The sequence below is a fragment of the Agelaius tricolor genome, unplaced genomic scaffold (assembly GCF_023055355.1).
Source record: "Agelaius tricolor isolate 1412-34295 unplaced genomic scaffold, bAgeTri1.0.p SCAF_187, whole genome shotgun sequence".
Classification (NCBI taxonomy): Eukaryota; Metazoa; Chordata; class Aves; order Passeriformes; family Icteridae; genus Agelaius; species Agelaius tricolor.
The window spans coordinates 1-55,858 of record NW_027269447.1 but is presented as its reverse complement, the minus strand read 5'-3'; the positions used below and the strand labels follow the sequence as shown (position 1 = coordinate 55,858).

At 59.4% G+C, this 55,858-nt stretch overlaps 2 protein-coding genes across 29 annotated transcripts; both read left to right on the top strand.

Annotated features, from left to right (window-relative positions):
• Window positions 1-7,250: 7,250 nt before the first annotated feature.
• Window positions 7,251-26,075, top strand: ITGA7 (integrin subunit alpha 7). The gene is made up of 18 exons (XM_071421099.1): window positions 7,251-7,333; window positions 7,420-7,547; window positions 8,545-8,640; window positions 10,846-10,913; window positions 11,723-11,892; window positions 13,222-13,377; window positions 14,125-14,237; window positions 15,577-15,766; window positions 16,886-16,966; window positions 17,052-17,131; window positions 18,318-18,395; window positions 18,481-18,583; window positions 20,737-20,904; window positions 21,608-21,697; window positions 22,459-22,569; window positions 23,416-23,514; window positions 23,958-24,080; window positions 24,833-26,075. The coding sequence occupies exons 2-18, from the start codon at window positions 7,477-7,479 to the stop codon at window positions 25,016-25,018; spliced, it is 1,983 nt and encodes a 660-aa protein (XP_071277200.1). The 5' UTR covers window positions 7,251-7,333; window positions 7,420-7,476; the 3' UTR covers window positions 25,019-26,075.
• A 718-nt stretch (window positions 26,076-26,793) lies between these two features.
• MCRS1 (microspherule protein 1) lies at window positions 26,794-44,776 on the top strand. Of its 28 annotated transcripts, none has more exons than XM_071421104.1 (18): window positions 26,794-26,838; window positions 27,401-27,509; window positions 29,471-29,636; window positions 30,629-30,784; window positions 32,057-32,166; window positions 34,204-34,312; window positions 35,824-35,962; window positions 37,583-37,658; window positions 38,256-38,284; window positions 38,983-39,075; window positions 39,708-39,790; window positions 41,473-41,560; window positions 42,256-42,383; window positions 43,471-43,553; window positions 43,584-43,652; window positions 43,713-43,747; window positions 43,779-44,132; window positions 44,164-44,776. In XM_071421104.1, the coding sequence occupies exons 2-18, from the start codon at window positions 27,409-27,411 to the stop codon at window positions 44,706-44,708; spliced, it is 2,364 nt and encodes a 787-aa protein (XP_071277205.1). In that variant the 5' UTR covers window positions 26,794-26,838; window positions 27,401-27,408; the 3' UTR covers window positions 44,709-44,776. The 28 variants fall into 28 exon arrangements, 25 of the variants coding, with proteins under 25 accessions (XP_071277205.1, XP_071277203.1, XP_071277206.1 ...); XM_071421102.1 differs by having other exon boundaries at window positions 43,584-43,747; window positions 43,779-43,930; window positions 43,985-44,132; XR_011678244.1 differs by lacking the exon at window positions 44,164-44,776 and having other exon boundaries at window positions 43,584-43,780; window positions 43,832-43,882; window positions 43,978-44,040.
• The last annotated feature ends 11,082 nt before the right edge of the window (window positions 44,777-55,858 follow it).

Sequence of the window (55,858 nt, the reverse complement as noted above, 5' to 3'; positions counted from 1 at the left end):
GTGCATGGATTGTGGGGGAGGGGCTGGAGCCTGGCTGGGGGCTGGGGGGGCTTTGGGGGGGCTTTGGGGAGGCTTTGGGGGGGCTCACGGCCACCCCTGCACGTGGGGAGGGAGGGGGGGGGCTCTGCTCGGCATTGGCTGCTCTGGCCCCCAAATTCTGCCATTTCCACCCCAAAATCCGCCCTTCACCCCAAATTCTGCCATTTCCACCCCAAATTCTGCCATTTCTACCCCAAATTCTGCCCTTCACCCCAAAATCTGCCCTTCTCCCCAAATTCTGCCATTTCCACCCAAAATCTGCCATTTCCACCCAAATTCTGCCATTTCCACCCAAAATCTGCCATTTCCACCCAAATTCTGCCATTTCCGCCCAAAATCTGCCATTTCCACCCCAAATCTGCCATTTCCACCCCAAATTCTGCCATTTCCACCCAAAATCTGCCATTTCCACCCCAAAATCTGCCATTTCCACCCAAAATCTGCCCTTCTCCCCAAATTCTGCCATTTCCACCCAAAATCTGCCCTTTTCCCCTAAAATCTGCCCCTTTTTCTCCAAACAATCCGCCCTTCTGGCAATCCACGGGCTGTCCCCGTGTCCCCTGGGTGTCCCCTGGGTGTCCCCTGGGTGTCCCCTGGGTGTCCCCTGGGTGTCCCCATGTCCTGCAGGTTTCTCAATGGTCCCAGGGCTGGGGTGACCGAGCTGTCCCTGTGTCCCCTGGGTGTCCCCTGAGTGTCCCCATTGTCCCGCAGGTTTCTCGGTGGTCCCGGGCCCGGGGTGACCGAGCTGTCCCCGTGTCCCCTGGGCTGTCCCTGTGTCCCCTGACTGTCCCCGTGTCCCGCAGGTTTCTCAATGGTCCCGGGGCCGGAGTGACCGAGCTGTCCCCGTGTCCCCGGGGTGTCCCTGTGTCCCCTGACTGTCCCGTCCCCGTGTCCCTGGGTGTCCCCTGACTGTCCCCATGTCCCGTAGGTTTCTCGGTGGTCCCAGGGCCGGGGTGACCGAGCTGTCCCCATGTCCCCTGAGTGTCCCCTGAGTGTCCCTTGGCTGTCCCCTGGGTGTCCCCTGAGTGTCCCCGTGTCCCGCAGGGTTCTCGGTGGCCGCAGGGTCAGGGTGACCGAGCTGTCCCCTGACTGTCCCCATGTCCCCTGAGTGTCCCCATTGTCCCACAGGGTTCTCGGTGGCCTCAGGGCTGGGGTGACCGAGCTGTCCCCGTGTCCCCTGGGTGTCCCCTGAGTGTCCCCGTGTCCCGCAGGTTTCTCGGTGGTCCCGGGCCCGGGGTGACTGGGCTGTCCCCATGTCCCCTGAGTGTCCCCTGAGTGTCCCTTGGCTGTCCCCTGACTGTCCCCTGACTGTCCCCATGTCCCGCAGGTTTCTCGGTGGTCCCAGGGTCAGGGTGACCGAGCTGTCCCCGTGTCCCCTGGGTGTCCCCTGACTGTCCCCGTGTCCCCTGGGTGTCCCCTGAGTGTCCCCGTGTCCTGCAGGTTTCTCAATGGTCCCAGGGCCGGGGTGACCGAGCTGTCCCCGTGTCCCCTGACTGTCCCCTGACTGTCCCCATTGTCCCGCAGGGTTCTCAGTGGTGACAGGGCTGTCCCATGTCCCCTGGGTGTCCCCTGGGTGTCCCCTGGGCTGTCCCTGTGTCCCCTGAGTGTCCCCTGAGTGTCCCCGTGTCCCACAGGTTTCTCAATGGTCCCGGGCCCGGGGTGACCGAGCTGTCCCAATGTCCCCTGGGTGTCCCCTGACTGTCCCCTGACTGTCCCCTGGCTGTCCCCGTGTCTCGCAGGTTTCTCGGTGGTGACAGGGCTGTCCCCGTGTCCCCTGGGCTGTCCCCATGTCCCCTGACTGTCCCCATGTCCCTGGGTGTCCCTGGGTGTCCCCTGGGTGTTCCCTGGGCTGTCCCCGTGTCCCCTGACTATCCCCGTGTCCCGCAGGGTTCTCGGTGGTGACCGGGCTGTCCCCGTGTCCCCGTGTCCCCTGAGTGTCCCCGTGTCCCGCAGGTTTCTCGGTGGTGACAGGGCTGTCCCTTGGCTGTCCCCTGAGTGTCCCCATGTCCCGCAGGTTTCTCAATGGTCCCGGGCCCGGGGTGACCAAGCTGTCCCCGTGTCCCTGAGTGTCCCCTGAGTGTCCCCATTGTCCCGCAGGGTTCTCGGTGGCCGCGGGCCCGGGGCTGACACGGCCGCACGAGCTGAGCTTTGTGTCGGGCGCGCCCCGGGCCAACCACAGCGGGGCCGTTGTGATCCTGCGCACGGACAGCGCCAACCGCCTGGTGCCCGAGGCCGTGCTGGGCGGGCACCAGCTCAGCTCCGCCTTCGGCCACGCCCTGGCCCTGCTGGACCTCAACAGCGACGGGTGCGGGGACACCGGGGACACCTGGGACACCTGGGGCATCTGGGGCATCTGGGGCATCTGGGGCATGTGGGGCATCTGGGGCATCTGGGGCATCTGGGGCACCTGGAGATATCTGGGGCATTTGGGGCATGTGGGGGACCTGGGGCATGTGGGGCACCTGGGGCATCTGGGACATCTGGGGACACCTGGGGACACCTGGGACACCTGGGGCATCTGGGGCATCTGGGGACACCTGGGGACACCTGGGGCATCTGGGGCATTTGGGGATATCTGGGGCATTTGGGGCATGTGGGGCACCTGGGGCATCTGGGACATCTGGGACATCTGGGGACACCTGGGACACCTGGGGCACCTGGGGTATCTGGGGACACCTGGGGCATCTGGGACATCTCTGTCACCTTTGTCACCATGTCACCTGTGTCACCCATGTCACCTGTGTCACCTGTGTCACCCGTGTCCCCGTGGCTGTGGCCCCAAAAATCCCCCTCCCCACCCCAGAACCCCCCAAATCCCCTTCCCCACCCCCTGAACCCCCCAAATCCCCTTCCCCACACCCTGAACCCCTTCCCCACCCTCTAAACCCCCCCAAATCCCCTTCCCCATCCTCAGGACCCCCCAAATCCCCTTCCCCATCCTCAGGACCCCCCAAATCCCCTTCCCCATCCCTTAAACCCCTTCCCCACACCCTGAACCCCCCAAATCCCCTTCCCCACCCCCTAAATCCCCCAAATCCCCTTCCCCACCCCCAGGACCCCCCAAATCCCCTTCCCCATCCTCCGGACCCCCCAAATCCCCTTCCCCACCCCCTAAACCCCCCAAATCCCCCTCCCCACCCCCTAAACCCCCCAAATCCCCACCCCAGGACCCCCCAATCCCCCTCCCCAGCCGTGTCCGGGCCGATCCATTCCCTTTACGCGGTGGGGGGGGTTGTGGCGGTGACATCTCCGTGTCCCCCCCCAGCTGGACGGACCTGGCCGTGGGCGCCCCCCATTTTTTCGAGCGGCAGGAGGAGCTGGGGGGGGCCGTGTACGTTTACCTCAACCCGGGGGGGCTCTGGGCCGGCGCCACCCCCGAGCGCCTGAGCGGCCCCCGCGGCTCCGCCTTCGGCACCGCGCTCTGCTCGGCCGGGGACCTGGACCGGGACGGCTTCCAGGGTGAGGGGATTCGGGGGGTTTTGGGGGGTTTTGGGGGGAATTCGGGGGATTTGGGGGGAATTCGGGGGGTTTCGGGGGGTTTCAGAGAGGTTAGAGGGGAATTCGGGGCTCTGGGGAGGGACCTGGACCGGGACGGCTTCCAGGGTGAGGGGATGAGGGGGGGATTCGGGGGTTTTGGGGGGGAATTCGGGGAATTTGGGGAGGTTTTGGGAAGGTTTGGGGAGGTTTGGGGCTCTGGGGAGGGACCTGGAGCGGGACGGGTTCGAGGGTGAGGGGATGAGGGGGGATTCGGGGGGTTTGGGGGGAATTCGGGGCGTTTTGGGGGGAATTCGGGGGATTTGAGGGGAATTCGGGGGGTTTTGGGGGGAAATCGGGGGGTTTCGGGGAGGTTTGGGGGGAATTCGGGGGTTTTGGGGGGGTTTGGGGCTCTGGGGAGGGACCTGGGCCGGGACGGCTTCGAGGGTGAGGGGTCGGGGGGGTTTTTGGGGGAATTCGGGGGGTTTTGGGGGGTTTGAGGGGAATTCGGGGGATTTGGGGAGGTTTTAGGGAGGTTTTGGGAAGGTTTGGGGGTCTGGGGGTCTGGGGAGGGACCTGGACCGGGACGGCTTCCAGGGTGAGGGGTCGGGGGGGTTTTGGGGGTTTGGGGGGAATTCGGGGGATTTCGGGGGGTTTCAGAGAGGTTTGAGGGGAATTCGGGGGTTTCAGGGAGGTTTGAGAGGAATTCGGAGGATTTGGGGAGGTTTTGGGGGGTTTTGGGGCTCTGGGGAGGGACCTGGGCCGGGACGGCTTCGAGGGTGAGGGATCGGGGGGATTTGGGGGGTTTGAGGGGAATTCGGGGGTTTTGGGGTGAATTCGGGGGGTTTCGGGGGGTTTCAGAGAGGTTAGAGAGGAATTCGGGGGTTTTAGGGCGAATTCGGGGGGTTATGGGGAGGTTTGGGGCTCTGGGGATGGACCTGGACCCGGACGGCTTCGAGGGTGAGGGGATGAGGGGGGATTCGGGGGGTTTGGGGGGAATTCGGGGGGTTTCAGAGAGGATTTCGGGGAATTCGGGGGTTTCGGGGGGTTTGGGGGAATTCGGGGGGTTATGGGGAGGTTTGGGGCTCTGGGGAGGGACCTGGACCGGGACGGCTTCGAGGGTGAGGGGATGAGGGGGAGCGCTGGGGAGGGGGTTCAGGGGGGTTTGGGGGTGAATTTCGGGGGCTTTCAGAGAGGTTTGAGGGGAATTCGGGGGTTTTGGGGTGAATTCCAGGGATTTCGGGGGGTTTTGGGGACGTTTGAGGGGATTTGGGGGGGTTTTGGGGAGGTTCGGGGCGTCTGAGGAGGGACCTGGACCGGGATGGGTTCGAGGGTGAGGGGATGAGGGGGAGCGCTGAGGAGGGGCTTCAGGGGGATTTGGGGGTGAATTCCGGGGATTTCGGGAGGCTTCAGAGAGGTTTGAGGGGAATTCAGGGGTTTTGGGGCGAATTCGGGGGATTTTGGGGAGGTTTGGGGACGTTTGAGGGGATTTTGGGGGGTTTTGGGGAGGTTTGGGGGTCTGGGGGTCTGGGGAGGGACCGGGACGGCTTCGAGGGTGAGGGGATGAGGGGGGGGCTGAGGAGGGGGTTCGGGGGGCGTTTGAGGGGAAATCGGGGGGTTTTGGGGGGTTTCAGAGAAGTTAGAGGGGAATTCGGGGGGTTTTAGGGCGAATTCGGGGGTTTTTGGGAAGGTTTGGGGGGGTTTGGGACTCTGGGGAGGGACCTGGACCCGGACGGGTTCGAGGGTGAGGGGATTCGGGGGGATTCGGGGGTTTTGGGGGGAATTCGGGGGATTTCGGGGGATTTGAGGGGAATTCGGGAGTTTTGGGGGGAATTCGGGGGGGTTCGGGGGGTTTGAGGGGAATTCGGGGGGTTTGAGGGGAATTCAGGGGGATTTGGGGAGGTTTTAGGGAGGTTTGGGGGAGGTTTGGGGGAGGTTTGGGGGTCTGGGGGTCTGGGGAGGGACCTGGACCGGGACGGGTTTGAGGGTGAGGGGATCGGGGGGATTCGGGGGGTTTGGGGGGAATTCGGGGGATTTCGGGGGGTTTCAGAGAGGAATTCGGGGGATTTGGGGAGGTTTTGGGGAGGTTTGGGGGTCTAGGGAGGGACCTGGACCGGGACGGCTTCCAGGGTGAGGGGTCGGGGGGTTGTGGGGGTTTTGGGGGGAATTCGGGGGTTTTGGGGGGAATTCGGGGGGGTTCGGGGGGGTTGAGGGGAATTCGGGGGGTTTGAGGGGAATTCGGGGGGTTTTGGGGAGGTTTTAGGGAGGTTTGGGGGAGGTTTGGGGGTCTGGGGGTCTGGGGAGGGACCTGGACCGGGACGGCTTCGAGGGTGAGGGGATGAGGGGGGGGCTGAGGAGGGGGTTCGGGGGGCGTTTGAGGGGCGTTTGAGGGGAAATCGGGGGGTTTTGGGGGGTTTCAGAGAAGTTAGAGGGGAATTCGGGGGGTTTTAGGGCGAATTCGGGGGTTTTTGGGAAGGTTTGGGGGGTTTGGGGCTCTGGGGAGGGACCTGGACCGGGACGGCTTCGAGGGTTAGGGGATGAGGGGGGATTCGGGGGGTTTGGGGGGAATTCGGGGGATTTCGGGGGATTTGAGGGGAATTCGGGGGATTTGAGGGGAATTCGGGGGTTTTGGGGGGAATTCGGGGAATTTGGGGAGGTTTTGGGAAGGTTTGGGGAGGTTTGGGGCTCTGGGGATGGACCTGGGCCGGGACGGGTTTGAGGGTGAGGGGATGAGGGAGAGCGCTGGGGAGGGGAATTCGGGTGGATTTGGGGCGAATTCTTGGGGTTTCGGGGAGGTTTGAGGGCATTTAGGGGGGTTTTGGAGGAATTCAGGGGGTGTAGAGGGGATTTGGGGGGTTTTGGGGGGGATTTCAGGGGTTTTGGGGGGATTTCAGGGGTTTTGGGGGTCCAGGGCCAGACCAAAACCACGTCGGGTTCAAGGCTGAGGGGCTGCAGGGGGGTTCAGGGTGGATTTGGGGCAGTTTGGGAGGATTTTGGGGGGATTTGGGGTGGATTTAGGGCAGTTTGAGAGGATTTTGGGGGGGATTTGGGGGGGATTTGGGGCAGTTTGAGAGGATTTGGGGTGGATTTGGGGCAGTTTGAGAGGATTTTGGGGGGATTTGGGGGGGATTTGGGGCAGTTTGAGAGGATTTTGGGGGGGATTTGGGGGGGATTTGGGGCAGTTTGAGAGGATTTTGGGGGGATTTGGGGTGGATTTAGGGCAGTTTGAGAGGATTTTGGGGGGGATTTGGGGGGGATTTGGGGCAGTTTGAGAGGATTTGGGGTGGATTTGGGGCAGTTTGAGAGGATTTTGGGGGGATTTGGGGTGGATTTGGGGCAGTTTGAGAGGATTTTGGGGGGGATTTGGGGCAGTTTGAGAGGATTTTGGGGGGATTTGGGGGGGATTTGGGGCAGTTTGAGAGGATTTTGGGGAGGATTTGGGGTCTAGGGATGGACCAAACCCAGAATGAGTTTGAGGGTGAGAGGTTTTGGGGCTATTTGGGGCTTTTTGGGGGGATTTCAGTGCCTTTGGGGTCTCCACGAGCAGGGCCTGGCAGAACCGCAGCCGAATTTGTGGCGCGGGCTTTTTTTGGGGCGAGGAAATTTGGGGTTTTTTTGGTTTTTTTTTTGGGATCCCCAAAACTTTGCCACATGAACCCCCCCAAAGGCTTCCCTGGGGAGGCATCTGAGCCCCAAAAACCCCCAAATTTACCCAAATTTCCCCCCTGCAGACCTGGCCGTGGGGGCTCCTTTTGACGGCGCGGGCAAAGTCTTCATTTACCACGGCAGCGCCCTGGGCATCGTCACCCGCCCGGCGCAGGTGAGGGGGGCCCGGGGGTCCTCAGGGGGGTCCCGGGGGGTTTGGGGAGGGGTCTGGGCTCAGCCAGAGCCGCCCCCCACCCCCAGGTGCTGGATGGGGAGGCCGTGGGGGTCTCGGCCTTTGGGTACTCGCTCTCGGGGGGAATGGACGTGGATGGGAACCTGTACCCCGACCTGCTGGTGGGGTCCCTGTCGGACAGCGTGGTGCTCTACAGGTGAGACCCCCGCCCTGTGACACCCCCCCTCCCCACAATTCCTGAGGATCCCCTGCCCTGTGACCCCCTCCCCACAATTCCTGAGGATCCCCAGAATCCCACAATTCCTGAGGATCCCAAAGCCCTGGAGCAGCCCCCAGTTCCTGGGACCCCCAAATTCCCCAAAATCCCCCAATTTCTGGGGACCCCCGGAATCCCCCAATTCCTGCGGATCCCAAAGCCCCTGAGTGGCCCCCGGTTCTTGGGATACTCCCCCGGAATCCCCCAAAATCCCCCAATTCCTGGGGACCCCCGGAATCCCCCAATTCCTGAGGATCCCAAAGCCTTGGAGCAGCCCCCAATTCCTGGGACCCCCAAAATCCCCCAATTCCTGACAATCCCAAACCCCCAGAGAGGCCCCCCCCTCATTCCTGGACATCCCCCAGATCCCTGAGCCCCCTCCCCAAATCCCTCAGACCCCCCCAAATCCCTGAGCCCCCAAATCCCTGAGCCCTCCCCAAATCCCTGAACCCCTCCCCAAATCCCTGAGCCCCCCCAAATCCCTGAACCCCTCCCCAACTCCCTGAGCCCCCCAAATCCCTGAGCCCCCTCCCCAAATCCCTGAGCCCCCTCCCAAATCCCTGAGCCCCCCCCAAATCCCTGAACCCCCCCAAATCCCTCAGACCCCCCCAAATCCCTGAACCCCTCCCCAAATCCCTGAACTCCCCAAATCCCTGAACTCCCCAAATCCCTGAGCCCCCCAAATCCCTGAACCCCCCCCAAATCCCTGAGCCCCCCAAATCCCTGAGCCCCCTCCCCAAATCCCTGAGCCCCCCCAAATCCCTGAGCCCTCCCCAAATCCCTGAGCCCCCCACCCATCAATTCCCCCTCCCAGGGACCCCCAAACCCCCCAGGAGCCCCTCCCCGAATCCCCCCTGCCCTGGGGGGTCCCTGGGGTGCGCTCAGGGTTGGGGGGCTCCCCCCGGGACCCCCATTTCGCCCTCCCGTGCCCCGTCAGGGCGCGGCCGGTGGTTCACGTGTCCCGGGAGGTGTCGGTGCTGCCGCCGCTCATCGACCTGGAGCGGAGCAACTGCCGCGACGGGCCCGGCGTCTGGTGCGTGACAGGGACAGCCCCGGTGTCACCCGGGTCACCCTCTGTGTCCCCCGTGTCCTCCTCCGTGTCCCCCGGGTCCCTTCAGTGTCCCCCGTGTGCCCCGGGTCCCCTCAGTGTCCCCCGTGTGCCCCGGGTCTCCCTCCATGTCCCCCGGGTCGCCCTCAGTGTCCCCCGTGTCACCCGGGTCACCCTCCGGGTCCCCCGGGTCCCTTCAGTGTCCCCCGTGTCACCCGGGGCACCCTCCGTGTCCCCCTCCGTGTCCCCCGTGTCCCCTCAGTGTCCCCCTCCATGTCCCCCATGTCCCCCTTTGTCCCCCCCGGCTTCCCCATGTCACCCCCCATGTCTGCCGTGTCCCCCATGTCCCCCTCCGTGTCCCCCTTTGTCCCCCCCGTGTCCCCCTCCATGTCCCCTGTGTCCCCCTTTGTCCCCCCAGCTGCCCCGTGTCCCCCTCCATGTCCCCCGTGTCCCCCTCGTGTCCCCCTCCACATCCCCCGTGTCCCCCCAGTGTCCCTCTGTGTGTCCCCCTCTGTGTCCCCCGTGTCCCCCTTTGTCCCCCCCGTGTGCCCCGGGTCCCCCCCTGTGTCCCCCGTGTCTCAAATGTCCCTCTCGTATCGCCCCCGCATCCTCCCCGTGTCCCCCTCATTGTCCCCCTCTCCGCTCCCCGTGTCCCCCCATGCGTCCCCCTCCGTGTCCCCCTCCGTGTCCCCCGTGTGCCCCGGGTCCCCCTCCATGTCCCCCGGGTCACCCTCTGTGTCCCCCGTGTCCCCCTTTGTCCCCCCCCGTGTCCCCCGTGTCCCCCCATGTGTCCCCCTCCATGTCCCCTGTGTCCCCCTTTGTCCCCCTGCCATGTCCTCCGTGTCCCCCCAGTGTCTCCCTCCATGTCCTCCATGTCCCCCGTGTCCCCCTCCGTGTCCCCTGTGTCTCCCTTTGTCCCCCCGGCTCCCCCGTGTCCCCCTCCATGTCCCCTGGGTCCCCCTCCGTGTCCCCCGTGTCCCCCTCCACGTCCCCCCAGTGTCTCCCTCCATGTCCCCCGTGTCTCAAGTGTCCCACTCACGTCCCCTCGTGTCCCCATCGTGTTTCCCCCTCCATGTCCCCCATGTCCCTCTCCGTGTCCCCCCTTTGTCCCCCCAGTGTCCCCCTCCGTGTCCCCCGTGTCCCCCCAGTGTCCCCCCATGTGTCCCCCCTCCATGTCCCCCGTGTCTCAAGTGTCCCCCTCGCGTCCCCATCGTGTCCCCCTCCATGTCCCCCATGTCCCCCATGTCTCCCCAGTGTCCCCCCTCGTGTCCCCCTCCATGTCCCCCGTGTCCCCCACAGTGTCCCTCTGTGTGTCCCCCTCCGTGTCCCCCGTGTCTCAAGTGTCCTCTCGTATCGCCCCCGCATCCTCCCCGTGTCCCCCTCATTGTCCCCCTCTCCGCTCCCCGTGTCCCCCCATGCGTCCCCCTCCGTGTCCCCCTCCGTGTCCCCCGTGTGCCCCGGGTCCCCCTCCATGTCCCCCGGGTCGCCCTCTGTGTCCCCCGGGTCGCCCTCTGTGTCCCCCGTGTCCCCCTTTGTCCCCCCGTGTCCCCCTTTGTCCCCCCGCCATGTCCTCCATGTCCCCCGTGTCCCCCTCCGTGTCCCCCATGTCCCCCGTGTCCCCCCGTGTGTCCCCACTCCATGTCCCCTGTGTCCCTCTTTGTCTCCCTGGCTCCCCCGTGTCCCCCATGTCCCCCATGTCCCCCTCCGTGTCCCCCTCGCGTCCCCCCATGTCCCCCTCGTGTCCCCATCGTGTTTCCCCCTCCATGTCCCCCATGCATGTCCCCCATGTCCCCTTCTGTGTCCTCCATGTCCCCCGTGTCCCCTTTTGTCCCCCCCGTGTCCCCCTTTGTCCCCTCCATGTCCCCTCTGTGTCCCCCCAGCGTCTCCCCCATGGCCCCTCCCCGTGTCCCTGATGCCCTCCATGTCTCTGCTGTCCCCCCCCGTGTTCCCCCCATGTCCCCCCTGTCCCCCTCGTGTCCCCACGTGTCCCTTCCCGTGTCCCCTTCTCCCCTCCCAATGTCCCCCCATATCCTCCGTGTCCCCCCCATGTCCCCCCTCGTGTCTCCTTCTCCCCTCCCTGTGTCCCATTCCGTGCCCCCCCTGTGTCTCCCCCCCATGTCCCCTGTCCCTGTCCCGTTTTGGGGGTGTCGGGACCCCCCCGGTGACCCCTGTCCCCCCCCCCCCCCCCAGCCTGGAGGTCCGGGCGTGTTTCAGCTTCAGCGAGAGCCCGGGCAGGGACAGCGCCCCCCCCCCGCTGGGTGAGCGACCCCCGGGACCCCCAAACCTGGGGGACCCCCCCCTGTTCCTGTGGATCCCCCCAATTCCTGGGGATCCCCCCCGTTCCAGGGACCCCCAAACCTGGGGGACGCCCCCGTTCCAGGGACCCCCCCAAACCTGTGGGACCCCCCCCCGTTCCAGGGACCCCCAACCCTGGGGATCCCCCCCATTCCAGGGACGCCCCCAAAGCCCTGGGGTCCCCCCGGTCATGGGTCCCCCCCCCCATCCCTGGGGTCCCCCCTGTTCCTGGGACACCCCCCCCCATCCTTTGGGACCCCTCCCCATCTTTTGGGACCCCCCCAAATCTCTGGGCCCCCAAATCCTTTGAGCCCCTCATCCTTGGGACCCTCCTCATCCTTGGGACCCTCCTCATCCTTTGGGACCCCAAATCCTTTGGGACCCCAAATCCTTTGTGCCCCTCCTCATTCCTTGGACCTCTCCTCATCCTTCAGACCCTTCCCCATCCTTTGGGACCCCTCCCCATCCTTGGGACCCCAAATCCTTTGAGCCCCCCCATCCTTTGGGACCCTCCCCATCCTTGGGACCTCTCCCCATCCTTTGGGACCCTTCCCCATCTTTTGGGACCCCCCCAAATCTCTGGGCCCCCAAATCCTTTGAGCTCCCCATCCTTGGGACCCCTCCCCATCGTTGGGACCCCAAATCCTTTGAGCCCCCCATCCTTGGGACCCCTCCCCATCCTTGGGACCCCTCCCCATCCTTGGGACCCCCTCCCCATCCTCGGGACCCCTCCCCATCATTTGGGGCCCCCCCAATCGTCTCTGCCCCCCAGAGCTGCAGCTGGCGCTGGAGGCGGACTCGGAGCGGCGCCTTCGGGGGCAGCAGCCCCGGGGCTCCTTCCTGGAGCGGGGCCCGGCCGAGCCCGAGCACCGGATCCGGGCCCGCCTGGAGCTGCCCCGGCCGCGGGAGCGGCGCTGCGTGCCCGCCACCTTCCGGCTGCACGTGCGTGCTTCGGCCTCATCCTCATCCTCAGCCTCATCCTCATCCTCATCCTCATCCCTCATCCTCATCCTCATCCTCATCCTCATCCTCCTCTTCCGCCACCTTCCGGCTGCACGTGCGTGCTTCGGCCTCCTCCTCATCCTCCTCATCCCTCATCCTCATCCTCCTCTTCCGCCACCTTCCGGCTGCACGTGCGTGCTTCGGCCTCCTCCTCATCCTCATCCTCATCCTCATCCTCAGCCTCATCCTCATCCTCATCCTCATCCTCATCCTCATCCTCCTCTTCCGCCACCTTCCGGCTGCACGTGCGTGCTTCGGCCTCCTCCTCATCCTCCTCATCCCTCATCCTCCTCCTCCTCATCCTCATCCTCCTCTTCCGCCACCTTCCGGCTGCACGTGCGTGCTTCGGCCTCCTCCTCATCCTCCTCATCCCTCATCCTCATCCTCTTCTTCCGCCACCTTCCGGCTGCACGTGCGTGCTTCGGCCTCCTCCTCATCCTCATCCTCATCCTCATCCTCAGCCTCATCCTCATCCTCATCCTCATCCTCAGCCTCCTCCTCATCCCTCATCCTCATCCTCATCCTCCTCTTCCGCCACCTTCCGGCTGCACGTGCGTGCTTCGGCCTCATCCCTCATCCTCATCCTCATCCTCAGCCTCCTCCTCATCCCTCATCCTCATCCTCAGCCTCCTCTTCCGCCACCTTCCGGCTGCACGTGCGTGCTTCGGCCTCCTCCTCATCCTCCTCATCCCTCATCCTCCTCCTCCTCATCCTCATCCTCCTCTTCCCCCACCTTCCGGCTGCACGTGCGTGCTTCGGCCTCATCCTCATCCTCCTCATCCCTCATCCTCATCCTCCTCAGCCTCATCCTCCTCTTCCGCCACCTTCCGGCTGCACGTGCGTGCTTCGGCCTCCTCCTCATCCTCCTCATCCCTCATCCTCATCCTCATCCTCATCCTCCTCTTCCGCCACCTTCCGGCTGCACGTGCGTGCTTCGGCCTCATCCCTCATCCTCCTCCTCCTCCTCCTCATCCCTCATCCTCAGCCTCATCCTCCTCCTCCTCCACCTTCCGGCTGCACGTGTGTGCTTCGGCCTCCTCCTCATCCTCCTCATCCCTCATCCTCATCCTCCTCCTCCTCCTCATCCTCCTCCTCCTCCACCTTCCGGCTGCACGTGTGTGCTTCGGCCTCCTCCTCATCCTCCTCATCCCTCATCCTCATCCTCCTCCTCCTCCTCATCCTCCTCTTCCTCCACCTTCCGGCTGCACGTGCGTGCTTTGGCCTCGGCCGCCTCCTCATCCTCAGCCTCCTCCTCCTCCTCCTCCTCAGGACGACATCCGGGACAAGCTCCGCCCCATCGCTGTCACCTTGTCCTTCGCCATCGCGGGGACACCGCGGGGGTGGCACCGGGGGGCCCGGGGGACAGCGCTGCCCCCGCTGAGCCCCGCGCTGAGCCCGCGCCAGCCCAGCACGCTGCGCACCGAGGTGGGGACACGGTGACACTGCCACCCCTGTGTCACCCCCTGTGTCACCCTGGGTCACCCTGTGCTACTGGGTCACCCACCTGTGTCACACCCCTGTGTCACACTGTGTCACACCCCTGTGTCACACTGTGTCATCCCCTGTCCCCTGTGCCAGCCCAGCACGCTGTGCACCGAGGTGGGGACATGGTGACACTGCCACCCCTGTGTCACACCCCTGTGTCACTCTGTGTCACCCACCTGTGTCACTGTGTCCCTCTGTGTCCCCCTGTGTCCCCCTGTATCCCCTCAGTGTCCCCTCAGTGTCCCCCAGTGTCCCCGCAGTGTCCCCTCAGTGTCCCCTCAGTGTCCCCACAGTGTCCCCTCAGTGTCCCCTCAGTGTCCCTGCAGTGTCCCCCTGTGTCCCCTCAGTGTCCCCTCAGTGTCCCCTCAGTGTCCCCGCAGTGTCCCCTCAGTGTCCCCTCAGTGTCCCTGCAGTGTCCCCTCAGTGTCCCCGCAGTGTCCCCTCAGTGTCCCCTCAGTGTCCCCTCAATGTCCCCAGTGTCCCCTCAGTGTCCCCTCAGTGTCCCCGCAGTGTCCCCTCAGTGTCCCCGCAGTGTCCCCTCAGTGTCCCCTCAATGTCCCCTGTGTCCCCCTGTGTCCCCTCAGTGTCCCCTCAGTGTCCCCCCAGTGTCCCCTCAGTGTCCCCTCAGTGTCCCCTCAGTGTCCCCCTGTGTCCCCTCAGTGTCCCCATGTCCCTGTGTCCCCCCAGGTGCATTTCCTGCGCCAGGGCTGCGGCGATGACCGAATCTGCCAGAGCCACCTGGAGCTGCGCCCGCGGTTCTGCGCCCGCCTTGGGGACAGCGACTTCATGGCCCTGCCCACGTGAGGGGACAGCGCCACCGGGGGGGGGGTGGCACTGCCACCCTGGGGTCACTGCCCTGGGGAGCCCTGGGTGTCCCCAAGGGAGTGACAGGGACAAGGGTGGCACTGCCACCTTCACCCTGAGAGCCCTGGGTGTCACCAAGGGAGTGACAGGGACGAGGGTGGCACTGCCACCTTCACCCTGAGGGACTGGGGTGTCACCATGAGAGTGACAGGGACGAGGATGGCACTGCCACCTTCACCCTGAGGGGACTGGGGATGTCACCAAGGGAGTGACAGGGACGAGGGTGGCACTGCCACCTTCACCCTGAGAGCCCTGGGTGTCACCAAGGGAGTGACAGGGACGAGGGTGGCACTGCCACCTTCACCCTGAGGGAGCAGGGATGTCCCCAAGGGAGTGACAGGGATGAGGGTGGCACTGCCACCTTCACCCTGAGAGCCCTGGGATGTCCCCAGGGGTCACACATGGCACTGCCACCTCTGTATGAGTGCCTGGGGATGTCCCTCACTGTGAGTGCCCAAGGATGTCCCCAAGGGTCACACGTGGCACTGTCACCTCTGTGTGAGTGCCTGGGGATGTCCCCAAGGGTCACAGGTGGCACTGCCACCTTCACCCTGAGCACCCGGGGATGTCCCCAGGGGTCACACGTGGCACTGCCACCTTCACCCTGAGTGCCCGGGGATGTCCCCAAGGGTCACACGTGGCACTGCCACCTTCACCCTGAGTGCCTAGGGATGTCCCCAGGGGTCACACATGGCACTGCCACCTTCACCCTGAGCACCCGGGGATGTCCCCAAGGGTCACACGTGGCACTGCCACCTCTGTGTGAGTACCCAAGGATGTCCCCAGGGGTCACACGTGGCACTGCCACCTTCACCCTGAGCACCCGGGGATGTCCCCAGGGGTCACACGTGGCACTGCCACCTTCACCCTGAGTGCCTAGGGATGTCCCCAGGGGTCACACATGGCACTGCCACCTCTGTGTGAGCACCCGGGGATGTCCCCAAGGGTCACAGGTGGCACTGCCACCTCTGTGTGAGTACCCAGGGATGTCCCCAGGTGGCACTGCCACCTTCACCCTGAGCACCCAAGGATGTCCCCAAGGGTCACAGGTGGCACTGTCACCTCTGTGTGAGTGCCCGGGGATGTCCCCAGGGGTCACAGGTGGCACTGCCACCTCTGTGTGAGCGCCCGGGGATGTCCCCAAGGGTCACACATGGCACTGCCACCTTCACCCTGAGCACCCAGGGATGTCCCCAAGGGTCACACATGGCACTGCCACCTTCACCCTGAGCACCCAAGGATGTCCCCAAAGGTCACGCGTGGCTGTGCCCGCAGGGACGAGGACGGCGCTGCCATCTTGGCCATCAGTGACCAGAAGGACGTGGCCCTGGAGCTGCAGGTGACCAACGAGCCCTCGGACCCCGCGCAGCCGCACAGGGACGGGGACGACGCCCACCAGGCCCTGCTGGTGGCATCGCTGCCCCCGGAGCTGCCCTACGCCGCCATCCGGGCCGAGGAGAGCGCGGTGAGATGGGGACAGGGACAGGGGGGACAGGGGGGGACAGGGGGGACACTGGGGACACTGCCATCAGGGCCGAGGAGAGCGCGGTGAGACGGGGACACGGGGGACACTGGGGACAGGGGGGACACTGGGGACACTGCCATCCGGGCCGAGGAGAGCGCGGTGAGACGGGGACACGGGGACAGGGGGGACATGGGGGACACTGGGGACACTGGGGACACTGGGGACACTGGGGGACACGGGGGACACTGGGGACGGGGGGACACGGGGGGACATGGGGGACACGGGGGACATGGGGGACACTGCCATCAGGGCCGAGGAGAGCGCGGTGAGACGGGGACACAGGGGACAGGGGGGACACTGGGGACACTGGGGACACGGGGGACACTGGGGGACACTGGGGACATGGAATACATTGGGGACAGGGGGGGACAGGGGGACACTGGGGACACTGGGGACATGGGGGACACAGGGGACACAGGGGACAGGGGGGGACATGGGGGACACTGGGGACACTGGGGACATTGGGGACATGGGGGACACTGCCATCAGGGCCGAGGAGAGCGCGGTGAGACGGGGACACGGGGGACACTGGGGACACAGGGGACACGGGGGATATGGGGTACACTGGGGACACTGGGAACAGGGACAGGGATGGGGACAGGGATGGGGGGACAGCTGGGGACAGGGGACGGGGACACAGGGGACGGGGACAGTTCTGGGGCTGACCCTGGGGGGCCTTCAGGGACAATGGGGTCACTCTGGGGGTGCCCTCAGAGTTGGGGTCACTGGGGTCACTCTGGTGTCACTCTGAGGTCACTGGGGACACTCTGGGGTCACCCTGGTGTCACTCTTGTGTCACACTGGGGTCACTCTGGGTCACTCTGGTGTCACTCTGGTGTCACTCTGGTGTCACTCTGAGGTCACTGGGGTCACTCTGGGGTGACTCTGGGGTCACTCTGGAGTCACTCTGGGTCACTCTGGGGTCACTCTGGGTCACTCTGGTGTCACTGGTGTCACTCTGGTGTCACTCTGGGGTCACCCTGGTGTCACTGGGGTCACTCTGGTGTCACCCCGGGTGCCCCAGGGGGGCTCAGCCCTGTGTCCCCCCCCCCTCCCCAGGACAGGGTTTTGTGCTTGGCCAACGCGAACGGCTCCAGGGTGGAGTGCGAGCTGGGGAACCCCCTCAAACGCGGGGCCCAGGTGGGCGCAGACCCCTCCCCACCCCCCCCCCCCGACCCTCCCCCACCCCACCCGCCCCCCCCAGCGCTCACCTGCCCCTCCCCAGGTGCGCTTCTTCCTCATCCTCAGCACCTCGGGCGTCTCCGTCCACACCACGGAGCTGGAGGTGCTGCTGGAGCTGTCCACGTGAGCCGGGATTGGGGATGGAGACCCCCGGGATTGGGGATGGAGACCCCCGGGATTGGGGATGGAGACCCCCAAAGTGGGGATGGGGACCCCCGGGGTGGGGGTGGGACACCCGGGGTGGGGATGGGACACCCAAAGTGGGGATGGAGACCCCCAAAGTGGGGATGGAGACCCCCGGGATTGGGGATGGAGACCCCCAAAGTGGGGATGGAGACCCCCGGGATTGGGGATGGGACCCCCGGGATTGGGGATGGGACACCCAAAGTGGGGCTGGAGACCCCCGGGATCGAGGCATGGAGACCCCTGGGATCGGGGGCCAGAACCCGGAGATGTTGAGAGTGAGAGCTCTGGGGAATTTGGGGTTTGGAGCCCCCAGGATTTGGGGTTGGAGCCCTGGGGGTTTTGGGATGGAGACCCCCGGGTTTGGGGATGGAGACCCCCGGGATTGGGGATGGAGACCCCCGGGATTGGGGGCTGGAATCCCAGGGGATTTGGGGTCAGACCCCCAGGATTTGGGGTTCAGAGCCCCCAGGATTTGGGAGCTGGAATCCCAGGGGATTTGGGGGCTGGAATCCCAGGGGATTTGGGGTCAGACCCCCAGGATTTGGGGGCTGGAATCCCAAGGGATTTGGGGTCAGACCCCCAGGGTTTGGGGTTCAGAGCCCCCAGGATTTGGGAGCTGGAATCCCGGGGGATTTGGGGTCAGACCCCCAGGATTTGGGGACTGGAATCCCTGGGGAATTTGGGGGCTGGAATCCCAGGGGATTTGGGAGCTGGAATCCCGGGGGATTTGGGGTCAGACCCCCAGGATTTGGGGTTCAGAGCCCCCAGGATTTGGGGGCTGGAATCCCGGAGGATTTGGGAGCTGGAATCCCAGGGGATTTGGGGTCAGACCCCCAGGATTTGGGGGCTGGAATCCCAAGGGGATTTGGGATCAAACCCCAGGATTTGGGGTTCAGAGACCCCTGGGTTTGGGGGCTGGAATCCCGGGGGATTTGGGATCAAACCCCACCATTTGGGTACCAGATCCCCGCAGGATTCGGGAACAAAACCCCGGCAGTTTCACCCCCCGGCCCCCCAACATTTAGGGTCGGGGGGCTGCGATTTGGGGTCCCACCCCCCCCGCACGGCCTTTGGGGTTTTTCCTTTTGGGGTTTCACCCTCCCAAGCCCAAATTCCCCCCCAGGACCAGCGAGCAGCCGGGGCTGGAGCCGGTGGTCGCCCGCGCCCGCGTGGTCATCGAGCTGCCCCTGGCCGTCACCGGGTCAGTGGGGTCGGGGTTTTGGGGTGCCCGGGGGCGGTTTTGGGGTCGGGACCGCCCCCTCCTCACAGCAGGGGTGTCCCCACAGCGTGGCCGTGCCCCCCAGGCTGTTTTTTGGGGGGCAGGTGCTGGGGGAGAGCGCGGTGAAGAGGGAGAGCCAGGTGGGCAGCGCCGTCCGCTTCGAGGTCACGGTGAGAGAGCCCCAAAGTTACAGACCCCAAAATTATGGACCCCAAAACGGACCCTAAAACAGAGACCCCAAAATGGACCCTAAAATAGAGACCCCCAAAATGGAGACCCCAAAATTACAGACCCTAAAACAGAGACCCCAAAATGGAGACCCCAAATTACAGACCCCGAAACGGACCCTAAAACAGAGACCCCCAAAATGGTGACCCCAAAATTACAGACCCCAAAATGGACCCTAAAACAGAGACCCCCAAAATTACAGACCCCAAAATTATGGACCCCAAAACGGACCCTAAAACAGAGACCCCAAATTACAGACCCCAAAATGGACCCTAAAACAGAGACCCCAAAATGGAGACCCCAAAATTACAGACCCTAAAACAGAGACCCCAAAATGGAGACCCCAAATTACAGACCCCAGAACAGAGACCCCAAAATGGAGACCCCAAATTACAGACCCCGAAACGGACCCTAAAACAGAGACCCCAAAATAGAGACCCCCCAAAACGGAGACCACCCCACTGCCCCAGGATCCCAAAACCAAAATGGGGTCGGGGCTCCATAAAGGGTTGGTTTTGGGGTCAGGGTTGATTTTGGGGTCAAGGTTCCATACAGGGGTTGGTTTTGGGATTGGGGCTGTTTCTGGGCTCGGGGCTGTTTTTGGGGTCGGGGTTGATTTTGGGCTCAGGGTTGATTTTGGGGTGGGAGTTGATTTTGGGGTCATGGCTCCATACAGGGCTGTTTTTGGGCTCGGGGCTGGTTTTAGGCTTGGGTGCTGGTTTTGGGATCATGGCTCTATGCAGGGGCTGTTTTTGGGGTTGGGGGCTGTTTTTGGGTTCATGGATCCATGCAGGGGCTGTTTTTGGGCTCGGGGTTGATTTTGGGCTTGGGGCTGTTTTTGGGGTCCTGGCTGGTTTTGGCTGTTTTTGGGGTTGGGGGCTGTTTTTAGGGTCCTGGCTGGTTTTGGCTGTTTTTGGGGTTGGGGGCTGTTTTTGGGGTCCTGGCTGTTTTTGGCTGGTTTTGGGGTTGGGGTTGATTTTGGGCTCGGGGATGTTTTTGGGCTCGGGGCTGTTTTTGGGGTTTTGGCTATTTTTCGGGTTGGGGGCTGTTTTTGGGGTCCTGGCTGGTTTTGGCTGTTTTTGGGGTTGGGGGCTGTTTTTGGGGTCCTGGCTGGTTTTGGCTGTTTTTGGGCTTGGGGGCTGTTTTTGGTGTCCTGGCTGGTTTTGGCTATTTTTGGGCTCGGGGCTGTTTTTGGGGTTGGGGGCTGTTTTTGGGGTCCTGGCTGGTTTTGGCTGTTTTTGGGGTTGGGGGCTATTTTTGGGGTTGGGGGTTGTTTTTGGGGTCCTGGCTGGTTTTGGGCTCGGGGCTGGTTTTAGGCTTGGGTGCTGGTTTTGGGGTCATGGCTCCATGCAGGGGCTGTTTTTGGGCTTGGGGCTGTTTTTGGGGTCCTGGCTGGTTTTGGGCTCGGGGCTGTTTTTAAGGTCAGGGCTGTTTTTGGGGTTGGGGGCTGTTTTTGGGGTCATGGCTCCATGCAGGGGCTGTTTTTAGGGCTGGGGGCTGTTTTTGGTGTCCTGGCTGGTTTTGGCTGTTTGTGGGCTCCTGGCTGTTTGTGGGCTCCTGGCTGGTTTTGGGGTCCTGGCTGGTTTTGGGGTCCTGGCTGGTTTTGGCTGTTTTTGGGCTCGGGGCTGTTTTTGGGGTCCTGGCTCCATGCAGGGGCTGTTTTTGGTGTCCTGGCTGGTTTTGGCTGTTTTTGGGGTTGGGGGCTGTTTTTGGGTTCATGGCTCCATGCAGGGGCTGTTTGTGGTGTCCTGGCTGTTTTTGGCTGTTTGTGGTGTCCTGGCTGGTTTTGGCTGTTTTTGGTGTCCTGGCTGTTTTTGGCTGTTTTTGGGCTCCTGGCTGTTTGTGGGCTCCTGGCTGTTTGTGGGGTCCTGGCTGTTTTTGGGGTCCTGGCTGGTTTTGGCTGTTTTTGGGCTCGGGGCTGTTTTTGGCTGTTTCTGGGGTCCTGGCTCCATGCAGGGGCTGTTTGTGGTGTCCTGGCTGGTTTTGGCTGTTTTTGGTGTCCTGGCTGTTTTTGGCTGTTTTTGGGCTCCTGGCTGTTTTTGGCTGTTTCTGGGGTCCTGGCTGTTTGTGGGGTCACCCCCGGGGTCCCCCCCAGGTGTCGCAGCGGGGGCCGGTGCTGAGGAGCCCCGGCTCGGCCGCCCTGACCGTGCAGTGGCCGCTGGAGCTGCCCAATGGGAAATGGCTCCTGTACCCCCTGAGCCTGGAGCTGGGCACCCCCCCCGTGCCCTGCAGCCCCCCGGGAAACCCCCTGCGCCTCGCCCTGGTGAGCCTGGGGGGCACAGGGGGCACAGGGGGGACGGGGGGGAACAGGGGGGACAGGGGGGGACACAGGGGACACAGGGGGGACAGGGGGGACAGGGGGCACAGGGGTGGCCAAAGGTGTCCAGGGGTGGCCACGGGGTGTCCTGGGGGTGTTCTGGGGGTGACGAGGGGTGTCCAGGAGTGCCCAGGGGGTGTCCAAAGGTGGCCAAAGGTGTCCTGGGGGTGTCCAGGGGTGGCCAGGGGTGACCAGGGGTGTCCTGGGGGTGTCCAGGGGTGGCCAAAGGTGTCCTGGGGTGTCCAGGGGGTGTCCAGGGGTGGCCAGAGGTGTCCTGGGGATGTTCTGGGGTGTCCTGGGGTGCCCAGGCAGTGTCCAGGGGTGTCCAGAGATGTCCAAGGGATGTCCAGAGATGTCCTGGGGGTGTCCTGGGGTGTCCAGAGATGTCCTGGGGTGGCCAAAGGTGTCCAGGAGTGCCCAGGGGGTGGCAAAAGGTGGCCAGGGGGTGACCAGGGGTGGCCAGGGGTGACTAAAGGTGTCCAAGGGTGTCCAGGGGTGTCCAGAGGTGTCCAAGGGATGTCCAGGGGTGGCCAGAGGTGTCCAGAGATGTCCTGGGGGTGTCCTGGGGTGTCCTGGGGTGGCCAGAGGTGCCCAGGGGTGCCCAGGGGTGCCCAGGGGTCCCTGTCCCACCCCATCTTTGCCCCCCCAGGAGTCACCAGGCCGGGAGGGCCCCCCTGAGGAGCCCCCGGCCCGCTCGTGGTGGGTGCCCGCGGGGAGGAAGAGGAGGAACGTGACCCTGGTGAGGGCGGGGGGTGTTTGGGGTTGGGGGGCCCTGCCTATGGGGTTTGGGGTCCTCCTCCTTTGGGGGGGGCCTCTGTTCCCAGGATCCCCCTGTGGTCCCTGTGCCCCATTTTGGGCTGTCCCCATTCCCGGGCTGTCCCCATTCCCGGGGTGTCCCCATTCCCAGGGTCACTCCATTCCTGGTGTCCCCATTCCCGGGGTGTCCCCATTCCCAAGGTCCCCCCTGCTCTGTCCTGCCCTGTTCTGGTGTCCCCCCCACTCCCAGTGTCCCCATTCCCGGGCTGTCCCCATTCCCTGGGTGTCCCCATTCCCGGGGTGTCCCCATTCCCGGGGTCACTCCATTCCTGGTGTCCCCATTCCCTGGGTGTCCCCATTCCCGGGGTGTCCCCATTCCTGCGGTCACTCCATTCCTGGTGTCCCCCTGCTCTGTCCTGCCCTGTTCTGGTGTCCCCCCACTCCCAGTGTCCCCACTCCCGGGGTGTCCCCCCCGCCATCCCTGGGATGTCCCCACACTGTCCCCACACCCCCGGGGTGTCCCCACGCTGTCCCCTCACTGTCCCAAGACTGTGCCCAGGGCTGCCGCCCGTTCCGGTGTCCCCCAATCTCCGGGATGTCCCCCTGTTCTGGGATGTCCCCCAATCCCTGGGATGTCCCCCTGTTCCTGGGATGTCCCCACACCCCTGGGGTGTCCCCACGCTGTCCCCTCACTGTCCCCTCACTGTCCCCTGGCTGTTCCCTCACTGTCCCTGGCTGTCCCAGGACTGTGCCCGGGGCACGGCGCGCTGCCGCCCGTTCCGGTGCCCGCTGCCGTCGCTGGAGCGCTCGGAGCTGCGGGCGCGGGGCCGCCTCTGGAACGGGACCTTCCTGGAGGTCAGCGAGAGACCCCCGGGGTGGGTGGGGAGGGGGCTCAGCCCGGCCTGGACCCATCCCCAAATCCCCAAATCCCCAAACCCCAATTCCCCAATTCCCCAATTCCCCAATTCCCCAATTCCCCAAATCCCCAATTCCCCAATACCCCAAATCCCCAATTACCCAGTTCCCCGATTCCCCAATTCCCCAAATCCCCAAATACCCAAATTCCCCAATTACCCAAATCCCCAATCCCCAATTCCCAATTCCCCAAATCCCCAAATCCCCAAATCCCAAATCCCCAAATCCCCAATCCCCAAATCCCCAATTCCCCAAATCCCCAATCCCCAATTCCCCAATTCCCCAATTCCCAAATCCCTGATTCCCCAATTCCCCGCTTCCCCAATTCCCCAATTCCCCAAATTCCCAAATTCCCAAATTCCCAAATCCCCAATTCCCCAATTCCCCAATTCCCCAAATCCCTGATTCCCCAATTCCCCGCTTCCCCAATTCCCCAATTCCCCAATCCCCAAATCCCAATTCCCCAATTCCCCAAATCCCCAATCCCCAATTCCCCAATCCCCAATTCCCCAAATCCCCAAATCCCCAATCCCCAATCCCCAATTCCCCAAATCCCCAATTCCCCAAATCCCCCAATCCCCAATCCCCAATCCCCAAATCCCCAAAACGCCAAATCCCCAATTCCCCAAATCCCTAATTTGCCAATTCCCAAATCCCCAAATCCCCAAATCCCCAATCCCCAATCCCCAAATCCCCAATCCCCAAATCCCCAAATCCCCAATCCCCAAATCCCCAATCCCCCAATTCCCCAATCCCAAATCCCAAATCCCCCAAATCCCATCCCAGGAGTTCCTGGACGTGGAGAACCTGGAGCTGATCGTGCGCGCCGGGGTCTCGGTCTCCTCCCCCCGCGGCAACGTCGTCATCAGGGACGCGGTGGCACAGGTGGGGACACACCCGGGGACACCTGGGGACACCCCTGGGGACACTTGGGGACACCTCTGGGGACCCTCAGACACTCCTGGGAACACCCCTGGGGACACCTGGGGACCCTCGAACACCCCTGGGGACACCTTCAGGAACACCTGGGGACACCTCTGGGGACACCTCTGGGGACACCTCTGGTGACCCTCGGACACCCCTGGGGACACCTTAGGACACCTCTGGACATCCCCAGACACCCCCAGATACCCCTGGGACCCCCTGGACACCCCCAGACCCCCCAGAACCTCCCCAGGATCCCCCCAGCGCCCCCAGCCCCGATGTCCCCCACTGTCCCCAAGCCCCTCCAGTCCCCCTTGATGTCCCCATGGCCCCATTGATCCCCGTGACCCCAGTGTCCCCTGGGTGACCCCAATGACCCCTGGGTGACCCCTGTGACCCCGCAGATGTCGGTGTCCCTGCACCTGGACCCGGGCGTGGCCGTCACCGCCGTCCCCTGGTGGGTGCTGCCCCTGGCGGTGCTGCTGGGGCTGCTGCTGCTGGCGCTGCTCGTGCTGGGGCTCTGGAAGGTGAGGGACCCCCCTGCTATCGCGATATGGCACCATACGGCACGGCATATCGCGATATGGCACCATACGGCACGGCATATCACGATATGGCACCATAGAGTGCGTCATATCGCGATATGGCACCACAGAGCTCAGCACATCGCGATAGGGCACGACACAGTGCGGCATATCACGATATACCCCTTGCTGTCCACTGCCATATCGTGATATCTCACACTGTCTGGTGCCATATCACAATATATTCTCCACTCTCTGGTGCCATATCACGATATATCCCATGCCCTCTGGCGCCATATCGCGATGTCCTGTGCTCTCCAGTGCCATATCGCGATATCTCCCTTGCTGTCCAGTGCCATGGCACGATATCTCATGCTCTCTGGTGCCGTGTCGTGATATACCCCACACTGCCTGGTGCTGTATTGCGATATCTCACTGTGTCCAGTGTCATATCGTGATATCTCACTGTGTCCAGTGCCATGTTGCGATATCTCACTGTGTCCGGTGCCATATCGCGATATCTCACTCTGTCTGGTGCCATATCACGATATCTCACTCTGTCTGGTGCCATATCACGATATATCCCGCTGTCCGGTGCCATATCGTGATATCTCACTCTGTCTGGTGCCATATCGCGATATATCCCTCTGTCTGATGGCATATCACGATATATCCCGCTGTCTGATGCCATATCGCGATATACCCCGCGCTGGCCGCTGCCATGTCGCGATATCTGCGTGCCCTGTCTCCCCCAGCTGGGATTTTTCCGGCGGGCGGCGGCGGCCCCGCCCCCGGCCGTGCCGCGGTTCCGGGCCGTGCGAATCCCCCGGGAGCAGCGGCCGCAGGCCCGCGAGGGCCACACCGGGACCATCCTGCGGCCACAGTGGGCGGCCGGACCCACGGACAGGGACGGGGACGGCGCCGCGCCCGGGCCCGCCTGACGGACACGGCATGGACAGACGGACACGGCTGGACAGACAGACACGGCATGGACAGACGGACACGGCTGGAGAGACGGACACGGCGTGGACAGACGGACACGGCTGGAGAGACGGACACGGCACGAATGGACAGATGGACACGGGAGAGACAGAGACAGCACTGCACCCAGACCCGTCTGATGGACACCCACGGACAGACAGACATGGCATGGACAGATGGACACAGCACGGACACGGGGATGGACACGGGATGGACACGGGGATGGACAAATGGACATGGGGATGGATGTGGGGATGGACAAATGGACATGGGGATGGATGTGGGATGGACAAATGGACACAGGGGTGGACACGGGATGGACAAATGGACACGGGACATGGAGAAATGGACACGGGATGGACACAGGGATGGACACGGCACAGACAGATGGACACGGCACAGACACGGGGATGGACACGGGATGGACACGGGGATGGACAAATGGACATGGGGATGGATGTGGGGTGGACAAATGGACACAGGGGTGGACACGGGATGGACGAATGGACACGGGACATGGAGAAATGGACACGGGATGGACACGGGGATGGACACGGGGGTGGACGTGGGGATGGACAAATGGACACGGGGTATGGACACAGGATGGACACAGGACATGGACAAATGGACACAGAGATGGACCCAAGATGGACACAGAGGGACAGGGACAGGGACAGGGACAGGGACAGGGACAGACCACGGACACCCAGATCCACCCAAGGGACATCCAGGGTGGACACAGGGTGGACTCGGGATGGTCACGTGATGCACTCAGGACATGGGATAAGGGAGAAAGGACACGGACACGGACACAGGACAGGGGACAGGGGACACGGACACAGGACAGGGACAGGGATGATCCCTGGCTGTGCCCCATGGAGGCCCCGCCATGTCCTGGAGCTCCCACGATGGGCAGTGGCCGGACAGAGCCATGGCCCCAGGGGTCAGTTCGGCCCCGGGGGTCACTTTGTCCCCACGGGTCACTTTTTGTCCCCAATAAAAGGCGCTGACCCCACATTGACCCTGAGTGCTTCTTCAGTGTCCAGGGATTGACGCCATGATGGGTGTGGAGGCCGCCATGATGGTTTAAGGCCGCCATGATGGGTGTGGAAGCCGCCATGTTGGGTTAAGGCCGCCATGATGGGTGTGGAAGCCGCCATGTTGGGTTAAGGCCGCCATGATGGGTGTGGAAGCCGCCATGTTGGGTTAAGGCCGCCATGATGGGTGTGGCGGCCGCCATGTTGGGTTAAGGCCGCCATGATGGGTGTGGCGGCCGCCATGTTGGGTTAAGGCCGCCATGATGGGTGTGGCAGCCGCCATGATAGTTTAAGGCCGCCATGATGGGTGTGGCAGCCGCCATGATGGTTTAAGACTGCCATTATGGGTGTGGCGACCGCCATGATGAATGAGGGAGGCCGCCATGTTGGTTGTGACAGCCGCCATGATGGCTTAAGGCCGCCATGTTGGTTATGGCAGCCGCCATGATGGTTGTGGCAGCTGCCATGATGGGAGTTGCTGTTTCTCCGTCAGGCCCGGCCGTGTCTCCCGGACTAACCGGACACGGCCTCACCTCACGGGTCCGTCCCGGCCGCTCCGAACCCGCCACAGCCCCGGTAACGGCGCCCGAAGCGCCACCAGCGCGGCTCTGCCCACACTCAAGATGGCGCCGCGCTCTGAGGCCTCACCGGAACCTCCAACATGGCGGCGCCGGTGACGTCATTCTCCTTCCGGCGCGGGCCGGAAGTGGCGCGGCCATGGCGGCCGGGAGCTCCCGGGGCTGGTGAGGCCGGGGGGGGCCTTGGGGGCACCGGGAGGGGCTTTGGGGGCACCGGGAGGGGCTTTGGGGACACCGGGGGGGCTTTGGGGACACCAGGAGGGCTTTGGGGACACCGGGAGGGCTTTGGGGACGCCGGTGGTGGCGGTTTGGGCGGGGGGTCGGGATCGCGCCTGCGCCAGGCCCGGGTTTGGGGCTGGGGGCGCCGTGAGGGCCCCGCGCCCTCCTCGTGTCCTCTCAGTGTCACCTCAGTGTCCCCAGCCCCCTCCTGTCACCCCCGTGCCCCTCAGGGTCACTTCATTGTCCCCTCAGTGTCCCCAGACCGCCCGTGTCCCCTCTGTGTCCCCATCTTGTCCCCAGTCCCTTCCGGTGTCCCCTCTGCTGTCCCCAAGTGTCTCTCAGTGTCCCCCAGGGTGTGGTGGCACCCAGGGAGGTGACACTGAGGGTCCCTTGTCCCTTCCCTGTCCCCTCCCCTGCGTCCCCAACCTGCCCCCCAAGTGTGGTGTCACCCCTGGGGTGACACGGGTGACACTGGGGTGACACTGGGGTGACATTGCTGTGTCCCCAGATGCCACCATGGCCACCAGCCGCTCAGAGGACGAGGAGTCCCTGGCAGGGCCCAAGCGGGGCCCGGCCACCCCCGTGGGGACTGTCCCCAAACGGCGCAGCTCCTCCAGGTAAGGGACATGGGGACAGGGAGGGGACACAGGGAGGGGACACGGAGGAGGTATGAGAGACGTGAGGGGGGGCTTGGGGACACTTGGGGACACTCCAGGGGGACCCTGTGCTCCCTCCCAGTCCCTCCCAGTCCATCCCAGGTTCATCAAGAGGTGCAAGTTTGACCATGAGCTGGTGGAGTCCAACCTGGCCAAGCTCCCCAGTGCCCTCCCAGTCCCTCCCAGTCAATCCCAGTTAACTCCAGTCAATCCAGCTCCCTCCCAGTCAATCCCAGCTCCCTCCCAGTCCCTCCCAGTGTCTCCCAGTCCATCCCAGTTTGGTGTTTGGGTTCATCAAGAGGCGGAAATTCAACCATGAGCTGGTCGAGTCCAGCCTGGCCAAGCCCCCAGTCCCTCCCAGTCAATCCCAGTCAATCCCAGTCAATCCCAGCTCCCTCCCAGTCAATCCCAGCTCCCTCCCAGTGGCTCCCAGTGGTTCCCAGTGGTTCCCAGTGTCTCCCAGTCCCTCCCAGTCCATCCCAGTTTGGTGTTTAGGTTCATCAAGAGGCGCAAGTTCAACCATGAGCTGGTCGAGTCCAGCCTGGCCAAGCCCCCAGTCCCTCCCAGTCAATCCCAGTCAATCCCAGTCAATCCCAGTTAACTCCAGTCAATCCCAGTCAATCCCAGCTCCCTCCCAGTGTCTCCCAGTGTCTCCCAGTGCATCCCAGTTTGGTGTTTAGGTTCATCAAGAGGCGCAAGTTCGACGATGAGCTGGTCGAGTCCAGCCTGGCCAAGCCCCCAGTGCCCTCCCAGTCCCCTCCCAGTCCCTCCCAGTCCCTCCCAGTCAATCCCAGTCAATCCCAGTCAATCCCAGCTCCCTCCCAGTCCCTCCCAGTGTCTCCCAGTCCCTCCCAGTCCATCCCAGTTTGGTGTTCAGGTTCATCAAGAGGCGCAAGTTCGACCATGAGCTGGTCAAGTCCAGCCTGGCCAAGCCCCCCAGTGCCCTCCCAGTCCCTCCCAGTCAATCCCAGTTAACTCCAGTCAATCCCAGTTAACTCCAGTCAATCCCAGTGGCTCCTACTCCACTCCCAGTGGTTCCCAGTGGTTCCCAGTCCCTCCCAGTCCCTCCCAGTGCATCCCAGTTTGGTGTTTAGGTTCATCAAGAGGCGCAAGTTCAACCATGAGCTGGTCGAGTCCAGCCTGGCCAAGTCCCCCAGTGCCCTCCCAGTCCCTCCCAGTCAATCCCAGTCCCTCCCAGTCAATCCCAGTTTAACCCAGTCAATCCCAGTGGCTCCTACTCCACTCCCAGTGTCTCCCAGCTCCCTCCCAGTGGTTCCCAGTGTCTCCCAGTGGCTCCCAGTGCATCCCAGTGCATCCCAGTTTGGTGTTTAGGTTCATCAAGAGGCGCAAGTTCGACGATGAGCTGGTCGAGTCCAGCCTGGCCAAGCCCCCCAGTCCCCTCCCAGTCCTTCCCAGTCAATCCCAGTTAACCCCAATCAATCCCAGTTTAATCCAGTCAATCCCAGCTCCCTCCCAGTGGTTCCCACTCCCCTCCCAGTGGCTCCCAGTGTCTCCCAGTGTCTCCCAGTCCATCCCAGTTTGGTGTTTAGGTTCATCAAGAGGCGCAAGTTCGACGATGAGCTGGTCGAGTCCAGCCTGGCCAAGCCCCCAGTGCCCTCCCAGTCCCTCCCAGTCAATCCCAGTTTAACCCAGTCAATCCCAGCTCCCTCCCAGTCCCTCCCAGTGTCTCCCAGTGTCTCCCAGTGTCTCCCAGTGCATCCCAGTTTGGTGTTTAGGTTCATCAAGAGGCGCAAGTTCGACGATGAGCTGGTCGAGTCCAGCCTGGCCAAGCCCCCAGAGCCCTCCCAGTCAATCCCAGTCAATCCCAGTTAACTCCAGTCAATCCCAGTCCATCCCAGCTCCCTCCCAGTGTCTCCCAGTGTCTCCCAGTCCATCCCAGTGCATCCCAGTTTGGTGTTTAGGTTCATCAAGAGGCGCAAGTTCGACGATGAGCTGGTCGAGTCCAGCCTGGCCAAGTCCTCGCGGGCCAAGGGGGGTCCCGAGCCCCCCCCCAGACCCGGGGGGGCCGCGGGGCCGGCGGGGGGGGGAGGGGCGGCCGCCGAGCCCCCCCCGGGAGAGAGGAAAAAGGTGGGGAAAAAAAGGGGGAATTTGGGGGAAAAAGGGGGGATTTGGGGAAAAAGGGGGGAATTGGGGGAAAAATATGGGGAATTTGGGGAAAAAAGGGGGGAATTTGGGGGAAAATAGGGGAATTTGGGGGGGGGGAAATGGGGATTTGGGGAAAAAAAGGGGGGAATTTGGGAAAAAAAGGGGGGAATTTGGAGGAAATGTGGGAATTTGGGGGGAAATAGGGGAATTTGGGGGAAAAGGGGGAATTTGGGGGGAAAGGGGGGGAATTTGGGGGAAAAACAGGAATTTGGGGGAGAAAATGGGAATTTGGGGGGGAAAATATGGGAATTTGGGGGGAATAGGGGAATTTGGGGGAAATATGGGAATTTGGGGGAAAAAAGGGGGAATTTGGGGGGAAAATGGGGGGAATTGGGGAAAATAGGGGAATTTGGGAGATTTGGGGGAAAAGGGGGATTTGGGATTGGGGGAAAAGGGAGATTTGGGGGAAAAGGGGGATTGGGAGGAAAAGGGGGATTTGGGATTGGGAGAAAAGGGAGATTTGGGGGAAAAGGGGGATTTGGGATTGGGGGAAAAGGGGGATTTGGGGAAAAGATGGGGATTTGGGGGGAAATGGGGGGAATTGGGGAAAATAGGGGAATTTGGGATTGGGGGAAAAGGGGGATTTGGGGAAAAGATGGGGATTTGGGGGAAAAATGGGGGGAATTGGGGAAAAGATGGGGATTTGGGATTGGGGGAAAAGGGGGATTTGGGGGAAAGATGGGAATTTGGGGGAAAATGGGGGGAATTGGGGAAAAGGGTGGGAATTTGGGAGATTTGGGGGAAAAGGGGGATTTGGGACTGGGGGAAAAGGGAGATTTGGGGGAAAAGGGGGATTTGGGGAAAAGATGGGAATTTGGGATCCCCTCCCTAAAGTCAGCCAGGGACATCCTGGGGACACTCAGGACCCCCCAGGTGCCCCCCAGGTGTCACCCACCCCTGCCCCCCCCCCCCAGGTGTCCCGGGCCGTGCCCCCCCCGGCCCCCCCCGGGCCCGGGCCCCCCCCGGCGCTGCCCAAGAGGCTCAAGAAGAGCAAACCCAGCCCCGCTCCCCGCGACCTGGGCAGGTGGAAACCTGCGGATGATCTGCTGCTCATCAACGCTGTGCTGCAGGTGAGACACCCCTGGGGGGGCTGCCGAGACCCCCACCCGCCTGGGGGACCCCCCTGAGTTGGGGAACCCCCCCCTTGATTGGGGGATTCTGGGGGGTTTTGGGGGGAACCCCTGGAACGGTTGCTTGGGGCCCAATGGGACCTTGTGGTGCAGGTGAGGGCACACCTGGGGGGATTTGGGGAGGTTTTGGGGGTCTCTCCTGATCTTGAGGGACTTGGGGGAGCCCCTCCTCAATTGGGGGATCACCACCCACCTGGGGACCCCCTCTTAATTGGGGACCCCCCTTTAATTGGGGGATCTGGGGGGATTTTGGGGGAAACCCCAGAACGATCGCTTAGGACCCGAAAACTTTTTGTGGTGCAGGTCAGGGAACACCTGGCGGGCTTTGGGGAGGTTTTGGGGGTCTCTCCTGATCTTGAGGGACTTGGGGGAGCCCGTCCTCAATTGGGGGAACCCCCACCCACCTGGGACCCCCTCTTAATTGGGGACTCCCCCTTGATTGGGAAATTCTGGGGGGTTTTGGGGGAACCCCTGGAACGGTCGCTTAGGACCCGATGGCACCTTGTGGTGCAGGTCAGGGCACACCTGGGGGATTTGGGGAGGTTTTGGGGGTCTCTCCTCACCTGGAGGGACTTGGGGGACCCCCACCCACCTGGGGAACCCCCTCTTAATTGGGGACCCCCCATAATTGGGGGATCTGGGGGGATTTTGGGGGAAACCCCAGAACGATCGCTTAGGACCCGAAAACTTTTTGTGGTGCAGGTGAGGGCACACCTGGGGGGCTTTGGGGAGGTTTTGGGGGTCTCTCCTCACCTGGAGGGACTTGGGGGACCCCCTCCTCAATTGGGGGATTCCCACACACCTGGGGACCCCCCTCTTAATTGGGGACCCCCCTTGATTGGGGAATTTTGGGGGGAATCCCCAGAACGGTCGCTTAGGACCCGATGGCACCTTGTGGTGCAGGTGAGGGCACACCTGGGGGGCTTTGGGGAGGTTTTGGGGGTCTCTCTTCATCTTGAGGGACCCCCACCCACCTGGGGAACCCCCTCTTAATTGGGAACCCCCCTTTAATTGGGGAATTTGGGGGGATTTTGGGGGGAACCCCAGAACGGCCTCAGTGGCTCCTTGCGCTGCAGGTGAGACACACCTGGGGGGCTTTGGGCTGTCCCCCTCCCCTGCAGGATTTCGGGGTGACCCCAGCACCCCCAGGACCCCTCCCCTCACCCCCTCCCCCCCTCCCCCGTTGATTTTTGGGGTTCCCCCCCCCCCCAGACCAACGACCTGACCTCGGTGCACCTGGGGGTGAAGTTCAGCTGCCGCTTCACCCTGCGCGAGATCCAGGAGCGCTGGTACTCGCTGCTCTACGACCCCGTCATCTGCAAGTGAGGACAGTTTGGGGGGTCCTGGGGGGCTTCGAGGGGTCCTGGGGGGGTCCCACAGGTGTGGGGGGGGTCCTGGGACACAGGGGATACAGGTGACAGCAGGGTGACACAGGTGACATTTGTGTGACACCCATGGGACACCCGTGTGACACCCAGGAGCGCTGGCACTCGCTGCTCTACGACCCCGTCATCTGCAAGTGAGGACAGTTTGGGGGGTCCTGGGGGGTCCTGGGGGGCTTCAAGGGGTCCCACAGCTGTGGGGGGGTCGTGGGATTCAGGGGACACAGGTGACACCCATGGGACACCCCTGTGACACTTGTGTGACACCCATGGGACACTCGTGTAACACTCAGGAGCGCTGGTACTCGCTGCTCTACGACCCCGTCATCTGCAAGTGAGAGAAATTTGGGGGGTCCTGGGGGGCTTCGAGGGGTCCTGGGGGAGTCCCAGAGGTGTGGGGGGGTCGTGGGACTCAGGGGACACAGATGACACCTGTGTGACACCCATGGGACACTCATGGGACACCCATGGGACACCCAGGAGCGCTGGCACTTGCTGCTCTACGACCCCGTCATCTGCAAGTGAGGGAAATTTGGGGGGTCCTGGGGGGTCCTGGGGGGCTTCAAGGGGTCCCACAGCTGTGGGGGGGGTCGTGGGATTCAGGGGACACAGCTGGCATTTGTGTGACACCCGTGGGACACCCCTGTGACACTTGTGTGACACCCATGGGACACCCGTGGGACACCCAGGAGCGCTGGCACTCGCTGCTCTACGACCCCGTCATCTGCAAGTGGGGACAATTTGGGGGGTCCTGGGGCGACTTTGGGGGGTCCCACGGGTGTGGCAGAGTCAGGGGACACAGGTGACAGCAGGGGGACTCAGGTGACACCCGTGTGACACCCGTGTGACACCCGTGTGACACCGCTGTGGCCCCCATGGGACACCCATGGGACACCCCTGTGGCACCCCTGTGACACCCGTGTGACACCCATGGGACACCCCTGGGACACCCCTGTGACACCCGTGTGACACCCGTGTGACACCCATGTGACACCCGTGTGACACCCATGGGACACCCGTGTGACACCCATGGGACACCCTGTGACACCCATGGGACACCCATGGGACACCCATGGGACACCCAGGAGCTTTTGCTTTAGGACCCTGGGGGGGGTCTCAAGTGTCCCCAAGGGGTCTCAGGGATGTGGCCTGGGGGTCTCAGGGGTTTGGGGACAGTCCCAGGGGTGTCCCCAGTGTCCCTGTCATGCTGGGCCATGGGGCTGTCCCTCAGGGGTGTCAAAGGGCTGTCACACATGTCACATGTGTCCCCAGTGTCCCTGTCCTGCCGGGCCATGCGCCAGCTGCACCCCGAGGGTCACAGGGATGTCCCCATTGTCCCCAATGTCCCCATTGTCCCCATGTCCCCAGTGTCCCTGTCGTGCCAGGCCATGCGCCAGCTGCACCCCAAGGGTCACAGGGGTGTCACACGGGTGTCCCCATTGTCCCCATGTCCCCAGGCTCTCGTGCCAGGCCATGCGGAGGGTTGGGGTGTCCCAGGGGTGTCCCAGGGGTGTCCCCAATGTCCCCATTGTCCCCATTGTCCCCAGGCTCTCGTGCCAGGCCATGCCGAGGGTTGGGGTGTCCCAGGGCTGTCCCAGGGGTGTCCCCAGTGTCCCCAATGTCCCCAGGCTCTCGTGCCAGGCCATGCGCCAGCTGCACCCCGAGGGTCACAGGGATGTCCCCAATGTCCCCAATGTCCCCATGTCCCCATGTCCCCAGGCTCTCGTGCCAGGCCATGCGCCAGCTGCACCCCGAGGGTTGGGGTGTCCCCATTGTCCCCACTGTCCCCATTGTCCCCATGTCCCCAGGCTCTCGTGCCAGGCCCCAGGGGTGTCCCAGGGGTGTCCCCATGTCCCCATTGTCCCCATGTCCCCAGGCTCTCGTGCCAGGCCATGCGCCAGCTGCACCCCGAGGGTCACAGGGATGTCCCCAATGTCCCCATTGTCCCCATGTCCCCAATGTCCCCAATGTCCCCAGGCTCTCGTGCCAGGCCATGCGCCAGCTGCACCCCGAGGCCGTGGCCGCCATCCAGAGCAAGGTCCTGTTCAGCAAGGCCGAGGAGCAGCTGCTGACCCGCGTGCCATCGGTGAGGGACTGTCCCCAAATGTCACCTAGTGTCCCCTAATGTCCCCTAATGTCACCTAACATCACCTAATGTCACCCCATTGCTGCTGACCCGCGTGCCATCGGTGAGGGACTGTCCCCAAATGTCCCCAAACGTCCCCAAATGTCCCCTAATGTCACCTAACATCACCTAATGTCACCCCATTGCTGCTGACCCGCGTGCCATCGGTGAGGGACTGTCCCCACATGTCCCCAAATGTCACCAAATGTCACCTAGTGTCCCCTAATGTCACCTACGGTCACCTAATGTCACCCCATGGCTGCTGACCCGCGTGCCATCGGTGAGGGACTGTCCCCTAATGTCCCCAAATGTCACCCAATGTCATCCCCCTGCTGCTGACCCGCGTGCCATCGGTCAGTGTCCCCTAATGTCCCCTAATGTCACCTAATGTCACCTAACATCACCTAATGTCAATCATCCCCCTGCTGCTGACCTGAGTGCCATTGGTGAGGGACTGTCCCCAAATGTCCCCAAACGTCCCCAAATGTCCCCTAATGTCACCCCATTGCTGCTGACCCGAGTGCCATCGGTCAGTGTCCCCAAATGTCCCCTAATGTCACCTAATGTCACCTAACATCACCCAATGTCAATCATCCCCCTGCTGCTGACCTGAGTGCCATTGGTGAGGGACTGTCCCCAAATGTCCCCAAATGTCACCTAGTGTCCCCTAATGTCACCTAAGGTCACCTAATGTCATCCCACTGCTGCTGACCCGCGTGCCATCGGTCAGTGTCCCCTAATGTCCCCTAATGTCCCCAAATGTCCCCAAATGTCCCCTAATGTCACCTAACATCACCTAATGTCAATCATCCCCCTGCTGCTGACCTGAGTGCCATCGGTGAGGGACTGTCCCCACATGTCCCCAAATGTCACCAAATGTCACCTAAGGTCACCTAATGTCCCCTAACGTCACCCCATTGCGGCTGACCCATGTGTCATTGGTAGGGCCTGTCCCCTGCTGTCCCCTGCTGTCCCCTGACGTGTCCCCAGATGTCCCCAAATGTCCCCAGAGCCTGGTCCTGTCCCTGGACACCTTCCAGGAGCTGCTGCAGGCCGTGTTTTACCCTGCCAGGACCTGTCCCATTCCCTGTCCCTGTGTCCCCTGCCCTGTCCCCGTGTCCCCTGGTGTCCCCTGACGTGTCCCCAAATGTCCCCAAATGTCCCCAGAGCCCCGTCCCCTCGCTGGACACCTTCCAGGAGCTGCTGCAGCACCACCCCATTGTGTTTGACCCTGCCAGGACCTGTCCCATTCCCTGTCCCCATGTCCCCTGCCCTGTCCCTGTGTCCCCTGGTGTCCTCTGACATGTTCCCAAATGTCCCCAAATGTCCCCAGAGCCCCGTCCTGTCCCTGGACACCTTCCAGGACCTGCTGCAGGCCATGTTTTACCCTGCCAGGACCTGTCCCATTCCCTGTCCCTGTGTCCCCTGACGTGTCCCCTGACATGTCCCCAAATGTCCCCAAATGTCCCCAGAGCCCGGTCCCGTCCCTGGACACCTTCCAGGAGCTGCTGCAGCGCCACCCCTCCGTGTTTTACCCTGCCAGGACCCCCAAGGCCCTGCAGCTGCACTGGCAGCTCCTGCGCCAGTACCACCTGCTGCAGGACCAGACAGGTGGGGAGGGCTCCTGGGGGGATTTGGGGGGGTCCTGGAGGGGTTTTGGGGGGTCCTGGGGGGATTTGGGGGGTCCTGGAGGGGTTTTGAGGGTCCCAAGGGGGATTTGAGGGGTCCCAGGGGGAGTTTTGGGGGTTCTGGGAGGTCCTGGAAGGTTTGAGCATCCCCAAAATGCAGCAGCTCCTGCACCAGCACCACCTGATGTAGGAGCAGGCAGGTGGGGAGGGGTCCTCGGGGGGATTTGGGGGGTCCTGGAGGGGTTTTGGGGGGTCCTGGGGAGGATTTAAGGGGATTTGGGGGGTCCTGGAAGGGTTCTGAGAGGATTTAGGGGGTCCCGGAGGGGATTTGGGGGGTCCTGGAAGGTTCAGGGACCCCCAAAGTGCAGCAGCTCCTGCACCTGTAGCACCTGGGGAGGGGTCCTGGGGGGGATTTGGGGGGTCCTGGAGGGGTTTTGGGGACTCCTGGAAGGGTTTGGGGATGATTTAGGGGGTCCTGGAAGGGTTCTGAGAGGATTTGGGGGGTCCCAGAGGGGATTTGGGGGGTCCTGAAAGCTTCAGGGACCCCCAAAATGCAGCAGCTCCTGCACCTGTAGCACCTGGGGAAGGGTCCTGGGGGGGATTTGGGGGGTCCTGGAGGGGTTTTGGGGGGTCCTGGAAGGGATTTCGGGGGTCCTGGGGGGGATTTGAGGGGTCCTGGAGGGGTTTTGGGGGGTCCCAGGGGGGTTTTGGGGAGGTTTTGGGGGGTCTCAAGGGGATTTGAGGGGTCCTGGAAGGGTTTTAGGGTGAATTTGGGAGAATTTGGGGGTCCTGATGGGGGGATCCTAGGGGGATTTGGGGGTCCCAGGTGAGATTTTGGGGGCGTTTTTGGGGGTCCCTGGGTGGGTTTGGGTGGGTCTGGGTCAGTGCAGCCCCACCCCAAGGGGGATCAGGTGGAATTTGGGGTTTTTTGGGTTTTTGGGGTTTTTGGGGTTTTTGGGGGGTCTGACCCCATTGGCCCCGCAGTGCAGCCCCTCCCCAAGGGTGGAATTTGGGATTTTTGGGGTTTTTTGGGGTTTTTTGGGGGGTCTGACCCCATTGGCCCCGCAGTGCAGCCCCTCCCCAAGGGTGGAATTTGGGGTTTTTTGGGGTTTTTTGGGGTTTTTTGGGGGGTCTGACCCCATTGGCCCCGCAGTGCAGCCCCTCCCCAAGGGTGGAATTTGGGATTTTTGGGTTTTTTTTGGGGTTTTTTTGGGGGGTCTGACCCCATTGGCCCCGCAGTGCAGCCCCTCCCCAAGGGTGGAATTTGGGATTTTTGGGTTTTTTGGGGTTTTTTGGGGGGTCTGACCCCCCTGGTCCTGCAGTGCAGCCCCTCCCCAAGGGGGATCAGATCCTGAATTTGGGTTTTTTTTGTGGTTTTTTGGGGTTTTTTGGGGTTTTTTGGGGGGTCTGACCCCATTGGCCCCACAGTGCAGCCCCTCCCCAAGGGGGATCAGGTGGAATTTGGGATTTTTGGGTTTTTTTGGGGTTTTTTGGGGGGTCTGACCCCATTGGCCCCGCAGTGCAGCCCCTCCCCAAGGGTGGAATTTGGGGTTTTTGGGGTTTTTGGGGTTTTTTGGGGGGTCTGACCCCATTGGCCCCGCAGTGCAGCCCCTCCCCAAGGGGGATCAGGTCCTGAATTTCTCTGACGCCGAGGAGCTGCTGGACGATGGCAAACTCAGGTGGGGCTGGGGGATTTGGGGCAAATTCGGGGAAATTTGGGCAAATTTGGGGAATTTGGGGGCATTTGGGGAGGTTTGAGGGGTTTTGGGGGGGTTTGGGGGGAATTTTTTGGGGCTTTGAGGGGGATTTTGGGGGGGAATTTGGGGCATCTGGAGGGGCTTAGAGGGGTCTGGGGGTTCTGGGGGGATTTTGGGAGGGTCCAGGGGGGATTTGGGGGAAGTTTGGGGGATCTGGGGGGGCTTAGAGGGGTTTGGGGGGGGTCTGAGGGGGATTTGGGGTCGATTCGGGGGGAATTGGGGAAAGTTTGGGGGATCTGGGGAGGCTTTGGGGGGGTCTGAGGGGGATTTGGGTTTTGGGGGATTTGGGGTTTTTGGGGTTTTTGGGTTTTTGGGGTTTTTGGGGTTTTTTGGGGGGTTTTGGGGCATTTGGGGTTTTTGGGGGGATTTGGGGTTTTTGGTGTTTTTGGGGGGTTTGGGGTTTTTTGGGGGGTTTGGGGTTTTTGGGGGATTGGGGTTTTTGGGGATTTGGGTTTTTGGGGTTTTTTTGGGGTTTTTTGGTGTTTTTGGGGTCTCTGGGTCACCTCTCCCCCCTTGCAGGGACGTGCGGGACGAGGTCCTGGAGCACGGTGAGAGCCTGGAACCTTCCAGAACCTTCCAGAACCTTCCAGAACCTTCCAGAGCCCCCCAGGCCTGTCTGTGTGTCTGTCCCAGAGCTGAGCCCGGACCCTCTGTCCGTCCGTCTGTCCGTCTGTCTGTCTGATCTGACCCTGTGTCTGTCTGTCTGTCAGAGCTAACTGTGTCTATCTGTCCGTCTCTCTGTCACATCTGACCCTGTCTGTCTGTCCGTCCGTCAGAGCTGACTCTCTCTGTCTCTCTGTTTGTCTGTCCATCCGTCAGAGCTGACCCTGTCTGTCTCTCTGTCTGTCTGTCTGTCTGTGTGTCTGTCAGAGCTGACCCTGTCTGTCTGTCTCTCTGTCTGTCTGTCCGTCCATCAGATCTGACCCTGTCTGTCTGTCTGTCTGATCTGACCCTGTGTCTGTCTGTCAGAGCTGTGTCTGTCTATCTGTCCGTCTCTCTGTCACATCTGACCCTGTCTGTCTGTCCGTCCGTCAGAGCTGACCCTGTCTGTCTGTCTGTCTGTCAGATCTGACCCTGTCTGTCTCTCTGTCTCTCTGTCTGTCTGTCCGTGCAGATCTGACCCTGTCTGTCCGTCCATCAGATCTGACCCTGTCTGTCTGTCTGTCCGTCAGAGCTGACCCTGTCTCTTTGTCTGTCAGATCTGACCCTGTCTGTCTCTCTGTCTGTCTGTCTGTCCGTCTGTCAGAGCTGACCGTTGCTGACCGGCGGCAGAAGCGCGAGATCCGGCAGCTGGAGCAGGAGCTGCACCGCTGGCAGGTGCTGGTGGACTCCATCACAGGTGGGCCTGGCCGGCCGTCTGTCCGTCCGTCTGTCCATCCATCCATCCGTCCGTCCGTCCGTCCGTCCCCGGCTCCGTCTGTCCCTCCCTGGCTCCATCCCTGTGTCCGTCTGTCCATCCTTGGCTCTGGCTCTGTGTCCATCCCTGGCTCCATCCCTGTGTGCAGCTCCCCGTCCGTCCGTCCGTCCATCTGTCCCCGTGTCCCTCTGTCCCCTCACTGTCCCCATTGTCCCCTCACTGTCCCCATTGTCCCCTGGGTGTCCCCATTGTCCCCTCACTGTCCCCTGGGTGTCCCCATTGTCCCCTCACTGTCCCCACTGTCCCCTCACTGTCCCCACTGTCCCCTGGGTGTCCCCATTGTCCCCATTGTCCCCACTGTCCCCTCACTGTCCCCATTGTCCCCATTGTCCCCATTGTCCCCATTGTCCCCTGAGTGTCCCCATTGTCCCCTCACTGTCCCCATTGTCCCCTGAGTGTCCCCATTGTCCCCTCACTGTCCCCATTGTCCCCAGGGTGTCCCCATTGTCCCCTCACTGTCCCCATTGTCCCCAGGGTGTCCCCATTGTCCCCTCACTGTCCCCATTGTCCCCATTGTCCCCTCACTGTCCCCATTGTCCCCCCACTGTCCCCAGGGATGAGCTCCCCGGATTTTGACAGTCAGACTCTGGCCGTGCTGCGGGGCCGGATGGTTCGGTACCTGATGCGCTCCCGCGAGGTGAGACCCCAAAAACGTCCCCAAAACACCCCAAAAACATCCCCCAAAATACCCCAAAAATGTCCCCAAAATACCCCCAAAACACCCCAAAAACATCCACAGAAATACCCCAAAAACATCCCCCAAAATACCCCAAAAACATCCCCTAAAATACCCCAAAATACCCCCAAAATACCCCAAAAACATCCCCAAAATACCCCCAAAAATGTCCCCAAAATACCCCCAAAATACCCCAAAACATCCCCCAAAAAAACCCCAAAAACATCCCCAAAAATACCCCAAAAACATCCCCAAAAATACCCCAAAACCATCCACAAAAATACCCCAAAAAATCCCTCAAAATACCCAAAAACATCCGCAAAATACTCCAAAAACGTCCCCAAAAATACCCCAAAAATACCCCAAAAACATCCCCCAAAATACCCCAAAAACATCCCCCAAAACACCCCAAAAACATCCCCCAAAATACCCCAAAAACATCCCCAAAATACCCCAAAAACATCACCAAAAATACCCAAAATCATCTCCCAAAAATACCCCAAAAACACCCCAAAAATATCCCCAAAAACATCCCCCAAAATACCCCAAAAGCATCCCCCAAAATACCCTAAAAATGCCCCCAAAATACCCCCAAAACATCCCCAAAAATACCCCAAAACTTCCCCCAAAATACCCCAAAAATATCCCCAAAATACCCCCAAAACACCCCAAAAACATCCCCAAAATACCCCAAAAATAACCCCAAAACACCCCAAAAACATCCCCCAAAATACCCCAAATATGTCCCCAAAATACCCCCAAAACACCCCAAAACATCCCCTAAAATACCCCAAAACCATCCTTCAAAATACCCCAAAAACATCCCCAAAAATACCCCAAAAACATCTGCAAAAATACCCCCAAAATACCCCAAAACATCCTCCAAAATACCCCAAAAACATCCCCAAAATACCCCAAAAATGTCCCCAAAATACCCCAAAACCATCCACAAAAATACCCCAAAAAATCCCTCAAAATACCCAAAAACATCCGCAAAATACTCCAAAAACGTCCCCAAAAATACCCCAAAAATACCCCAAAAACATCCCCCGAAATACCCCAAAAACCACCCCCAAAATACCCCAAAACATCCCCCAAAAAAACCCCAAAATCATCTCCCAAAAATACCCCAAAAACATCCCCCATAATACCCCAAAAACATCCCCAAAAATAACCCAAAAACATCCCCCAAAATACCCCAAAAATAACCCAAAAACATCCCACAAAATACCCCAAAAACATCCCCAAAACTACCCCAAAACATCCGCAAAACTACCCCAAAAACATCCCCAAAATACCCCTAAATACCCCTAAATACCCCAAAAACATCCCAAAAATGTCCCCAAAACCCAAAAAGCACCCCGAAAACACCCCCAAAACCCCCAAAATAACCCAAAACCCCCAAAAAACCCCAAAAAACCCAAAAACCCCCCAAAAAGCCCCCAAAAAACCCCAAATCCCCCCAGATCACCCTGGGATCCCTCCAGAAATCCTCAGCAACTCCCCCTAAAAAACCCAAAAAAACTCCAAAAAACCCCCCCAAAAAAACCCCAAAAAACCCAAAAAAACCCCAAAAACCCCAAAAACCCAAAAAAAACCCCAAAAACCCCCAAAAAACCCCAAAAAACCCCAAATTCCCCCAGATCACCCTGGGCAGAGCCACCAAGGACAACCAGATCGACGTGGACCTGGCTCTGGAGGGCCCAGCCTGGAAAATCTCCCGCAAGCAGGGTGGGTTTGGGGCTTTTTGGGGGATTTGGGGTTTTTTTGGGGCATTTGGGTTTTTTGGGGGTTCTCCAGTGGTTTTTGGGGGTCCTCACAGGGATTTTGGGGCGTTTTTGGGGCGTTTTTGGGGTGTTTTTATGGGGTTTTCGAGGGGAGTTGCTGATGTGTTTGGAGGGATCTTGGGGTGACCTGGGGGGAATTTGGGGGGGATTTGGGGTTTTTTGGGGTTTTTTGGGTGGCTTTTGAGGTCCCCCATGGGTTTGGGGATGTTTTGGGGGTAATTTCCAGGTTTTTTGGAGATTTCTGGGTATTTTTTGGGGTTTTTGAGGGGAGTTCCTGAGGTTTTTGAGAGGATCCAGGGTAGGACCTTGGGGGAGTTTTTTAGGGAGGATTTGGGGTTTTTTTGGGGGGCTTTTTATGGGGTTTTTGAGGGGATCCCAGGGTGCTCAGGGTTTTTTGGGATTTTTTGGGATCCCCCAGGGAGATTTGGGGTTTTTTGGGATACCCTGAAGGATTTTTTGGAGCCATTTTTGGGGCCGTTTCTATCCAAACTCCTCCCTTATCTCCACCACCAACCAACCCCAAAACCCTCAGGGGTGGTCGGGAACCCTTTGGAATTTTTGGGAATTCCCAGAAATGCCCCGAAATGCCTCAAAATGCCCCAAAATTCCCAAAAATTCCCGAATTTTCCCCTTTCCCAGGGGTGATCAAGCTGAAGAACAACGGGGAATTCTTCATCGCCAACGAGGGCCGGCGGCCGATCTTCATCGACGGCCGCCCCGTGCTGGGGGGCAGCAAATGGAAACTCAGCAACAACTCCGTGGTCGAGGTGGCATTGGGGGGGCCTGGAGGGGATTTGGGGGGGCCTGGGAAAAATTTGGGGGGTCCTGGAGGGGTTTGGGGCAGATTTGGGGGGGTTGGGGGGGAATTTGAGGCGTTTTGGGGAGTCCGCGAGGAGTCCTGGGGGAGTTTTGGGGAGTACCTAAGGGGTCTGAGCAGGATTTTGAGGGGGATTTGGGGGTTCTGGAAGGATTTGGGGGGTCCTGGTAAAAATTTGGGGGGTCCTGGAGGGGATTTGGGGGAGATTTGGGGGGGTTTGGGGGAGATTTGGGGGGAATTTGAGGCGTTTTGGGGAGTCCGCGAGGGGTCCTGGGAGGAATTTGGGGAGTTCCTAAAGGGTCTGAGCAGGGTTTGAGGGGGATTTGGGGGTCCTGGGGGGGTATTTGGGGGTCCTGGAGGGAATTTGGGGGGTCCTGGTAAAAAACTGGGGGGTCCTGGAGGGGTTTGGGGCAGATTTGGGGGGAATTTGAGGCGTTTTGGGGAGTGCGCGAGGGGTCCTGGGAGGAATTTGGGGAGTTCCTAAAGGGTCTGAGGGGGTTTTGAGGGGGATTTGGGGGTTCTGGAAGGGTTTGGGGGGTCCTGGAGGGGATTTGGGGAGGGGTCTCTGGGGTTTTTGGGGTCTCTGGGGTTTTGGGGAGGGGTCTCTGGGTTTTTGGGGTCTCTGGGGTTTTGGGAAGGGGTCTCTGGGGTTTTTGGGGTCTCTGGGTTTTTGGGGTCTCTGGGGTTTTGGGAAGGGGTCTCTGGGGTTTTTGGGGTTTTGGGGTTTTGGGGAGGGGTCTCTGGGGTTTTGGGGTCTCTGGGGTTTTGGGTTTTTGGGTTTTTGGGGGTCCTGAGGGGTTTGGGGAGGGGTCTCTGGGTTTTTGGGGTCTCTGGGGTTTTGGGGTTTTTGGGTTTTGGGGAGGGGTCTCTGGGGTTTTTGGGGTCTCTGGGGTTTTTGGGGTCTCTGGGATTTTGGGGTTTTGGGGAGGGGTCTCAGGATTTGGGGAGGGGTCTCTGGGGTTTTTGGGGTCTCTGGGATTTTGGGATTTTGGGGTTTTTGGGGTTTTGGGGAGGGTCTGACGCCCCCCTCCCCCCAGATCGCCAGCCTCCGCTTCGTGTTCCTGATCAATCAGGAGCTGATCGGGATCATCCGCAGCGAGGCCGCGCGCCTGGGCCAGCAGTGACACCGGGACAGACCAGTACAGACCAGTACGGACCAGTACGGACCAGTACGGACCAGTATGGACCAGTACGGACCAGTACGGACCAGTACAGACCAGTACGGACCAGTGTGGGACTGGGACTGCCCCAGTGACACCAGGGACACCAGTAACACCAGTATAGCACCAGTGTGGGACTGGGACTGCCCCAGTGCTCCCAGTATGGGACTGGGACTGTCCCAGTGACCTCCCAGTAACACCAGTTTGGGACTGGGAGTGTCCCAGTGACACCAGGGACACCAGTAGGGCACCACTGACACCAGTTTGGGACTGGGACCATCCCAGTTACCTCCCAGTGCTCCCAGTATGGGACTGGAACCATCCCAGTGACACTGGTGTGGGACTGGGACTGTCCCAGTTTGGGACTGGGATTATCCCAGTGACCTCCCAGTTTGGGACTGGGACCCTCCCAGTGCTCCCAGTTTGGGACTGGGAGTGTCCCAGTGACACCAGTAGGGCACCACTGACACCAGTATGGGACTGGGAGCCTCCCAGTATGACCAGTATGACACCAGTGTGGGACTGGGATCATCCCAGTGCTCCCAGTATAGGACTGGGACTGTCCCAGTGACCTCCCAGTAACACCAGTATCAAACTGGGATTGTCCCAGTGACACCAGTTTGGGACAGGGACCATCCCAGTGCTCCCAGTTTGCGACTGGGGACCCCCCCAGTGCTCCCAGTATGGAACTGAGATCCTCCCAGTCCTCCCAGTTTGGGGCTGGGACCCTCCCAGTGCTCCCAGTATGGAACTGGGATTGTCCCTGTGCTCCCAGTATGGGATTGGGACCCTCCCAGTGCTCCCAATATGGGACTGAGATCCTCCCAGTACTCCCACTATGGAACTGGGACCCTCCCAGTGCTCCCAGTTTGGGGCTGGGACCCTCCCAGTGCTCCCAGTTTGGGGCTGGGACCCTCCCAGTGCTCCCAGTTTGGGGCTGGGCTCCCCCCACCCCAGCCCAATCATCAGGGGCTGAATTTCCTTGGAATTGCCCCAAAATTCCCCTCCCAAATCCCAAATTTTGGCTCCTTCCCAGGGGAAAAAAAAGAAAAAATTCCCAATTTTTAAAGCTCCAAAGTTTTTATTGGATTTGTTCTCAAGTTTTCGTTCATTGAAAGGGAAAAAATTCCCAAAAAAACAAAAAAAAACCCCAAAAGAAAACCCCAAACTTGGGGAAAAATGGGGAAAAAAAAAGGGAAATTGGGGGAAATTGGGGAATCTCCCAAAATTCCCCAAAATTCCCAAAAATTCGGGGCTGGGATTGGGGTTTGGGGAGGGGGGGAGGAGGAAATTCCTGAAATAAATTCCAGAGAAAATCCAAAAATGCTGGAGTGTCGTGGGGAGGGGGGGACACCACAAATCCCAAAGGGAAAATCCCAAAAAATCCCAAATTCCAAAGAGAAATCCCAAATTCCCAAAGGGGAAACCCCAAATTTTGGGTGAAAATCCCAAATTTTGGGGTTAAATCCCAAATTCCAAAGGGAGATCCCAAAAGCCAAAGGGGAAACCCCAAATTTTGGGGTTAAATCCCAAATTCCAAAGGAAAATCCCAAAAGCCAAAGGGGAAACCCCAAATTTTGGGGGAAAATCCCAAATTCCAAAGGGGAAACCCCAAATTTTGGGGTTAAATCCCAAATCCCAAAGGGAAATCCCAAAAGCCAAAGGGGAAACCCCAAATGCTCAAAGGGAAATCCCAAATTTTGGGGGAAAATCCCAAATTCAAAAGGGAAATCCCAAATTCCCAAAGGAAAATCCCAAATTCCAAAGGGAAATCCCAAATCCCAGAGGGAAATCCCAAATTTTGGGGGAAAAATCCCAAATCCCAGAGGGGAAAATTCCCAAATTTTGGGGGGTCAGGAAGGAAGGGACCCCCCCAGATCCCACAGGGACATCCCAGATTTTGGGAGACCCCAAAACCCCAAATTCTCCCCCCCAAAATCCCAAAATTTCCCCCCCAAAACCCCAAATTTCATCCCCAAAATCCCAAATTTCAGCCCCAAAACCCCAAATTTCAGCCCCAAAACCCCAAATTTCATCCCCAAAATCCCAAATTTTCCATCCCCAAAATCCCAAATTTTCCCCCCCAAAATCCCAAATTTCCCCCGTTCCCATCCCGGCTCTTCCCTCGCTGCCAGCGCGAGGTCGGGGTTGGGATTTTGGGAATTTTTTGGGGGGAAAAATTCCGGGATTGGGACAAAACCAAACCCCAAAAATCCCAGTGGGAAAAAAGACGGGAAGAGGGGGGGAAAAATGGGAAAAAAAAGGGAAAAAATGGGAAAAAAAGGGAAAAAAATGGGAAAAAAAGAGGGAAAAAAATGGGGGAAAAAATTGAAAAAAGGGGGAAAAAAGAGGGAAAAAAAGGGGGAAAAATGGGGGAAAAAATGGGAAAAAAGGGAAAAAAGTGGGAATGGCAGGGAGTGGGATCTGTGAGCGTTCCCGGGGTGGATCCCAAATCCCATCCCCAATTTTGGGGCTCTCAGGAATTGGCGCCCTCGGGGCGGCTCCTGCGGGGCCCCGGGCGGCTCCGGGCGGGTTTGGGGTCCCCGGAGGGTTTGGGGCTTTTGGGGTTTTGGGGGGGTTTGGGGCTTTTGGGGTTTTCAGGGGTTTTGGGGGATTTGGGGTTTTCAGGGGTTTTGGGGGATTTGGGCTCTCCGGGGTTTTTGGGGTCTCCGGGGTTTTGGGGGGATTTGGGGTTTTTGGGGTTTTCAGGGTTTTTGGGGTTCTCGGGGTTTTTGGGATTCTCGAGGCTTTTGGGGTTTTTGGGGTTCTCGAGGTTTTTGGGATTCTCGAGGTTTTTGGGGTTTTTGGGGTTCTCAGGGTTTTTGGGGTTCTCGGGGTTTTTGGGGTTTTTGGGGGTCCCCGGGGGGCGCTGGGGGGATGGGCGGGGTCCGGCTGCTCCCGGGGGTTTCCGGCTCCGCTGGGGCGGCTGCGGGAAAAGGGGAAATGATCCCAAATCCCGGGAAATAATGATCCCAAATCCTGGGAAATGATCCCAAATCCTGGGAAATAATGATCCCAAATCCCGGGAAATGATCCCAAATCCCGGGAAATGATCCCAAATCCTGGAAATGATCCCAAATCCCAGGAAATGATGATCCCAAATCCTGGGAAATAATGATCCCAAATCCCAGGAAATGATCCCAAATCCCGGGAAATGATCCCAAATCCTGGGAAATAATGATCCCAAATCCTGGGAAATGATCCCAAACCCCAAATCCCAATCCCAGAGAAAAGCCCTGAATTCCCAAATTCCGGGAAGGGTGGGAGAACCTGGATCCTGAATCCCAGTGCCAGCCCCTCCCAACCCTGACCCCAAACCTGACCCTGACCCCAAACCTGACCCCAACCCCAACCCCAACCCCAACCCCAACCCCGACCCCAACCCCAACCCCAACCCCACCCATTCTGGGGGCTGGCCCTGGGTCCCCATTCCCAGCAATCCCAATCCTGATCCCAACATTCCCAATCCTGAACCCCTGATCCCCCACCCAGCCCTGATCCCATTCCCAAACCCCATCCCAAATCTCAGAACTCATGATCCCAATCCCAAATCCCAAATCCCAGATCCCAAATCCCATCCCAATCCCAAATCCCTTCCCAATCCCCAAATCCCTTCCCGATCCCAAATCCCTTCCGATCCTGAACCCAATCCTAAAATCCATCCTGATCTCAAATCCCAAACCCCATCCCAATCCCATCCCGATCCCAAATCCCCTTCCTGATCCCAATCCCATCCCAATCCCAAAACCCCATCCCAATCCCATCCCCATCCCAATCCCAAATCCCATCCTAGATCCCAAATCCCCATCCCAATCCCAAATCCAAATCCCAGATCCCAAATCCCATCCCCATCCCCATCCAAATCCCAGATCCCAAATCCCATCCCAATCCCCATCCCAAATCCCAGATCCCAAACCCCCATCCCCAAACCCCAAATCCCCATCCCCGCTGTCCCAGCCCCACCTGTGGGGTCGGGGGGTGGCTCCGTTGGGGCCGCGCCGCCCTCAGGGGATCCCGGGGCCGATCCCGACGGGAATCCCGGGGCTGATCCCATTGGGAATCCCAGTGTTGATCCCAATGTTGATCCCGTTACTGATCCCATTCCTGATCCCATTGTGGATCCCATTCCTGATCCCGTTGCTGATCCCGTTGTGGATGCGGGGCCGGAGCTGCAGCGGGAGCGGCTGGAATAGCTGGGCCTGGGGTGGGAAACTGCAGAGAGAGACTGGGAATGCTGGGAATGCTGGGAATGCTGGGAATACTGGGAACACTGGGAGCACGAAGGCCGGGGACATTCCCAGGGCAGATTCCTGAGGGTTTCTCCCAGGTTTTTCCCAGTGTTTTCCCATGGGATTTTCCCGTTTTTTCCCGGATTTGCAGCCCCACCTTGCCCGAAGGCCAAGGACATTCCCAGGGCAGTTTCCCCAGGTTTTTCCCAGGTTTTTCCCGGTTTTTCCCGGAATTCCAGCCCCACCTTGCCCCGAAGGCCGGGGACATTCCCAGGGCAGATTCCTGAGGGTTTTTCCCAGGTTTTTCCCGTTTTTTTCCTGGAATTCCAGCCCCACCTTGCCCGAAGGCCGGGCACATTCCCAGGGCAGTTTTCCCAGGTTTTTCCCAGTTTTTTCCCAGTTTTTCCCGGAATTGCAGCCCCACCTTGCCCGGAGGCCAAGGACATTCCCAGGGCAGAGTCCTGAGGGTTTTTCCCATGGGATTTTCCCAGGTTTTTCCCATGGGATTTCCAGCCCCCACCTTGCCTGAAGGCCAAGGACATTCCCAGGGCAGAGTCCTGAGGGTTTTTCCCATGGGATTTTCCCAGTTTTTCCTGGAATTCCAGCCCCACCTTGCCCCGAAGGGCCGGGGACGCTCCCAGGGCAGATTCCTGAGGGTTTCTCCCAGGTTTTTCCCGTTTTTTTCCTGGAATTCCAGCCCCACCTTGCCCAAGGGCCAAGGACATTCCCAGGGCAGTTTTCCCAGGTTTTTCCCAGGTTTTTCCCAGGTTTTTCCCATGGGATTTTCCCAGTTTTACCCAGAATTGCAGCCCCACCTTGCCTGAAGGCCGGGGACATTCCCAGGGCAGTTTTCCCATGGGATTTTCCCAGTTTTTCCCCGGATTTGCAGCCCCACCTTGCCCGAAGGCTCCGATGCTGCCCCTCAGGGCCTCGAGGTCGCAGCCGAAGCGCCCGGGCCCTGCCCAGCTCCTCATCGAACTTGCGCTCGCTGACAAAGTGCTGGGAACAACGGGAAATGCGGGAATTCCCATTGGGAATGGGGCTGGGAACAACGGGAAATGAGGGAATTCCGTGGGAATGGGGCTGGGAACAACGGGAAATGCGGGAATTCCGTGGGAATGGGGGCTGGGAACAACGGGAAAATGCGGGAATTCCATGGGAATGGGGCTGGGAAAGGGGGAATTTCCATGGGAATGGGGCTGGGAACAACGGGAAATGAGGGAATTCCGTGGGAATGGGGCTGGGAATGGGGGAATCCCATTGGGAATGGGGAACGATGGGAATTCCCGTGGGAATGGGGCTGGGAATGGGAAATCCGGGAATTCCCATGGGAATGGGGGCAGGGAAAAAAGGGGAATTCCCGTGGGATGGGGCTGGGGAAAGGGGGAATTCCTGTGGGAATGGGGGAATCCGGGAATTCCCATTGGGAATGGGGCTGGGAAAAGGGGAATCCCACTGGGAATGGGGCTGGAAACAATGGGAATTCCACTGGGAATGCGGAACAATGGGAATTCTCATTGGAATGGGGCTGGGAAATCCGGGAATTCCCCTTGGGAATGGGGCTGGGAACAACGGGAATTTCCATGGGAATGGGGCAGGGAACAATGGGGAATCCCATTGGGAATGGGGCAAGGGAACAATGGGGAATCCCATTGGGAATGGGGCTGGGAAAGGGGAATTCCATGGGAATGGGGAACAATGGGGATTCCCATGGAATGGGGCTGGGAAAGGGGGAATTCCCACTGGGAATGGGGTGAGTATTCCCATGGGATTGGGTTGGAATTCCCAAGGGATTGGGGCTGGAGTTTTAGTGGGATTGGGGTCAGGAATTCCCATGGAATGGGGGCAGGATTTTTATGGGATTTGGGGCCAGGAATTCCCACGGGATCGGGGCAGGAATTCCAATGGGATTGGGGCTGAATTCCCATGGGATTGGGGTCAGGATTTTTATGGGATTTGGGGCAGGAATTGCAATGGGATTGGGGCAGGAATCCCCATAGGATGGGGCTGAATTCCAATGGGATTTGGGGCAGGAATTCCAATGGGATTTGGGCAGGATTTTTATGGGATTTGGGGCAGGAATTGCCATGGGATTTGGGGCAGGATTTTTATGGGATTGGGGGCAGGAAATCCCACAGGATTGGGGCTGAATTCCCATGGGACTGGGGTCAGGATTTTTATGGGATTTGGGTCGGGATTTTTATGGGATTTGGGGCAGGAATTCCCACGGGATCAGGGCAGAAATTCCCATGGGATTGGGGCAGGAATTCCAATGGGATTGGGGTCGGGATTTTTTATGGGATTTGGGGCAGGAATTCCCACGGGATTTGGGCTGGAATTCCCACGGGATTTGGGCTGGAATTCCCAGGGGATCGGGGCAGGAATTGCAATGGGATTTGGGCAGGATTTTTATGGGATTTGGGGCAGGGAATTCCAATGGGATTTGGGCAGGATTTTTATGGGATTTGGGGCAGGGAATTCCCATGGGATCGGGGGTCGGGGATTTTTATGGGATTTGGGGCAGGATTTTTATGGGATTTGGGGCAGGAATTCCAATGGGATTTGGGGCAGGATTTTTATGGGATCAGGGCAGGAATTCCCAGGTTCCCAGCCACCTTGATGTCCGCCCTCAGCTCCAGCAGCTGCTCCTCCGACATCCCCGGGGCCGCCTCCGTCAGCTCCCGCAGGGCCTCGGCCCGGCGCTGCCGCAGGGAGAGCAGATCCACTGGGAAAATGGGGGAAAAATGGGAATTTTGGGAAAAAACATTGGGAATTTGGGATAAAACACTGGGAATTGGGGATAAAACACTGGGAATTTGGGATAAAACACTGGGAATTGGGGATAAAACACTGGGAATTGGGGATAAAACACCGGGAATCGCAGCCCGGGGCTGCCGCAGGGAGAGCAGATCCACTGGGAAAATGGGATAAAAAATGGGAATTTTGGGAAAAAACATTGGGATAAAACACTGGGAAATTGGGATAAAACACTGGGAATCCCAGCCCGGCGCTGCCACAAGGACAGGAGATCCACTGGGAAAATGGGATAAAAACTGGGAATTTTGGGATAAAAACTGGGAATTTGGGATAAACACCAGGAATCCCAGCCCGGCGCTGCCGCAGGGACAGGAGATCCACTGGGAAAGGGGGGAAAAAATGGGAATGTTGGGATAAAACACTGGGAAATTGGGGAATAAACATTGGGAATTTGGGATAAAATACTGGGAAATTGGGATAAAATACCAGGAATTGGGGAATGAAACATTGGGAATCCAGCCCGGCGCTGCTGCAGGGCCAGGAGATCCACTGGGAAAGGGGGCAAAAACCAGGAAATTGGGAATAAAAACTGGGAATTGGGAATAAAAACTGGGAATTGGGAATAAACATCGGGAATTTGGGGAATAAACATTGGGAATTGGGGAAAAAACAGCAGAAATTTGGGATAAAACATCAGGAATCCCAGCCCGGCGCTGCCGCAGGGACAGGAGATCCACTGGGTAAATGGATAAAAAACTGGGATAAAAACTGGGAATTTGGGAATAAAAACTGGGAATTAGGGGTAAAACATCGGGAATTTGGGATAAAACACCAGAAATTTGGGATAAAACACCGGAATTGGGGAATGAAACACCGGGAATCCCAGCCCGGGGCTGCTGCAGGGCCACAGAAAATGGGAATCAAAGTTGGGAATTTTGGGGAATTTTGGGAATTCTCCTCACTTGCTTCTGCCTTGACTTTGTCCATCTCGGCCAGCAGAGCCACCTCCCGGTCCATGAGGCTGGAGAGGGGAAAAAATGGGGAAAAATGGGGAAAAGTGGGAAAAAATGGGAAAAAACGGGGAAGGGAAAGGAAGGGAAGGGGAGGGAGCGCTCGGCGGGAATTCCGGGAATCGCCGCCAGGGGGCGCCCGGAGCCGCGGGAAAATCGGGAATTGGGGCCCAAATCCCACAAAATTCCCACAAAATCCCCCAAATTCCCCACAAAATTCCCCCAAATTGCGTTTTCCAGTCATCCCCCCCATCCCAAAGCTCTCGGAATTGCCGAATTTGGGAATTCCTGACCCAAAAGCTCCGGATGTCCCTGAACCCCACCCTGACCCTGCACAGGGAATTCTCCATCCCAATTCCCAAATTCCTGATCCCAGCCCATCCCGAACCCCCAGAATCCCCATTTTTTCCCCCAAAATTCCCATTTTTTCCCCATTTCCCCCCCCATTTCCCTGGATTTTTCCCTACCAGCTCTGGATCTCTCCAAACACCCCCTTCACCCTGTACAGGGAATTCTCCATCCCAGCCCATCCCGAACCCCCAGAATCCCCATTTTCCCCCCATTTTCAGTCCCAGAATCCCCATCTTTCCTCCCAGAATCCCGATTTTTTTCTGGATTTTCCCCATTTTTTCCCCATGTTTCCTACCAGCTCTGGATCTCCCTGAACACGCCCCTCACCCTGTACAGGGAATTCCCCATCCCAGCCCATCCTGAACCCCCATTTTCCCCATTTTTCTGCCCCATTTTCCCCATTTTTTTCTGGATTTTTCCCCATTTTCCCCCATTTTCCCCATGTTTCCCTACCAGCTCTGGATCTCTCCAAACACCCCCTTCACCCTGCACAGGGAATTCCCCATCCCAGCCCATCCTGAACCCCCAGAATCCCCAATTTTCCCCCATTTTCACTCCCAGAATCCCCATTTTTCCCCATTTTCCCCCATTTTTTTCCCCATTTTTCCCTACCAGCTCTGGATTTCTCCAAACACCCCCCTCACCCTGTACAGGGAATTCTCCATCCCAGCCCATCCCGAACCCTCAAAATTCCCATTTTTCCCCCCATTTTCAGTCCCAGAATCCCCATTTTCCCCCCATTTTTCCCCATTTTCTCCCCATTTTCACTCCCAGAATTCCCATTTTTCCCCATTTTCCCCCATATTTCCCTACCAGCTCTGGATCTCCCTGAACACCCCCTCACCCTGCACAGGGAATTCTCCATCCCAGCCCATCCCGAACCCCCACAATCCCCATTTTTTGCCCCATTTTCCCATTTTTTCTCCCAGAATCCCCATTTTTTCTGGATTTTCCCCATTTTTTTCCCCCATTTTTCCTGACCAGCTCTGGATCTCTCCAAACACCCCCTTGACCCTGCACAGGGAATTCTCCATCCCGAACCCCCACAATCCCCATTTTTCCCCATTTCCCCCCCATTTTCAGTCCCAGAATCCCCATTTTTCCCCCATTTTCAGTCCCAGAATCCCCATTTTTTGCCCCAGAATCCCCATTTTTTCTGGATTTTCCCCATTTTCACTCCCATTTTCCCCATTTCCCCCCCATTTTTTCTGGATTTTCCCCATTTTCACTCCCATTTTCCCCATTTTTTCCCCCATTCTCCTGACCAGCTCTGGATCTCCCCAAACACCCCCTTCACCCTGTACAGGGAATTCTCCACCCCAGCCCATCCTGAACCCCCAGAATCCCAAATTTCACTCCCAGAATCCCCATTTTTTGTCCCATTTTCCCCATTTTCACTCCCATTTTCCCATTTCCCCCCCATTTTTTTCTGGATTTTCCCCATTTTTCTCCCATTTTTCCTGACCAGCTCTGGATCTCTCCAAAGACGCCCTTGACCCTGCACAGGGAATTCTCCATCCCAGCCCATCCTGAACCCTCAAAATTCCCATTTTCCTCCCAGAATCCCCAATTTTCCCCCCATTTTTTGCCCCAGAATCCCCATTTTTCCTGGATTTTCCCCATATTTTCCCTGGATTTCCCTACCAGCTCTGGATCTCTCCAAACACCCCCTTCACCCTGCGCAGGGAATTTTCCACCTCGTCCCTGAGCAGGGCCCGGAACCGCGCCAGGGCCACGGAGCAGCGCTGGAGATCCTTGAGAGAGCGCTCCAGGCTGGGGCCTGAGGGGGAAATAATGGGGAAAAATGGGGGAAATGATGGGGAAAAATTGGGAAAATAATGGGGAAAATATGGGGGAAATAATGGGGAAAAATTGGGAAAATAATGGGGAAAATATGGGGGAAAATGGGGGGGAAAATTGGGAAAATAATGGGGGAAATAATGGGGAAAATATGGGGGAAATGATGGGGAAATGATGGGGAAAATATGGGGAAAATATGGGGAAAATATGGGGGAAAATGGGAGGGAAAATTGGGAAAATAATGGGGAAATAATGGGGGAAATATGGGGGAAATAATGGGGGAAAATATGGGGGAAAATATGGGGAAAAATGGGGGAAAATATGGGGGAAATATGGGGGAAAAATTGGGAAAATAATGGGGAAATATGGGGAAAATATGGGGGAAATGATGGGGAAATAATGGGGGAAATATGGGGGGAAAAATGGGGAAAATATGGGGGAAATATGGGGAAATGATGGGGAAAATATGGGGAAAAATTGGGAAAATAATGGGGAAATAATGGGGGGAATATGGGGGGAAATATGGGGGGAAATATGGGGGAAATATGGGGAAATGATGGGGAAAATATGGGGAAAATATGGGGAAAAATTGGGAAAATAATGGGGAAATAATGGGGAAAATATGGGGGAAATAATGGGGAAAATATGGGGGAAATGATGGGGGAAATATGGGGGGAAATGGGGGAAATGATGGGGGAAATATGGGGGAATAATGGGGGGAATGGGGCAAATAATGGGGAAATAATGGGGGAAAAAATTGGGAAAATAATGGGGAAATAATGGGGGGAATATGGGGGGAAATATGGGGGAAAATATGGGGGAAAATGGGGGAAATAATGGGGGAAATATGGGGGGAAATGGGGGAAAATAATGGGGGAAATATGGGGAAAATATGGGGAAAATAATGGGGGAAATGGGGGAAATAATGGGGGGAAAATGGGGGAAATAATGGGGAAATAATGGGGAAAATATGGAGGAAATGGGGGAAATGATGGGGGAAATATGGGGGAAATATGGGGGGAAATATGGGGGAAAATGGGGGGAAATAATGGGGAAAATATGGGGGAAATAATGGGGAAAATAATGGGGAAATTATGGGGAAAATATGGGGAAAAATGGGAGAAAAATTGTGGAAAATATGGGGGAAATATGGGGGAAATATGGGGAAATATGGGGGGGAAATGGAAATGATGGGGAAAATATGGGGAAATATGGGGGAAAATGGGGGAAAAATGGGGGAATGGGGAAATAATGGGGAAAATATGGGGGAAAATGGGGGAAATATGGGGGAAAATGGGGGAAATAATGGGGAAAATATGGGGGAAAATGGGGAAAAATAATGGGGAAAAAAGGGAGAAAATATGGGGAAATATGGGGAAATAATGGGGGAAATATGGGGGAATAATGGGGGAAATAATGGGGGAAAAATGGGGGAAGTAATGGGGAAAATAATGGTGAAAATATGGGGAAAAATGGGGGGAAATGGGGGGAAAAATGGGACTGGAAAACATCCCCGAGGGCCCCAGCACCCTTGCCCCCTTTTTTCCTGGTTTTTCCCCCCATTTTTCCCTGATTTTTCCTTGATTTTCCCCCAATTTTCTCTGATTTTCTCCTGTTTTTTTCCCTCATTTTCTCCTGATTTCCCCCCCTTTTTTCCTGATTTTTCCTTGATTTTTCCCCTGTTTTTTCCTGGTTTTCCCCCATTTTTCCCTGATTTTCTCCTGATTTTCCCCCATTTTTTCCTGATGTTTTCCCCATTTTCCCCATTTCCCCCCATTTTTCCCATTTTCCCCCCCATTTCCCCCATTTTCCCCCATTTTCTCCCCCATTTCTCCCCCATTTTTCCCCATTTTCCCCATTTTCACCCCATTTTCCCCCATTTCCCCCCATTTTTCCCCATTTTCCCAATTTCCCCCCAATTTCCCCCATTTCCCCATTTTCCCCCCATTTTTCCCATTTTTCCCCATTTCTCCCCCATTTCTTCCCATTTCCCCCCCATTTTTTTCCCATTTCTCCCCCATTTTCCCCCCATTTCTCCCCCATTTTTCCCCCATTTTTCCCCATTTCCCCCATTTTCCCCCCATTTTCCCCCATTTTTTCCCATTTTTCCCATTTTCC

Excerpts from the sequence above, each read along its gene's own strand:
- ITGA7 (XM_071421099.1), top strand. The coding sequence starts at position 7,477 with ATGGACGTGGATGGGAACCTGTACCCCGACCTGCTGGTGGGGTCCCTG. Across the intron at positions 14,238-15,576 it reads GACTTCATGGCCCTGCCCAC|GGACGAGGACGGCGCTGCCA; the intron begins GTGAGGGGACAG and ends CTGTGCCCGCAG. Across the intron at positions 20,905-21,607 it reads ACCCCCTGCGCCTCGCCCTG|GAGTCACCAGGCCGGGAGGG; the intron begins GTGAGCCTGGGG and ends TTGCCCCCCCAG.
- MCRS1 (XM_071421100.1), top strand. The coding sequence starts at position 27,409 with ATGGCCACCAGCCGCTCAGAGGACGAGGAGTCCCTGGCAGGGCCCAAG. Across the intron at positions 39,076-39,707 it reads GCTGGTGGACTCCATCACAG|GGATGAGCTCCCCGGATTTT; the intron begins GTGGGCCTGGCC and ends CACTGTCCCCAG. Across the intron at positions 43,554-43,583 it reads GCCGCGCGCCTGGGCCAGCA|TACGGACCAGTACGGACCAG; the intron begins GTGACACCGGGA and ends AGTACAGACCAG.